Source organism: Cyanistes caeruleus, chromosome 1 (genome assembly GCF_971803275.1).
Source record: "Cyanistes caeruleus chromosome 1, bCyaCae1.hap1.1, whole genome shotgun sequence".
Taxonomy (NCBI): Eukaryota; Metazoa; Chordata; class Aves; order Passeriformes; family Paridae; genus Cyanistes; species Cyanistes caeruleus.
In genome coordinates this window covers 25,321,129-25,382,076 of record NC_141701.1, presented here as the reverse complement: position 1 = coordinate 25,382,076, position 60,948 = coordinate 25,321,129, and the positions used below count along the sequence as shown (strand labels likewise).

Below are 60,948 nucleotides of genomic sequence, written 5' to 3'. Positions count from 1 at the left end.
GGTTATGGGCTAAAAATTGCAGTACCATCTGAAATATCAGGACCTCATCAGCTCCTGTGTTCATCCAGAGGAAGGAGCTTGCACTTACCTGTGACTCAGTTCCTCAGAGGTTAAATTGCAGGAGTGACAGGAATGCCATATAACTGGCATTTTTAATGCCTGTGGAAGAACCAGAAAGAAGAGCTTTGTGAGAATTGAAGATGTGATCAGTATGTAGTTTGAATGATGTCTGCTATGATAGTTGTGTGAGGACCTGGCTGTGTGCTGAATGGGGAACACTGAAGAAGATGGTGAGCGGGATCCTCTAGGATGAAGGCAGTGTGGCTGCTTCATTAGAGTGCCAAACCTGTGCAGTGGGTGTGCAGAGGGGCATGTCACACCTTCATGGGCAAAATAGACATCCTTGGTGTTTCCCTGGGCAAGATCTATACCCCAAATTCACCTGGCCTTTATTAAGTTAGGGAATATCTAAGGCATTACTAAATTCATCTTTTTGATGTAAAAAAAAAAGTCACGTATCATATGACATAGGCCAATCACATCACTCTACAATCTTCTGAAAAGCAGCAGGTGCTACTGCAATGAGGGATTGACCTCTACTGGAAGCTGCAGTACACTAATGGTTCTGGGACTCATGGCAACATAATTTTGGCAATTAATCAATCTCTCATTTTCTTCCATGTTTTCTGCCCTATTGATTACCACCCTTCAGTCTTCCAACTACTCTTTTGAGATGGCATGGATCACGAGAGCAAATATCACACAGGCATCAAAAGGGCTTTTCCTTCCTCTCCTCTCAGCAAAAGAAATACATTCCCAAGAATCCTTACCTGTCTCTGAGAGGGCTGTGAGGGCTCTGGGAGCATCCTCCTCTGGGGATCAGGCTGCCAGCCCAGGGCTGGCTTAGACACAGGGCAGCCTTGGCTGTTCCATTCCCTTGGAGGCATGGGAAGGTGGTCCTAGACAGCCTAAGCTCCTGTCCTAGCCTTGGCCGCCACTTGCCCCAGGGAGGTGGCTGATGCCCAGGGCTGGGTCTGCCCAGGCTGCCCCCTGTCCTGCCCTGTCCCTGGCTGGGGCAGTGGGGCATGACAGGCTGTGAGGGAGCCCCCAGCCCACGCTGGAGTGTGTATTTACAGGGAGAGAGAAAAATATCATCAGAAATAGCTTGCTTATCAGTCCTTTAGAATTTTTTTTAATTAATTCCCATTTTAAAATATCAGCAAGAAAATGTTCTGACTAGTTTATACTAATACATGTAATGTAGAATTTGGAGTTATATTTGACTGAGAGGGTAATTTTTGCACCCGTATACAAAACCAATGCACAAAAGTTGACCTTTTCTGCTAAAATTAAGTCTTTTTTCCACTCTGCTCACCTGACCACAGCTGTGTCTGGGTGAACTCTTGTTTTCAAGGCTGGACACCATGAGACCATTTATCCTTCTGGTGAGGACAGCATTCTCTAACTCAGTGGATTGTCACAAAGGTTCATTGCAACAAGGATCAGTAGAGCGACGGACTCTCCAAGTTAAGCCCAGATCACTGCCCTTTTCCTGGAGAGGGGTGTAGATGTCTCCTTTCTCCAGATCAGGTCTTCCCTGGTGCCATTTCACACAGTATTTTTAAAGAAGCACAAATAGTTTTAAAAGTTTCCATCTTCTTCCCACCAGCATTTTCTCTGCCTCTGCCTGCCTGCTTGCCCTCACTTGTGCTGATTTAATGGGTTGTGAGAGAGTAACGTCAAATAACCAGGAGAAGGATTCAGGACACAGACACACATGACTTCCCCAAAAACTTTTGCACATTTTTTAAACTCAGATTCTTCCTGTGGGTCCCAAGATGGAAGATCTTAGGATAACAGCCACAAGAGATGCAGTTGTCTGTATTGCCATGAAGTAGATTCTGCCATCCTCAACTGTTAATTGCCTTCCGTGGTTGTGTATGTGACAAGTTACTCCAACCTATTTTTAACACTCATCTACTGTTAAAAAACTCCACAGTAATAATGGGAAAGATCAGGGCTATATAGAACATGCAGAGAAGTACTACAGAGAAGTACTACCCATCCATTCTTTTGGAGCACTCTTCTTTTACTAACTAGTCATATGCCCAAGTCTTTTTCCTCCTTTGTCTCTGTGCTTTATTTACTGTGCTTTGCAATTGCTTGAAGTTACAAGTTGAACAAAACCAAATGTTTCTCCAGCCCAGCTGCTTGAATTCTCCAGAGATTTTTTTCCTGGCCTTTCTCAGCTGCAGGAGGGAAGACTGCCTCTTCTTTAAATTCCCAGATGAGTCATGATAAAAATAGTGTGGCATTTATATTCATACTAATGCACCTGCAGTATCATCTGTCTCCCAGTTATGAGGCTGCAAATTTCTGCACTTATCAGTGCATAAGTTGAAATGCTTATAAGTCTCTGCCAGCATAAAACATGTCTGCAATTCTGCAAGCTCAGCAGAAACACTGGAGATACACAGAAGAAAGTGTATGTCCTGAACAGTCCTGACTGATGGGAAACTCATACAACATGATACAAGTAATTCAGATAAACATGATACAGATTTAGATTTAAATCATGTGATTTAAAACTTTTTAGGCCAGTCTTCAACATATTTTATGCTCATACAATGTTAGTTTCTCAGTAATATGTTAGTTTCAGTTATTCTTTTTTTGAGTTCACCTACTTTGTTCTAGATCATATTTGTCAGTGCTAATTCTTGTTTAATCTCCAATAAAATTTAATCATAATTTTAATCATAATTTTATAACATTTTAAATTAATTGTCAATCTAGTGTGCCACACTAAGACATCAACCTTGAATATGCTTACTTAAAATAAATAAATATATAATTTCTGGATTTTGTATTTGATTTAATTCTGTCTAGTCAATGACACACCTGAACCCTGTTCTCATTCTTCTCCCATTCCCACAGGCTCAGCCTGCTGCTCGTGGTTCTGTTTGATTTTGACAGCTCTGTGCAGGTCTATCCCTGGGCCCATAAGCAAACTGTGTGGCTTCAGTTCCAATACACAACCCTTTCTTCCACTGCTACTTCTGGCTAACTTAAAAGGCCTGCTGGTTCTGGGACATATTCTGAGGACATTTTCAAAACCACCATAAGTTACTTTTGAGCCTCAACCTAAAAATTAAAAAGATTTGACAGTTTTGAAAATTAATTTCCTCCTTTATCTTGTGTGTAACCTTATTGCTTGCTTCACGTTCAGTCATTGAATCTCGATGCATGCAGCAGAAATGCATGTGGAGACACTCAGCTGGTGGATTCAGTAAGTGTAGATCCTGCTTGCATAAACTAAGACTCAAGTGGGGAAAAAAACCCAACCAAAAGCACCTTTGGGTACACTTTAAATGTATGTCACGATCTCACAATCTCCTCCAAGTTAACAAATTGTATTTTAGAACTGTGTTTGGTAATTATTGCATTCATACCTCAGAAGTAAGACCCAGGCATTATGGTTGGTTGGAATTCATCTGAATAAATAGCAGTTTGCCACATTCTTAACAAAAACATTATTCATTAGAACTATTACGTATTAGCAGCCCTGAATAACATTTGGCAATTGCTTTGGGTCTGTGTTACTAAAAGGTCCATAGACGCATACAAATTGCTCAGTGCGCTAATATAAAACAGGAGCAGTAATGAAATAGTAAAGTGAGTATTAAGCTCCAGGACTGCAGTTTTATTCTTCAAAATGTTCCTCTTGTAATTTGTAAACATCTTAGAAACTCGGGTGTTTTTAAGCTATTTAATGACTGTTAGTCGTAAGACTTGATTTGTATTTGCTGCCTGTCCCTCTCCATCTGCAAAAGGCATTAGTGGCAAGCTGAGCTGGTCAGATGATTTTCAGGCATTGCAGCAGTAAGTCTTAAGTACTTCAGAGGATTTAGAACATAGATTCCTGCAGATAGCTATTGGCAAAAACCCTCTGAAAAAAGTGGCCAAATGGGTGCTATGGTTAATAGTGCAGACTGGTAGGGTAGAAGGAAGTGCATAGATACAATGGGAGACTTATCAGGTTCTGTAAAAGAAATAATAATTCTTCAGATCATATGTGACCTCCCTGCCCCATGTATGGCTCTAGGTTGTAGGAAAAGAAGACACTTCTAATGAGCCACTAAATGACTACTCTTCCAAGAAGCTTACATTATATCCCACTCAGAAGAGGTGTAGCCAGGAAGAAGAAAAAATTTTCCTTATCCTACACATACTGTCGCAGAAAAGGAAAGGAGGCTCTAACAAAAGAATTTCTGGCATGTCAGTATAGTATCTGGACACTTCTGGACCTTTAGAGAGTTTATTTATGAGCACTGCTGTGAGATGATTCTACTTCCCAAAGAACAGAAAAAGTTAGACACACTTCCTTAAAGATATTAGAAATTTTTACATTCTGTATCAGACTAAACTGCTTGCTCGAGATCGTTCAGAAAGCCTCTAAATGAAGAAGCTGAATTTTGTTACCTCAAGTTCTATGGTTTATGACTCCAACCTCTGAAATCTGTACATAATCTACTAATCAAATAAAGAATCCTTCCTTTATTGAAATCTGAATGGTTTCCAAAGCATCTGCTTCCAGTTCGGTCGGCAATCTGGAGGATACATTGTAGATACCTTAAGGGAGAAGTAAAACTCAAGAACCATGAATTTATATACATCGCCCATCACTGTGACAGTGTATGGGAAATGAATCTCTGATGTCACCAACTTGAAAAGTTGGAAGGAACAATATATCTTCTATAAGGTGAGAGGACTAGAGTGTTCCTTCTTGGGCTATCCATTTAAAAAAAAAAGTCTTATAGACGGGCAAGACAACAGCTTGCCTTAAACTGATTTCTAATTCAATGATGTGAGATATTTGAGTGAAGAGAAGGACTAAAGGAGGGAACAGGAAAGAAAAGCATATTAACATCCAATTGTCTCTTGTGTTTCTGGGTGATAATGGTCTGGGGGTTTGGACTTGGGGAAAGTGTTTGGAAAATCAAAAATGCCAAGAAAAGAACCTGAACAGTAAGTGCTTTTTCCTCTGGTGTTGGTGTCAGTCTTGGTAATACCTGTTAGGTGCTTTCAGGGCAACCAGGATTCCTCAGTTTCTAAAAGCAGTGCAACACTGGGGCTCTACTCTAGATCAGTTCAGAAGCAGTCAGGCACATGAAAGATGATATTCATGACAAGCACTTCCTCCTTAGTATTGGAAGTTTTTTTGCTTTTACCATCAGGAAGAAAATATTGTAAATAAAATGTTTCCCTGTTTATTGCTGTAATTAATTCCTTTATGTGACTCTCTTGTTTGTTTATCATCAGTATTTTTGGGGGATTATCTAAGAGAATCCAGAAATTCACATTTCAGAGCCAACACTTAATTTCTGTTAAGTTTAAGAAAGTTTTCTGTAAGGTTGTGATAACAGAAAACGCTTAGCCTTAGCATTAGTTCCATATCAGGATAGTAATCATGAAAGACATGTGAATGAGACAGAGAATTATAATTTATTGCCTTTGAGCATCTACTCTGAACTGAAATTAGCCCATTCTTATTAAGGTTTCCAGTGATCAAGTATTTAATTGCTGGGCATAGCATCAACACTGTATTTTAGAAATGGGCGTTGTCTGGTTTTGGCTGGGTTAGAGTTAATTTTCTTCACAGTAGCTAGTATTATACTGTATTTTGGATTTAGGATGAGAATTTGCCTTCTGTGTTCCTGTTCCAGGTTTCCTGCTCAGTTTTCACAGAAAACCAGTGGCTTCACCTGTACTTTTGCACTAGCATAATTCAGTTCTGATTCACTCAATATTATTCACTGTTTTACAGTTGGGCCACAGAATAAGCAAAACAAATTTTATATATAAGCCATGAACAGAGTAATATTTCTGCTTTTGAAAAGGGGAGAGAAAGAGGAGAACTTATTGATTAAGTGAGATGGACCTTCACTTTGAGATGCTCTTTGGGCACACAAGGCCCAAACGTGACACACAGAGCTTGGGTCTCATTCCCTATAGTCTTGGGTAAGCAGGCTTGGAAAAGCATAAGTCAGAGCTGCCTCCAACAACAGCTGGCAAAGTCACTTATCTTTTCTTACAGTGGGCTAAAAAGCTGCTCTGACCAGGAGCTCATCTCTCTGAGCCTCTGTGTCCACTTGTTTAGTAACAGAAGGGAAAATGGGACCTCTTACTTCCTCTCCTAGGTGGGTACAAAAGCATTGTTGGAAAGGGAAGGCCTTGGCTTAAAAGGGTAGTAAAAAAAAGGCCAAAGGGACATGTAGTTTTTCTGTCAGGTGAAGATTGATAATTACTGCTCAGGGATCCCTTTTTATATAAGAAATAAAAAGGTATATTTTACATAAGAAATTAAAAAAAAACAACTAAAACAAACCAAAACCCATGGAGAAACATTTTTTATGCTAATAGGTATTCTCTCTTTATTATACAACATTGATCAATTTTGGAATTCTTTAAATGAAGTATGGCCATTTAGAAAACATTGAGAAATCTGAGGTTCCAGTTCAATAGTGCTAGTTACATGCATCCACATACAGTAAAGTGTCAGGCACTATTCACAGCATATATACAGATCACCACTGTAGGGCTAAAAACCATGTAGAGACTATGAACAAACCCATCAAGAGTACTTCTCTCGCTGTACCTGGAAGCTGAGCAAAGAGTGTTGTGCTGCATGGACTAACATTCGAAAAGACTGGGTTATAAAAACTGTATTTACTGAGTTTCAGGTTAACACGGGGCACCTGAAGAAAACAATGATCACAGGCTTGCCTGTCTTTTAACTGTAGGTAAGAGGGCAGTGAAGAGAGGTAACTATTCATGCTTTTAGCTTGAGTATCATTGAATTTAATGAGAGATGAGTGCTAAAGCCTTCAAAGCACTTTGAAGATACAGGGGTCACTTTATCTCCTATTCTGTTGAAATGACTGATAAACCAGCCAGAAACTATATATAGTTTTTGAAACAAGTAAATATTTCAGCAATACAGTAACAGTGGTATGTTTGGCCAAAGAAATCAAAATATTAGGGGAAATTAATTATGCAAAAATAGGGCAAGTTATAACTGACTACATGACAGCTGAATTGAGCTGCTATGGGACAATTTTGAAATTATCTTCATCAATTTGCAAGACAACAGCAAATTTAACAAGATTCAGAGCTGGCCTTTAATTTTTTCCATTTAATGTGCTTGTTTAAAAATATGGCATTAGCAGGCACCTCTCTGAACAACCCTTTGATATTCATTCTGGACATGAGCCATCAAAGTGTGCTCACAGCCCAGAAAAGCTAACTTTATCCTGGACTACATCTAAAGCAGCATGGCTGGCAGATCAAGGAGGTGATTCTGCCCCTCTGCTCTGTTTTCGTGGCAGTCCACCTAGGATGCTGCACCCAGCTGTGAAGTCCTCAGTAGAGGACATGGACTTATTTTAGCAATCCAGAGGGGAGCAATGATCAGAAGGATGGAACACCTCTCCTACGAGGACAGATTTAGAGAGGTAGGGGTTGTTCAGCCTGAGGAAGAGTAGGCTCCAGGGAGACCTTAGTGCAGCCTTTCAGTACAGTCTTACAAGAAGGGTGGGGACAGACTTCTTAATAGGGCCTGTTGAGATGGACAAGGGGTAATGGTTTTAACACTAAAAGAGGGTAGACTCAGAGTAAATATAAGGAGGATGAGAGTGATTCATCTTTTGTGATGAGTGATGAAACACTGTAACAGGTTGCCCAAAGAGGTGATAGCTACTCCATCCCTGGACACATTCAAGGTCAGGCTATAGGCAACTCTGAGCAACCTGATCTAGTTGAAAATGTCCAGGCCCCTGCCAACCCAAACTCTTCTATGATTTGACTCAAAGCACACACATAATTACAAAGCTACAGCATGGGTGAACTCAGTCCTTGACAACAGCATAACAGTGGTGAGCAGCAAATAATAGCAGAACAAAATGTTTTCCCTACAATTAGAGCCTCCCAGTTATCAAAGACTACCCTTACCTTCTTACCTTCCATCTCCAACACTTCAGATGGCTGTTTAACCATCTTGGCTCTGCCTGGAAATGTCCTCAGAGGCCAAGAGGCTCAAGATACTCAGTACTTGCCTGTGTAAACAAAGACAGTATCAGCTGCTTTATTTGGGCTGGTTTTGCCTGGAAGAAGAACCTAAGACAGGAAAACTGAGTGAATTTGCTTAAAAAATAATCTTCAGACCACACTGGTAAAATGAATGAGGAATTGGAAAGGTTGTTGAGCACTTTTAGCTGATAGAACTTTTTTTGTCATTTTCTCCAATGAACATTGCTGTACTTATGATTTTCACCACTCAGACTTCAACTCCTGGTTGATTGGCACATTTCACTATCCTTCACATGAAATCAGGGATTTTTATGGCCATTACTCCCTGAGGCTTTCTTAGAACTTGCCTCACCATATGAGTTCTTGAGCAAAAGTGGAAATGTCACTGCAGCCATGACAGCCCAGGGGAAGATTTCTAGGCAGTCATTTTTCTTTAGACAAACTGGTAGAGCTGGAAAAATAGGGCACTTTTGGTTCACCACAGTTGTTCTGCTCTGAAGAAAAAACATTTGGCCACTTGTGTGTATTGAGCTTGACAATTTTTACACAATGCTTCTTTGAGCCTTGTCGTTAAATACTACCCTGGTTATGCAGAAGTAGCCATCAGTGTCTTAGTCCTCCATTACTGTTCATATGAGCCTGTTCTTTACCATAAAAAAGGTGGTGAGGGATTCACATTTATTGTGCCTGAGTGACTTGAATGACATTTTCTCAGTTTAGAAGCATCTCCACTTGCAGACTCAGCTTGGGATCTGAAAGTCAAGCTGTGCATTTTTCTGGCTCATACAGCTTTGCCATTAAATCTTCATTACATCAAATTCTGCTCACAATTAAATCTTTGCAAATAAATTTTCCTCTGAGTTTGCAAAGCAATAGTCGAGGAGACAGCATTTTGGTCCTGGAAATGAAAAACATTTAACAACTCTTTGTTAACTCTGACACATGAGCCAGAATGGAAACCAGCTTTTTTCTCATACCTTTGTCAACACTAAGAAGTGGAAGAAAAAAAATGAAAAAATTCATTTTAGTACTAAATACATTGGATAAATATACATACAGGGAATAGATAATTGAGTGAAATGCAACTCTTTGACAGTCACTTTTCAGAATAAAGACACATTTTAAGAAAGACACAGGTGTGTTGGAATTACGAATTTTCTTTTATATATGAAGGTGAGTCAAACTGTCTTGGGACTTCATTTGCTTAACTGACAGGCAGAAAATAGGATTCTGGCTAGTACTGCAGCTCCTCTAGCTTCATATGGGAGTTGAAATTGAAAATAATAATGAACTGTAATGTTAATCACTCCTTTATTAGAGCAGGGACTGAGGATCAAGGGGCCTTAGTTCTTTTTTTGACTCTCATTGAAGTCTTAGCTGATGTGAAAAATATTAACTGAAATATCAGTTTGATGGTACCAATCACAAAATGGTATTACTTGGTCCTGTCCCAGAGTGTCAGGGCCAGGCTAACATCCCAGGACAGCCAACAAAACAGGCACATAAGCCCATACACAAATAGGGCACCTCTTTACATTTATTCTCACATAAGCACATTGCCAGGACATAAGGCTACCTATAGAAAGTGCAAAACACCATTTCAAAGCACCTGGTGTCTGAGAAGAATGTTCAGCGGTCCCTGCCAGTCCCAATATTTTTTCCTATGCTTGCATCTCTGTTTCCTCAATACATTTTCCCCAGATCTAGTGGGATTTCCAGGACAAACTGCTGCAGGGCCTACTGTGCCTACTATGCAGGACACATCTCCACATTATGAAGGAGGTTTAACCTTGTTAGAAGTGGAGGGATTTTGTTGTCCTGGGATCCCGTATCACTGGGGACAGTGGTGAACACTAACAGGGAAAATTTCTTTTTTCATCACTGTTGTTTCCTGAAGCTGCAGCAGCAGATGCTGCATATTGTGACTGATTTCATAACAATGCTTTCAGCCAGGCTTGAGTCCTAGCATTATTTATCCCTCTCAAAACTCCTCCCAAGCACTGACAGCTAAGTTGAGTGTCCTGTGCCTCTGCATGGGAAGCAGTCGGTCTGTTCCAGTGTGGCTGCTGTGAAGCAGAGTGTGGTGGTGTTACTCACTGCAAATGGCTCATGTATTTTTTCAGACTTGTGCAGTGCTTAGGCTGGCCCACCTGATACTAAGATTTATAAAGAAAGGAAAAAAACCAAAAATATTTCAGAGAAACAATATGATTCCTTGTGCACTCAGCACTTAGAAGCAATCCTTTTACTCATTCAGGTCTACAAACTGGATGCTAAAATGCTTTCCAGGAACAACCTGAACTGAAATTTTGGAGGATACTTATGTTTTGAATATGTTTCAACTCTCTTGCAATCACGTCAACCACCTGCCTTCCTTGAGTCTCTATTAACTCAGCTGGACTCTTTTTGTTTTAGTAAAGTTGGGGATTTAATGAAAACCAGATGTGCTGTCTGATCCAAATTTTCCTGGGTAAATAAATGCTCACTCTGTTCCATCCACTTAGTTATTATACACCAAACCATCTCTAATGGAAATGCTTTCACAGGCCATTTAGTAAAAATAAGGTCCCACTTCTCCCAGAGAGACACTGATCCTCTGTGCTGATGCAGGGAATGGTGGCAAGAATCACTCTACCCCGGTCAGTGTTCTTGTTTGCTGTAGTGAATTCTTCTTAGAGGAGAAAAGAGCTTAGCAGAGAACATGAAAACCAGGGAAAAGCCTTGAGTGGATTCTGCAGTGTAATGTAGTGTAAACATGAGGAGTGTGGGAGGAGATTGTGCATGAAGGGGTTGGGAAGAGAACATGTAGCAGTGTGGATCAATCATGCAGAAGAGCAGGGCCATATCAGCAAGCAATTACAATAGGAATATTTAGAGACAGAATGTGATGAAGAGCAGCATTTCCTGCCTTCTTGGTAGTCCACCTTTTCCCCCACCCTCAGGCAGGGAAGCCAGATGTCCCCGAAAAACAGTTCATTAAATTGATGTAACAAAAGACAATTAAATCTCAGTGGCAACATTTGGTACTGCCGTTGGTTGTGTTCACATCACAGACACCCTGCCCCATGGCAGTGGGGGGATTGCTGAGATCTCATAAACAACCAGTCAGGTGAAGCAGCAAATGCAGGGTCCCCTGTACACAGTTCACAAAACCACCCTGGTCTTTTATTCCTTCAGCTCTCATATTCACCTCTAGCAAAAAGGTGACAAAGTGCTGCTTCTGGTTAGGATGCAGGAATCAGGAATTTAACAAAACTGTACTGTGGTAACTGAGAGCTGTCTCTCTAGTCTTTGATTAATAGACAATGTTTGCAATGGCTTCATTCAGCACTTAACTAAAATTATTTGTACATGAATAAATAATGTTCATTATTTTAGAAAGCATGTGACAGTCCTTTTTTCAGGGAAGACATAAGTATTCCAGCTCCTTTCTGCTAAAGAGAAACTGTGGCTTTTATGGCCATCCCTAAGATCAGTGCTATTTAGCATGAGACAGAGCTGACCATAGCATTTTTTTAGCAGACCTGTGAAAATATTTTTATTCTCTTAAACTTCCAATATAAACAGATTCTGCTTAACCATGTTTATAACACTTCATACTAGGCAGAACTGAGAACCTTAGAAGATGACAGCAGGCTTTTCGAGGCATTAAACTAAAATTACTTTATATAAAAAAATAAAGATGCATGCCTTTTGCTATATTCCAATTGTAGATGGCTGTAGTCCACTTGCTCTTGCTGGCAGCTTTTTATTTTCAATATATAAAAAGGTTATTAAGAAGTTTTGCAGACAAATACGGACCCTTTCCAGGAGTGCCCAGAAGAGCTCCAACAGCAGGAGCTGTCTGAGCTGTGTGAGTGGTGGGCAGCAAGCCTGCCTTTGAAAGCAGGGGATGCTGGCTGTGTGTGTTCCCTGTGTCTTGGTTGTAGAGAAGCAGAGGCTACCTTTAGTTTTGCTGTGCTCTGAGCTCACAGAAGATGGTTACAATGCTACCTCTTGTGAAGCAGCAGGTTTTATCCCACAGCTCTCATTGATTTATGGCACGAAAGGTAGGTAAGTTGGAGCTGGAACCTGCACTCCATGGAGGTAAAATACTCCCAGTCAGCTTCAGCGGGAAGGGGCTGGTTGAAACTAAAAATATTCAGTTGATTTCTTGTACTCTTTTGAGAAACTCTTCTCATCAGTCCCTTTCAAAATTTTTTTTTCAAAACCCTATATAAACCTGATATGTACCAGACCCTGTGTTGGTTGGGATGTGTTTTATCTGAGGAATAAAGAGTGGGATGGATGATGGTTACCTTGTCATACGTGATTGTGAGTGGCAACACCCAAGCTGCCCGTGATGTGTTGCAGGAGAATTTTACAGAAGAACATTTTGGCAAGAACAAGGAGGGAAAAGAAGGGAAAAATAATCCATAATGTATGTAATCTCTCAGAGAATAAGTTTTGGAGGCCTTCAGAAGAGATAGGAATGGAGAACAAAGTGGAAAACAGATTTATACAGTTATAGCTATCCTTGTGGGGAGTTCATCCCCTCTAACCCCTAATTTAATCTTTATCCCTTGCATCCAGTGGGACACAGTAAAGCTCAGGGACCAGCAGGGAGAGAGGGCACAGGCTCTGTGCACTGCAAACCCTGACAACCTTTCCTCATGGGCAATCTGAGAATCCATTCTCCTCCCCTGTCCTCACTCAGAGCAGCTCCATTAAAACAGGCATTTGCAAAATGCTGCCTGCTGAAAGCATGAGAATTGATCTCTGCACAATATGCCTTAAGGCCAGTAAAAATTAGTTTTCCCATTCTGCAAAGAAGGAAATGAAATGAAAATGGTTAAGTGACTTGCTCAAGATTGAAGAGAGAGTCTTTACTGGAGCTTGGAAGGAACAATAGAAATCACGCAGTTCATTTCTTAGGATGGATCCTTTCTAAAAGAGCCACACATCTCATGAGACCCTCCCTTCTGCTCAGAGAAGGACAATCACAGCTTTAGTCAGAGAGGCAGAAGTGTTTGGTGACATATCTTTTAGTCATGAGGTCTCAAACCTTTTCAGGCTCTCTGAAAAATATATGGACTTGACTTAAAAACAAGGGGACCTCTACTTCTCACAGAACACAAAATCCAGCCCCAGACATCCCCCGAGAAGCCACGAGCTAAATGTGGTCAGGGGAAACTATGAAAGGTCTTCAATCTAAGGCTTTTTTTCTATCAGATCCCAAAATGCTGGTTTAAGGTTGATAAATTGAAGATTAGAACATATATAGAGTTTTCAACAAATTATTCAGTCATGGTATATTGAAAGATTTTTAAAATGAGAATTAAAAGCATTTTTAGAAAATATGTAATGTCTTAGAGCCACTCTGGAACTGGAACAGAACATGTTTTCTTTATTTAAAATGTAATTTTTATGGATGCATTAGACTTGGAGCCAGAGAAAACATTTTTAACTGCTGAGGTTTTACAGCCACTCCAGGGTTAGGAAAGAAAGCTGAAAAAATATTCTGCCTGGCAGATTTTTTAACGCTTCATTTAAAAGTAAAATAAAATATTGTAACTTTTCCACCTGTACCATAGTTCATCCAAGTGAAAGAGACACCTTTCATTTCATCCCTCTTTTCTGCAATGAGCCCAAATTCAAGATAACTTGTCTTGTGTGGAAAGAAGATGGCAGTTTTGGGCTGAGAACAACAAAGCAACAGTGCAAAGGCACTGGCGCCAATCCTTCGTCCATAACAATGACAAGTCTCTTTGCTCAACTGCAAGTCTGTTTCTTGTGCATAAAATGCAGTGAAAATGTTGTTCCTTCTATCTGATTCATTTGGGTGTGTTGGGAAGTTATTTGGGCTGTCACTGTGTCTTTATCTAATGTTTTTTGCAGAGAAACCTTCAGGTATACCTGCCTTTTGACATAATTGAAGGTAGTTGATGCCAACCTGAAAATCTGTTTCTGAAAGTTAAAATGTGTTCATTTCCTTAATCAAGTAAGTTAAAGGGCGTAATATCTTGAGGCTTTAAAAACAGTTTCCCTCTCCAAATGTTACTCCCAGGAGAGGACCTAAAGGAAGCAAACAGGATCTCCAAAGCTTCAGCACGTTAGGAAAGCTCAGGGCTACATGCATTGCAAGGGGAGAGACACGTACCAGACTTGTATATAACTTGGTGTCTGGTGAGTCAGAGCTAAAAGAGGCTTTCTCTCCACATTTCTAGGTATATTTTTTATATGTTGAAATTCTTGCACATGGAACCTGAAGATCCATTGGTGAGAGCAGATCCTACAAATGAACATATCCTATATGGAAAGCCAGAGGAACAGACATAATTTTTGTTTATGTGCAGAAAAAAATTAATCTCTTCAGGTGAAAAATTTTGGGCTGTTCTCCCTTGCTCATGTGAGGACTTGTGCTGAAGTACTTTAATTTCATACATGGTAAATCAGAAGTTGGGCATCTTCTCCTGCACTTCACTCAGTTACAGGGTGTCTGAGATTTTATTTGTGCATAGAGCTGTTACATGCATTTCTTCTGAGATGTGCAGGTTCTTGAACTGGGTGGGTTTGTCTGTGGCACATAGCAAAAGGCCGTTCTCACAGTGTAATTGTGTAGCCCACAGAAGCAAAGAATAGTTCTGAAACAGAGGAGGAAAGGCCATCTTATTCACTCCCTTGCTCCATGGGAAGATCAGTGTTATCAAATTAACACTTCATCTGACTCTCTCTGAAAACAAAACAAAAAGCTATGAGTAAGGATGATAATTTTTTTTCTCTTTCAACCATAGAACTGATTTCTGAGAGGTGGTACAGTCCACCATCCCTCAGGATCTAAGGTCCATAGCAAGACATCAGGTAATCCTTTCACCTTTCCATGTTTCCATTTTGCACTTTCCACACTGTGGACGGTCTTATCCTAGGTCATAGGAACATATTGTAAGAGTAATCTCTAGAACATAGAGATTACTCTTACAATCAGTAATAAAGACTTCTTTATTTTTGTCTTCAGTTTTTATTTTGGGATTATAGAATGTGTGCTGAATTCATAATACAGCCTTTCGTAAAGTACCTGGAGATTTCTTGGCATTTTGAGGGGCTGGAGAATTTTGGGGTAATTTGTGCTTTAGGAGACAACAAAAAAATTCCAAACAACTGCTCATTGGGAAGCCTTGGAGTGCTCTTGATTAAGGGTCCAGATAGAGCAGGAAAAGAAATGAAGCAGCTACACATATGGTTTGGGGAAGATGGGTAATTTGAGGCAAAAAAGAGTGAGGTGAAGGTGAGATACAGATGGATAACAGTCTTTAAAGAAAAGAATGGAATACAGAAAGTCAGACCACTGGAAAGGTTTACTGAGAAGCTGAAGACAACCAGAGGAAGCAAAGGTGTATGCTTCTCTGAGCAGAATTTTCAGAGAATGGTGAGAAGACAATGAGGCTCATTGTGGAAGCAACATGGAGAATGTAAGACCTGTGGATTTCACCTATGACATGACTGAAGGCCTCCTGCAAAAGCTGGACCTAGGGGAAATGGCAGCCTGCATCATGGAGATGCTGTCTGACATCCTTAGGAAAAATAAAACTAAAGTAAAGGGAAAAATATGGGAGAAAAGCATTGAGACAGAGATTTAAAAGCAGCAGCAGCGAAGGGACAAAGCAGTTTACTTTTGGAGTTACATTTGAATGCTGTCTCCTTTGCAGTAAGTGCCAGAACTTCTCAGCTTTTCTTCATGGTTCTCACACCTATTCTGCTCATGAGACAACACTTTAATATCACCAGATGTAACCCAGATGGCACATATTAATTTATATATGGATGCTGGAAAATACATATATAATTTTGCATTTGAAGTCTTTTAAGTATGATTTTTATATTCATTTGAAAATTGTTCATTTTTATTTGAGCCATAAGGCAGCTAAAATACAGCTCCCTGGTGAATGAAAATTTATCTATTCCACCCTGAATGATTCCAGGTTTGTGTGAGACTACTTTCAAAGGTGTGTGATCACTTCATTTCTGAAATGATTCTCACTGGCTCAACAACAATACGTTACTGTCAAACGTCCATTATAATGCTGAATGGAAATGTTGGGGAGATAAATTTAGAACATCTTTCATCTCATTTTCAATATTAACAACTGTTCCATATACTTGCCAGAAGAGACCCAATTGTGTGACAAAGTAGAATGCCTTAATTTAAGCATTTAATTATTTTTCTGAGTCAAACTTGATTTAATAAGTAATGGTATTTGGAGTTGGACATGATCTTTAGATAATTAAGCAATGGAGCTCCCTTTTCTGAGACAGCAGGAAGAAGTGGTTGTGGCATTTGTCATAATAATCTATGCAACATCATCACCAGAATTTCCCTAGTGTTTGGAATCACTGAGAAAAGGTGATGAAAAAAGAAAATATACAACTACAGGTAGAATATCAAAACAATATTAAAGAATAAACTAAACTTTTTGGTGGCTCCCAGTTCCTTCCAGCCCTCCACTCCATTTCTTATTCTCTGTTTCTATCCCAAAATGTACACCATTTCTGCAATTGCATTTTCTAAGCTCAAAACTGGACTCCTAAGTGCTGTGTTTCTGCCAGAGATGGACCTTTGGCCCCAGAGAACAACAAGGAAAAAGTAAGCACTCAAAAATATCAATAAATAAATACGTTCACTTTTAAAGCACTAACCCACAGAGTAGTCTGCTATTATTTCTGTTGTATTAAAGTGGTCATACAGAAATGAACATAAACCCAAAACATGAACTTTGTACCATTAAGAACAACTGGAAAAGGAATCTTCAGGCCATTCTTTTCAATCATGGCCACAAATATGCATTATTCCACTAGACTACCAAAAACCCTTTCCTGCAAACACCTACCGCCTTTCCATCAACAAAACAGAGAGTGAAGCTGATGCAAGGGTGGAAGGTAGGCTTCAGTGTGAGTATCTGAAATGCTCCTGTATTGGTTTTGCATGGCCTTGTTTTTGGTAGCAGGGGGACCATGAAAGTGGCTCCTGTGAGGAGCTGCTGGAAGCTTCCACAATGTCCAGCAGGGCCAATCCCTGCTGGCTCTGAAGATGGACATACTACTGGCCAAAACTACTGGGCCAATGAGAGAGGTTGATAATGCCTCTGTGATGACACATTTAAGAAGAAAATAAAAAAATGTCACACAGTATTTCTTCTAGTCAGAAAAGAGGAGGAGGTGAGAACATGTGAGAGAAACAATTTGGCAATGCCAAGGCCAGTGGAGGAGGGGGAGGAGGTGATCCAGGTGCCAGAGCCGAGACTCCCCTGCAGGCTGTGGTGAGACCATGGTGAAGCAGCTGTGCCCCTGCAGCCCACGGGGATCCATGGGGGATGCAGAGATCCACCCACAGCCCATGGGGATCCATGGGGGATGCAGAGATCCACCCACAGCCCGTGGGGATCCATGGAGGATGCAGAGATCCACGGAGGATGCAGAGATCCACCCACAGCCCATGGGGATCCATGGGGGATGCAGAGATCCACCCACAGCCCATGGGGATCCATGGGGGATGCAGAGATCCACCCACAGCCCATGGGGATCCACAGGGGATGCAGAGATCCACCCACAGCCCATGGGGATCCACAGGGGATCCATGGGGGATGCAGAGATCCAGCCACAGCCCATGGGGATCCACAGGGGATCCATGGGGGATGTAGAGATCCACCCACAGCCCATGGGGATCCATGGGGGATGCAGAGATCCACCCACAGCCCGTGGGGATCCATGGAGGATGCAGAGATCCACGGAGGATGCAGAGATCCACCCACAGCCCATGGGGATCCATGGGGGATGCAGAGATCCACCCACAGCCCATGGGGATCCATGGGGGATGCAGAGATCCACCCACAGCCCATGGGGATCCATGGAGGATGCAGAGATCCACCCACAGCCCATGCTGGAGCAGGTGGATGCCTAGAGGAGGTTGTGATCCAGTGGAAAACCCAGTGGAGAGAGAGCCCTGCTTCCAGGCTGGAGCAGCCTGTCCTTGGAGGATTGCATCCTGTGGAAGAGTGACCCACACTGCAGCAGTTTTGGGAGGACTGTCTGCCCATGAGAGGAATTCACATTGCAGCAGGTGAGATTTGGCTGCTGCTTGTGGGAATGGACCCACGCTGGAGAAGTTCACATAGAACTGTCTCCCATGGGAGGGACCCCACAGCCTCACAGGGGAAGGACTCCTTTCCCAGAACAGTGGAAGAAAATCTCAGTGAAGAACTGATCAAAACCCTCACACCTTGTCTTCCTGCACTGTTGGTGGGAAGGAGGGAGGGGCTGGGGGGAAAAAAAAGATGTTGTAAGGGCTTATTTTACTTCTTATTATCCTCCTGATTCTATTAGTAATAAATTCACTTTTCAACCTTAAGTTGAGCCTGTTTTGCCTTTGAAATGTTTCTCCTGTTCCTTAACTCATGAAGCATTGGTTAATGTTTTTTTTCTCCTCTCCCCAGCTGTGGTAGGGGAGGGTGAGAAAGTATCTCTCATGGGTGCCTGGCATTGGGACAGTGTCAAACCACAACAGCTCCCCATGGGATGCTCATCTTAACTGCTCCCAACTACATCTCTCTCAAAGTTCCTCAAACCTCAGATCTACTCCTTTCCTTCCTTTCAGCCCATTCAAATTGTCTTCACTTCTACCAGCTCCTCTGCCATAAGCATTCTGTGCTTACCAAAGGTGGTTGGTTCTCCTTTCACATCTTCTAGGTGCAAATTTCCACTCTTATTTGATGCAAATCCAGATAAAATGAAAATTATTCAAAAAACAGTAAGCTTTAATGGTTAAACTTAATGGTTAGCATCATTACACTAGAATAAACAATGAAATAACAAATCATTGTTTCTACTTCAGGATGGACAACACCACTAGCAGTAGTTCTACATCTTGGGTAGAATCTTCTGCTACAGGCATATTGTTGCTTCATTACCTGCTGCAAAGATATTATGCACCTTGAACAATTTGCTGTTAGGTGCTGTCAGAGAACAGCCACTGGATTAGATGAATTTTTGGCCTGGTGAGATAGAACAATGCCTTTGCTCCATCCCATGGGCCCCATAAGTAATCTTCTAATGAAAATATATTTAGCTGTTTCTTGTAAGTCACTGCTACTTCCAGTTGTTCTTTTCAGAGTTCTTTCTGGTTTGTGGCATTTGGTATTTACAGCATTCTTTTGGTAATGCCAAACTCCAGCAGAGTATTTTAGGTATATTCACATCTAGAGGAAGTACCAAGAGACTTCCCTGCAGCAGACAATTAATGACTATTAGAGGACTGTAAGATACCCTGCAGTAGCAATGGCACACATTTTCCAGCAATCACTGCCCAGCGCTTTGGAAACAAGCTCTCTCCTGTTATGCTGCTGCCTGTTAAATATCTTGGCATTTATCTCACAGCAGAGACCATTTGCCTGTGCCAGGGCTCTGTTCCATTGACAATGCCTCTTAATTGCCTTGTTGTTTAAATAAACAAGACAAGATAATTAAGTGATAATGACAAAGAAATAGGATGTTAGTGATAATGGGTGGTAGATCCCTCTTCCACTCTAACTTCACTATCTAGAGCTGCTCAAACTGCCTATATTAAATCTCACAGCAACCTTCTGAGTTTTGAAAGGGCCCTTTTATCCTTGATGTTTGAATAACACAGTAAAAGTGAAAAAGTCTGGAGGAGGAATTCAAAACTAGGAAAATGAGAGAATCAGGTAATGTAAAGGTTTTGGAGAAGCAGGATGTACCTGTGGCAAAAAGAAAAGCAGTTCTGCATGGGGAATAACCAGCAGAAGGAGCTGCCTGTTTGCTGCTCCAGTGTCCCTGGCAGTCCAGTAGGGGCTATTCAGGACAGCTGAATAGTTGTTGCATTTCTGCTCATGACCAAAGCTCTTCAGCCATGCAGTATCCCTTAGGGCTGAGCAGCAGGACTGCTTCCCTGCTGATGCTAGCTACCTGGGCTGCTGTTGCACACACTCTTTCACAGTGTTTCTCCTCACACTTCACCTTGCTATTCTCCTGTACTGGAGGCTAATCCAAAAAGGCTGACTTTGAGCAACTCTTTGGGCAAAGATTAACCAAAGCAGGATTTTCAGCTATTTGGCTTTAGGAACAAAGCAATTTTAAAGTGTATTCATACACTTGGGGCATTTAATGAAATAGATTGGGGTCTTTTCCATTCATTAACTTATTTTCTCAGTTGGGGATAACAGATGAGGATACAAATTCCAAAAGATTTGATGGAGAAGCCTGGAAATATTTTTTGGGTCTGGGATTATTTTTTCTGACAGCCTACTAAGAGGACAGGAAGAGTACAGACTGATGAAATTTGTTGCTTTTCTGAGATTTTTGATTTATTTTGGTACTTACTGATGTATACAGTTGACAGAGACCAGTTCTGCATATGATGCCATTGTACATTTCAAGGTATCAGAACAATCTGTTCTGGCAGAAGCACATAGCTGAGTAAAGAGTGGTAGTGAAAAGAAAGAGAAGTTCCTTTGAACTTCTTTGAAGTTCCTGTTCTCTCTCCTGGCTCCCAGCTTGGCTGTACACTTTGCTTCAAAGACAAAAATAGTATCATACCAGATTTGCTTCCAATTTTCTCAGTTCAAACATCTTTCCTGCTGGTTATTGATATTGATCTGACAAGCTCCAGGAGAGGTTTTCAGGGCATTCTTAAAGCACTTCTGTTGGCCTCAAACTGTTCAGGCTATTTGAATGTAAAAAACCACCACGTAGACCAAGGTTCTGGTTTTGTGTTTGTTCCAGAACAGATTACACCTTACCAAGAAAGTTTTTATACTGGGGTTAAAAAGTAAATGTTTGAGACAGAGATGCAATGTTTGCTCCATAGTCATGTCTGCCTATGCCACAAGCCAGGAGCAATGGTGGACTTGAAGGACTGGCTGTGTGGTCTTGTCTATTACTCAGACATTGAAAACAAGAAGAGAAATGTAGAACAATCTTGCTGCATGCTGGTTTCTTCAGCTATTGATTAATGCTTTAAGGTCAATCAAAGGAGGGTTAATTTTGGAAATTAAGGAAATATGAGAAAGATTGTCTCTGCTGTAGCAGTAGAACTACCAAAACACAAACCCTCATTGACACTTTGCAGCCTGCTCTTGGCAACTGGCAGGGATTTGTGTCAGACTGGCCTGGAGCAGGTTGAAGAATGAGTAGTAGCTTCAAAACAGTTTTACTAGGACTGAAGTGCTTACATGATGCCACAGAGACATTAGGAGGTTCTGTAGGTATTTTAGTCTTTGATTTTTTTGTTAGCCATTATCTTCAGCATTACAGGTCAGACATTTGGGTTGATGAATAGGTAGCTTTTATAAGGGCTGGGATTGTGTTACAGAGGCGAACTGTACTTCAGCTCAGAAAAAAAATGAACTGTGGAATATTTCCATACAGCAGACTAGAAATCTGGTTTATTGACATTGAGGAATCGGGCCAAATTAGTACGATAGTTTGATGGCAGAGCCAAACCTGAAACCCTTAAGATCCTGGGGATGCATGCTGCATGTTTAGCTTGCTCTTTAAAGGATAGTGATTAGGATACCTTTTCAGGCACTTTGATCAGACAGAATGAGGATATGTACGTGTATCACTGATACATATATGACACATATATGTTTGTATGAGTTGGAAATAACAGGCAAAGAGCTTGTAAAAAGGGGTGCTACAGCATGCTACCATGCTGCCCACACTGGCATTGCTTTTGTGAAGGTGGCCCTGGTAGACAAATGCCTGCTTCTGTGATTTTTTTGGCATTAAGAATTGTATTTTCAGTCATTTCATATTCATATACCTGATTCTGACTTGCATGTTGAACTTATTCACAGGCAAAAATATGGGTTCATCTTATTCATGGGAATGAGAACTTTCTATGTCCTTATCCCAAGAAATATCATGAAATAAAACCGAGTCACTCGGTTTCAAAAGAAATGTTGAGCACTTCATGAGCTAAATATGCCACTATTAGAAAGAAACAAAGAAAAGACAAATAAAATGGAATCTTATTTGCATCTGATTTACATTATCCTGTGAGCATTGATTTCATTTTTATTTCATTCTTCCTAATACTATTCAGATTGCAGACTGCAACCTTGCTGCAAATTTACAGCTGAGTTTCATTGTTCATTTAATCATCTCAGGTGTTACTGAAATAGGGAACGCTGGTGCTTGAAAGATTTCCCCTGAGGCTCATGGGAGCTGCCTGTATCCTGAGGCTGGAGGAGGGGGTCTGCAGATACATTCTGGCAGTTTCTGTTCTGAATTTTGATGATTGTCTATTGAAAAATTGCATGGGCCATCCTGTGTCAAGACAATCATTGCTGTCTCCTCCTTTTAGTCAGCAATTTTTCTTCAAGCTTGCTACTTAGGCTATGCCTTTTTCTTCTCCATCCCTAACCCCTTGCTTCAGCTTAAATATTTGCAATAACTCATGTTTCCCTCTCCCTCATTCCTTTTGTAGGAAGGAACAAACACTGTATCAACACTGTGCAGATGTGTTTTAACCCAGCAGAATATTTCAGTGAGTTTTATGGTGAGTTATGAAATCTTTGTGGTTAGCTCACAACACAAGAGGATTCTTTGATAAACACAAGTAACTGGAGTTTACCATGAAGGTATCTTTGTCAGGGAATGTTTTTCTTTCTGTTTCCTGCAGCTTTACTTCCTTTGGTTCAGAGAGTCAAAAAGTTAACAGCCTTGGGCAATGGGCAGTACTATCCATGATTTGAAATTCTCTTTTAACTAATATTTTATATATTTTGCTTAAAATCTACTGTGTCTGTAAGCAACCTCCTCTATAAAATTATTTACCACTGAATATTTGCTGAAAGCAAACATGAAAATCATTATTAGGTTCTGAATAATTATGTTTAAAAATTAAAAAAACTAAGAATTAAAAATATTTTGAAATCTTTGTTTAGCTGCAGTCTATTTCTATTGAAATAGGCTTACAAGATTTTTGTGGCAGGGATCTCTGATGTTTTCTTTTAAATTTTTCAACTTAAGTTTTGTTCCTGATTTTTGGAGAGGCGAATTTGTGATGGCATCATAATGAACAAATGAATGAATGCATAAAAATGTAAAAATTTCCCCTTGGGCAACAAATTTGCTCATATTAATGCTGGAAGAGAGGGTTAAGTGCTATGTGACAGAAACTGTATTAGCTGTTGCAAAAGGAGCTACTCATTTTGATCAACAGCAAAACGTTTGCCTTCGAATCTCCAGTCCCAGTTGGAGAGGCAACCTTTCCCCTATAATTAATTTTTGTGTGCTGTAGTCCATTAGAGAAGAGAGTGACAGCCTCTGGACACAGATTACTGTCTTAGGTATGGCCCAAAGGAACATTATGGTCTTAATTAAAGGAGGCTCAATGTGTCAGCTATTGCAATAGTTTGAGCATTTTTTAATACTGTGTCAGTATCTAACCACCTTAAAAGAATCCTGGTAGCAAGCAAACGAAGTAATTTAAAGGCAGCTCATGTTCTTTGTAAGTTTTGCAGGACTGCTATTGGGAATACTTGATAATTTATGAAGGCTTACACCACCAAATTAATTACATTTTCCTGATGCCACATGTCTTTTTCATACAAGCTAGCTCTGAATTATAAGTAACAATATTGTCCTTGTTCATTCCTTCAGTACTGAAGACAGCTTACTAATAACACTGGTAGAATTCAGTTGCTGTATTTTATAAGTGTCATTTATTAAACACTACTACATTTAAGGTGGTATATGCTCCTCTAATATTGACCCTGATTTCTGCTGTGTATACTCCTGCATCTCAGTTCTACGCCTTTGGCATGGGTTTCATTTGGAACTGTTTTTTATAGCTTAGAAAACATAAGTTCTGAGGAAGTGACCAATACAGAGACTTGTTGTGATATGCAGGAGGTACAGTGCCATGTATTCTACTGTTTTGTGTGGGAATGAGGTTGCACTTCAAGGTACTGTTCTGACAAACAGCATATAACCTTGGTGTCCTTACAACAGGCAACTCATTATCAGTGGGTTTCTTCTGACATCCTGCAGTCTTGAATTGTGTTTGGGTTTTGCATAGCAGATATTTCTTGGAAAACCTGACAAACTGTCCTGATGTGGTTGGCTTAGAAAAAAAAATGAATGTTTTCAATTTTTTCTATAAAATAAAATCAATTTGAATAGATAGTGTATGAATATAGCTAACCCCTGAACTTCAATCAGCAAGGAGGGAAATCAGTGTACCTTCTATTTCCTTTAATAAGATTTTAGAATATTGAAACTTTTGTGTCTCTTCCATTTTTTTTTTTCATTTTTTCTTCTGATTTGTATCAAGATGATAGTAGAGCATCTAGAGCTGCTTTTGGAATAATTTCAAGTCAGTGATTTGTACAATGAAACTAGTTTTTTCTATGATTTACTATTACTTGAAATAAGAATTAGATTGGAGATGAAATTCCAGAAGAAGATCTTTTTCACAGGAAATCTCACTTTTCTGCAGTTCCTTTAAATACTAAAGTTTGGTCTGTGAAAGAAGCATGCTGTTGTGAAGCTTCATTGGACTTTAAGTGGGATTGGGATGAAAAGACCCTCTTTCACCTCAATTATTGGAAAATGCAGATGAGAAAAATGAGGAAAAACCCAAAAGGTACTGTGAAAACAGTATGTATGTATGTGCCCTATTTGGAACATGGAATGTGCAGGAGGATCTTGCATCTTCTTCATAGGAGGGAGTTTAAATGTTATTGGATGATGACACTACATTATTGGTGCAGGAGGAGTAACTTTGGAGCTCAGAATTCTCCAGCACTTAGGCTTAACACTTTTTCCAGTGAAGACTTCTGTTCCAATATTTTCGTTTCTGATTATGGATCATTGTGGAGCCACACTTTACTTTTCAATCGTATCAGTCACACATGTCTTAAAGGTCAGCTTCCAAACATTACTGATTCTGTAGAAAATACCATACTGAACCAATGGTGAATTATGTTTTCTGCTGCATTTAGGCTTCAGCTCTGAATAATGTTCGGTCATCTTCACATTATGTTAAGCACAATGGATGTTGAAGGCCTTCCAGGTAGTGACATCTGGTTGTGCTACTTTACAGTACAAAAATTGCCTCAAGGAACTAAGCCTCAAGTAGTTCAACATCTGTTTCAGGTTGTTTCAAGAGATGGTATACTCCTTGTAAGCTTGCCTATGAAGAATTCTTACACGAACTTTGATAGCAGAAACATTTTTCTGCTTTTTCTGCAGCATGCAGTTAGAAGTTTACTTTTATAATAAGTATATTTTTTGTGCTTTGAAATTTAAATCTATTTGGAAGTGGCTGGTGAAAACATGTATTAATTGAGCATCAGAAATATTATAAATACTTGCAAGGACAAAGGCATATTAAACAGCCCTTCACACAGTCAGGACTTTTAAACTGGAATGGTACTGGCCGTGTTTTGTCCCCATATCTGCTCAAAAGTAGAGGAAATCCAGGTCTTTGTTAGCCCATTTAGAAACTTGCCACTTATTCTCACCCTTTGTCTTCTGACAGCACTAATGTCCTTTAATGTCTCCTTACTCAGAATAAAATTCTCTGTAACAGTTTCACAGCAGATAATAAATCAAACCTTCTTAGAAGACATTTGGATTTCTGACCAAAAATTAGGTTCTCAGACTTTCACTCGGTCTTAAAACAATGCCTCCTAAGTTTACACAGTTTGCACACTCCAAATTTGTAACTTCTAGTGTACAAATATAAATTATCAGCTAATGGCTGCCCTGGGTCAGGCCATATTAACTGGGAACCACAAGATGGTGCTGCCATAACTGACCTGTTTAGTCTAACCTGGCTCAGCAAACAAGAAAACACTTTGCTGTCCCCTCCTAAAGAGGTAACAAGAAATGACTCACCATGAATCATCCACTCTGTTGGTCCCCAACACACTTATAACAATGTGCTATTTGTTTTCAAGGTGTCAGGACGACACTTTGTCAGGATGAGCTGCATCCTCTCATAGTGTCTCCTTCAGTACCTCCAGTGGCTGGGCAACTTCATCTAGCAGGAATCTCCTAGTAGGAGATTGTTTATAAGATGTAGTTATACTCCAATTGTCTGGCATAGCAAGTGCTAAGGAAGAAATAATGTGAGAACCCTGATGATGGTATATCCAGACCCAACAGCGCAGCCAGACCTGTGCATGTCGTGGAAGCTGATGCCTGACTTTAGTATGTGAAATGTGCCACACTTGTAATCATTTCAAAGGTAAGGCCAGAATGGCTGGGTGTTTGCCAGTCACATCAGGATGTGCATAATTGTCTCAGCCCTATACATAGTCATTGTAGTCTTCCTCAGAACTACAAAGTATTTGTGGTCCAGAGCTGATCCTGCTGCCCCTGATGGGAATTGTATCAAATGTGTCCAAGGATTATCATGCAGGTGTTCTGCTGAATCTTGCTGGGAGGCCTAGAAGGTAATTACCTTTACCTGCAGCTCTCCCTGTCCCCTGGATGCAGTGATGAGTGTGTACTGGCCCAGGCTGCTGTGCCGATTTAAAAATCCGCCCTGTTCCCCCATGCCGGTTCTTTTCTGCTGGGACTGCTGTGGTACAGTGGAAAGGACCACATGCCTGAGCTTCAGGGCCAGGATTCCTGCAGCTGCCACTCCAAAATGCCCAGCAAACATGAGTGAGGGTGTGCTTGGGGGTCTTCACTGGCACACACTTCTGCCAGCTCTGCTGTGGGATGATAACTGCTGGCAGATGACTGTGAGCATCTAGAGGTTTTAAATGTCCCAGAAAATTCCCCATGTTTCTTCTGTCAGTGTTTGCATTGTACCACCCTCATTAGTTTCCATGTATTACTTGTCCAAATGAAACTGATGAATGAAAGGGATGCTTTCTGTGATAAAAATAACATTATTTCTGTAGGATTATTATTTCATTTATCTATCTATTAGCAAAAAAAAAAAAAAAAAGACATGAAAAAGGTGTGTTCAGGATCACCTTAGCCTTATAATAATTACTGATGTTAAAGTGAATTACTCAATAAATAGCCTGTTGGCTGCAATGAAAGAGGATCTGAGAATAAACTGTTCCAAGAAATACCATTGATATGTCCATATCAACCATGAAAGAATCAGGAGGGACACATAAGGAGAATCAAATCTTTTCCTGGAACTAATATGCAGTTGCTTTGAGCAACACTCACATGTACAGTAGTGCACAATCTTTATTTATTGCATTCTCACCAAGGAGTACTTCTAAAATGTTATGAGAGACAGATCTAGAAATATATGATTTATCTGGAAGCAGAATGAATTTGATGGGTTAAGTAGTTTGGGTTTGAATGAAGATGTTCCTGTTTTCACACACCAAAGACTGGTATTGATTTGATGCATATACAGAATAAACTTCTTCACAGCTGTTTAAGCTGTGCCCTCTACAAACTTGCATGAATATTTAGATTAATGTTGCCTTTCTCATCACATCAGTGCTATTAGGAGGGTTTGTGTTACTCAGGGAAGCAGTTTGGTTTTGCTGGGTTTGAATGAATTGTGTTTTAGGAGAACTCCTTTGAGTGGGAACAATCTCATTTTAAAGAGTTATGTGTGATCTGAGTTTAGAGAGATGCTGAAATGGACATGGAGGCATTGAGCAGTTTGGTAATGCCTTTGTGATAAGACAGAAGGCAGCATAGCTAGCACAGCCTTCTAAATTCTGAGGTTGCTTTTAAAGTTCTGTTGATGAGTCATAGTTTACTGCCGGATACACCATACACAGCATACTTCTCACATGGTTTGCACAGAAGAATTTTAAGAAAAATGAGGATTTTATCAAGCCTGTTGTGTAAAAAAATGTACTTCATTACCTTTAAACTCCTTACTAAAGCTGCATTGACCATGCACAAGTAGCTGATTGTTTCAAAGCTTTTTACAACTCCTTGCTAAAAAAAAAAAAAAAAAAAAGCTGCTACTCCATTTGTTGTATTCTTTACCTGAATTACTTCTTTATGCTCTTTTCTGTAACAGTTTTTCTTTACAGTTTATTTTCAGTTTATCTAGAAGACCGGTGGTAATGGGCAGTACAAATAATTTAAGTTCTTTTGTAGTTCTATCACGTCTGTCATCAGCAGGAAAGAAGCATTTGCGAAAAAAGGTGAAAGTCAGTACCAGTGTTTTTTCCTCATAAGACTCCAACATGAGAAGCTCAGAGCACAGTAGCTTTGCTGAGAACTGCCTGACAGACTTTATAAAGATTTGTCCTTTATTAATATTTCTGGTTTCTGGTCTGTGGGCAGTTTTGAAGAGGTCAGTGTTCTCCTCTCCATCAGACAGCAAATGGATCCCTTTGGTTCAGGATGAGCAGTTGGGTTTTCCTCCTTGAAAAGATGAGTGAAGAGGAGAGAAAGTCAAATCTGGTTCTGCAGGTTAATCTGTAGAACAGTCCCAGACACAAAAACACAAAGGTGTCAAAATCTCAGAGCATTGCACTTGGATCCACAGGAGCCCACTCTCTTCTGAGTGCCTGCTGGTGTGCCTCAGTATCCTTTCTATTGCAGCAACATCACTCGAGTATTTGAATTTATATTTCTTCAATGTGATCCTTTTGTAAAGTAATAATCTGTGCTTTCAAAATGTTCAGTCATACTGGGGGTAAAGAATGTGACATTTGGGCATTCCTATGGGATGGTGACCAGGTTGTCCTGTGCTTGGCAGCACAGTGCAACGTGTGGCTTTTGGGTTGGTGAAGAAGTGCCTGTGCTTGGTGACCTTGCCTACCCTTCTGCATCCTTCTCTGCCATGCTGTTTCTTCCCCTCTGCCAGGCATCATGCATATTCTGGAATAAACAGGTGGAAAGAGGAAGATCCCCTTCCAGCAAGGTCCTCTTTGTGTGCTGGGAAAAATCCACCTCCAGTATTAACCACTGATGAAGAGCATGGTCATTTCAGAATTACTCCTTATACATTGATTTCTGGTGGATTCAGCACCAAAGAAATCCTCCGTCTCTCTCACCTTTGCTTCTCCTTTGTGTTTGGACAGAGAAGGATTTCTTTCTCTTGCTGGCTAGAGGAGGTGAGGTCAGAAGGAGAAAGAGCTTGGGTGGCCGAGTCACAGGTGGCAAAAGATCTGGGGAAGGTCTTCAGATGGCTGACGTAAGGGTTCATAAAGTGATGAGGACTCAACCCCCAGTGTTCCTTTAAACCTAAATGTTTGTATGTGTTACCAAGCCAGCATGTAAAACTATATAAACATTTTCACATGTTGAACTACAGATTAACTGTGGTGCTTATGATGATAATTAAAGCCACAAACACAACATATTGTGAAAAATTCCACATGCACATTTAGGTTCCAATCTTGCAGTCATGGAAGGGCATTACTGAGTTTCTCTTGAAAGTTGTTCTTTGTATTCAGCAAATCTTAGGTGAAGCTGAAGGTCTTGCAGATTGAATATCACTATTTGTACAATTTGGAGAAGGTCTTTCATTATTTCTGGAGGTATTGTGTAGATCAGGATTTTTTTTAATACTTTAAGTGAAAGAAAGTGACTTCACTTTAAGTGAAAGAAACTGACCTAGAAGTTTGGCATGATCCATATATAGTATTTCAGATCAAATTCTTAGACAGGAAACTTTAATTCTTGACTATTTCAAGCCATTAAGAGGAGTGTAAATCTGCAGGGATGGGGGAAAATGAGATTTCAAAAATATGTTTTATTTCGGGCTTGCAAGTCTTTTTATTTAATGCTTGCAACAGCAAGGCAAATGTTCCTGAAAGTTGTTTTATCTTCCTTTGGGGGTGGTTTGTTATGTTTGTTTCTTGTGTCACAAACTTTTCTGTGCAAGGCTGAGTCTACAGCTGGCTGTCAGAGCTGAGTGAACCGGACATTTACTCGGGGTACGCTGTTCCTTGATGAAGCACCAATTACCCTGAAATGTAATAGCCACATCAGCAGCTGAAGAAAATAAAACTGGACCATGAATAATAACTTTGTATGTGTATTTTTAATTTTTTTAACTAGTCTCATAAATTTTTAAAAGTTTGAGATGTGTTTTTGAATGTTAGTGGTAAGTGAGACTAGAAATGAGGCAAGCAGCAGTATCCTCTCCAAAGTAGTCGAGAGGCCAAGATGTAGAAGCCATGACTCCTACCAGAACAGAGAGAGAGAAGATGCCTAATGTAAGTAAAAATATAACCTTGCTTGCTCAAACTGCAGCTCCAAATGAGTATTTTGATTTCTCTAACCTCACTGAAGTGCTTGTACTCCAATGTGATCCTGCATTGATCTTATTTATTTCACTGATATTTCTATTTCTAATTTCAGGCCTCATTTTCCACTAAAGTTGTGCCCGGACAGTGCAAAGCAGAACTGTGGGAGAAGGACTTGAGACCAGCTCTGAGCAAGCAGGAGTATCTCCACTGCTCAGCACTGCAACATGTTGTCAAAATTATTGACAGCATTTTGGGGATGCCAGAATATTGGCACAGTGTGGATGGGGCTATTTCAGGGATCTTTCCACCAAGTGGCAGAGATGTAACTGAGCTACATTAGTAGCAGCCCAAACAAGCAATAACAAAAGTTTAATGGCACAGGGAAACTAGTAAAAATACCAAAGTTGATGGTTTTCTTCCAACAATCAGAAGCATTCAAAATTAGAAATATTGAATAAATAGAAAGAATGACTTAGTGTCAAAGGTCATGTTTAAGATTGAAACTGATAAACAAGTGTATTTCAAGATGCAAATGCTTAAATATTTCTTTCTTTGTTTTAAAAAATGAGCCCTTTATCTGCTATAAAACATTGTGTCAAAATTGTTGATCCTATTTTTAAATTGTTTTATGCAGTGTTTTCCTCTCTGTTGAGTTTCTGAGATTTTTCAATTTTTTTAAAATTTTAAATTCTCCATAAAAAAATTTCATAAATGAGCAAAGCCATATTTCTTCCCATTAAAAGACTTTTTTTCCATACAAAAATTAGTATTTCAAGAAATTGACAGTTTTTGTGAAATAATTACACTTTGAAAAAAAACAACAAAATAACAACAACCATCCTTACACACAAAAAAAGAAGTGATACTTCAGTAAAAAAAGATGTGATGTTAAATTCTGAGCAGCTGCAATCCAAAACACCTTGCAAAGTGTTGAGAAATTATAGCTACAGAGTCAGCAAAACACAGGTGTAAAGGCTCCCTCTGTGGAGCACAACTAACTGCGATGTTTTTGCTGTGTATTTGCATTTATTGGGATGTTGCCTTGGGAAGCCTTGATGGCCACCCTCTCTGGGAACCTGAATTCAGGGTGAGAGAAACATCACACTGGGCTGTTCAACTTGAGCCTTGTGCTAAGCCTGCCCTGACACATGCTATTATTATTATTCTCATGGGTTTCTCTTACTCTGCATTAATGCAACTAAGATCATAACAGCAGCATATGCACAACAAAGCTGCTAACCAAGGAAATATCAGGCTTACAGCACTTCTTTGCACCACAGTTGCTTATCAATGAAGCGTGTATATAGCCTAATTAACATAACTGGAATGACTATAATTATGCTATCATTTTGTTTACTTTAGCACATTCTGTTGAGGTATATGGGTAGCAATATTTGTTATTGAAATATTCCCCCTTGCTACACTCAGGCTGTTTAATTTTCCTGTTAGTCTATTTTATTTATGGTGTGATTTAGTTGGTTAAAAGTGAGGAAAGTATTAAAGTCCACAAACTCTTTGCTTACACAATCTTCTCTGCTTTGGATTTTGGGCACAGTCTGATAGAGCTCTGAGTAGTTTTCAATCATGCAAGTAAGGCAGTCCTGTTATAATTAATGCCACTATTGTCTTAAATAAGGCTTTTGAGGATAGAAGCCTAAGAATAAAAATAATCAAGAACATGCACACCTAAAAGCCTTTCAGGCTCCCATTTGAGAAAATGCAATACAGTTGAAGCTGTTAGCTTGGGATAACATTGCCAGACAAAGCCAATGGGGAAAAATTGTATAAAACATTTCTTTTGCCATGGCTTAGACTGCCCTACTGAAATGAAGTTGTATCCCGTTTTGATAAAAGTAAGACATCACTCCCAGAAGTGTTTCCAAAGAAGGTTCCACCCTAGTGCAGCAGGGTGATGCTTGCTTCAGCTTTTGTATATTCCATGTGGACTTCTGCATCCTCAGGGCTTCATCAGTGGTGTCACCGGTGCATCTTTGTGATGCATCTTTGTGATCTGAGTGACTGCAGCTCAGGAGAAGCAACCACAGCACATTCTTATCCCTCATGCCCTTGTCTAGGGGGGAGAGGAAGGGCACACAGGGCATCAGTCCTTGCTGACAGGCATTTCTGGGGGTCTGGGACTGTAAAAATCCTTGTGATGCTGTTGCCTTGGACTTCTCTCAAACTCACTCACCCACAGCACAGGCACACAAAGCCTTTCACTGAAGTGGTGCACATCCAGCAGAGACCTGGATCATCAGCTCTCTTGCATTTCACCAGGGCTAATGCATCCCACTTTCTGATGGTGTGCAGAACATTAATAACATAAGTCGTGTTTATACAGATATATGATTTTCATAATTAGGGATAGCAAGAGTGTGCTTTAAGGTAAGGATGTACAAATTAACACAGACATACTGAGTGTGTTGGCAGTTTAACACACCTTTGGGTGTAGTCCAGGGTCTTTCTCCACATTAGAGGAATAACAAAGTTTCTCTTGGGTCTCTTGCTGAGTTTGCTTGTCAGCTGAAAATTTTATTTTTTTGTGCTTTTGATGGAACCAAACTGTGGTAGTGTTTCTTATTGGGAGAGTACCCCTTGTGTGCAAGCTGTCATACTTACAATCACTTCTAACTGGGAATAACTTTACTTCTCAAGTTGGCACATCCCACAGATGAAGTGCCTTCAGCATGTGGCAGGTCAGAGGTGGCCAAATCTTCCCAGGGATCTTCTGATGAAAATTGGATGCTCTGGAATCTTTCCTCCCCTTTCCCTACCACTTACACAAAGACAGTAGAGATGTCTAATTAAAAAATACCAAGTATAAAAACATGGAGGGAATTGACTGTATTTTTATTTTTTTTCCTGATAATTGCAATCACATCACAGTCCAAAGAGGAGGAATAAATGAAGAAGCAGCACAAGCTGCTTCAAGCCCACAGTTGAAGTCTCACAGTAGCTTTGGTGTTTCTCTATGTTTCTTTACCACTCTTGGTCAGGAACCATATATAAATGAATAATGCTTACATGGAAGATTTCTCTTAGAATTATATCAGCTATTCCTAATAAAAGCTCAATATGTGGAGCTTAATCATCTACCACATGTTTTTTATTTACCAGTTCTTATTTTTTATTTAAAAGTGCGCATTTGATTTCAATGAGTAGACACAAATTCATCTCTGAAAATATATCATTAAAGTGATGCAGTTTTACATAAGAGATGAATTTTAGGCACACATCACATGTTTTTAAGAATAAAAAAAATCTGTTACTGGAACATAAGCGCATATATGCTTTCTCTATCCCCTGGCCATCACCATGAAATTAGGGCTTGAGGCCATAACCTTTGGAGAAAAACACGTGACTCTTTCCATCTGATTTCCATGTCAAGGACTTTAGCATTGAAATGACAGCTGATTCTCTCTCCTTTTATGCAGGCACAAAGGCAAGGAGAGGACTGAGGCTGAGAGACAAATATCTCAATGTCCAGTGCAAGTGAAGCTTGTGCCTTAAGAACAGCAGGTTTGAACAGCTATGGCAAGTTGCAAGACTAGTCATGATTTTAATCCATCTTCTGCTCTTATCCTCTGATGTGCTTGTGACGTGTTCTCTCTCATTGCAGCCCATTAGCTGATAATAGGGCACACGGAAGCATTTTGTGGGCTGTAAAGAGAAGAGACTAAATGTTGTGACATGCTTGCCAGTGACCATGGCTGGACTTGCTGATCCTTGTCTTCCACTTCTGTGCTCTTGTTTCAAACAGTACATATGCAAATGTCTTTCTGCTGCTTGTTAAATTGCCCTTGAAGTCTAACCTTTTCTATTCCCAGCTTGTCTTCTCTTAAGTACCCTGTCAATCATGTTAGGACTTTCTAGATGTGTGATGGTTTAGTGGGTTTTTTACAAAAAGACGTTGGTTTGCTTTGCTAAAAAACATGCTTTTATTTTCCATTGTGATTTCTTAAATTCAGAATGCAGAAGAGGAATCCTTCCAGTTTAAACAGCTTCCTAGTATTTTGCAGTGGTTTTGGGAACACAATCTCACAATGCCTGGACATGAGACCTTGCTGCCTCAGAGAGGTGATGTGAGACCCTTGCTCCTTGCATGAAGAGAGCCTTTCTGGGGCTTCTAGAAAAACCAGGCTGTGAATCATTTTCTCATTGCCATTATCATCTGGTGAAGTAAACAGGATTTTACCCTTCATTTTAATGTTTAATGTTTGTACTTGCTGCTTGAACTCTTGTCCTCCCTATCCCTTTTCCTGCTTATAAGCACTACTTCTGCTACTCTTCCATTCCCATGCAGTCCTCTTTTCCCTTTCTTCTCCTTTTGTACAGCTTGTGTTTCCCTTGTACTGGGTTATCTCAACAGTTTGTATTAAACTCCTGTATTAAATGGCATGGCATTTCTGCAGCTGCACACCCCACTCCGCTCTACTCCATGATTTCTTTATTTTCTCTAGGTGCAAGTGACAGCAGCTCAGGCTGCAGTCACCAGCTGGCACTGTCAGGAAGAGCAACATGTAAAGTTTTATTACTCCAACAAGCTTAAACTTCCATGGTCACTAACATCTTTTTGTGTGACCAGCCTTAGCTTGGTGAGACCTACTGCTGTATGCAACTGGGAAACAAGTAGCATCTTCCTTCAAAGAAGGGGATTTTTGAAAAGTAACAGAATGAGTGAGGGATGAAAACCATGCTAAAAGGAGCTCACACCACATGCAGCTGACCATGTGTGTGTTTTTGTGAGGCTCCCGAGGTCCTACCCCCTGCTGTGGTCACAGAGAAGTGCCTGCAACAGGCAAGGCAAGAACAGCCTGCAAGGAAAATAACTGCAGATAACCAAAATCATTACAAGAACAAGCCCTGCTTGACATGACTTACGGCACAGCGCTGCGACTCGAATAAAGAGCCTCAAGATGTCTGATGACCACAAGTGGCAGAGGTATATGGTGTACTTACATACACCCTTCCCAAACATTGTCCTTCTAGTGCTGACCACTGCAGTGGTGGAAGTATTCCTTCAAGGGCAATGCCTGCCTCAAACCACTGCCTTTGCCAAGGACAGCTGCTCTGCAAAGGCTTCTTTTCGTACCTTAGTCATTTCCCAGCAGACAGGAAACTGATCCTGTTCTCAGACCAAAATGTCTCTTATAATCCCAAACTGAGACACATCATGAAAATATTGCATTTTTATTCAAACCAGCCATTGTTTAATTGTGTCTTCTTTATCAGCAAATTGCTTTCTTTTAAAAATTCCCACATGTGACAAGTCACATTGTAATGCATTACTTCAGGCTGTATCTTTCATTTTGCATTAGGGTAAGTTGAGCTTAACATGATTTGATGCTTGCAACCTGCTTTAAACGTGGCATGTGAAAGATTTGAAAGAGATGTATCTTTAAGGGGAAACAAAGGGTTTATAGATTTCTTTTTTTCTTTCATTTATATTTTTCTCCCATTTTAGTTTCAAACGGAAGTTAAATAATGGGAATGTTAAAGAAAGAATTAATCAATGCATCTCTTTTTCCTACTTGTAAAAATTCTTTGAACTTTCAATTGTTTGTTTGATTTGTGCTTTATATTTCCCAAATTACTGAGAGAAACATCTACCTGGTGACTGTTAAGAAAAAAGTCTTCTAGCAAAGAAGCAATTATGTTGGAGAAAGAATGGTTATACATTCTCTAATGGGTGCTGATAACAGAAGAAACAATTCCACTTTTAAAAGATGAAGGTTTAAATGTCTTAGTCATTAGAATGGTTTGCAATAATTTAATTTATCATGTTTAGCAATAAATTTACACTTAAACATAATATGAAAAAAATGCATATTTTTTCTTTAAAGAGTAGCAAAAGGAATATTGTAACATTCGAGGTTTTGGGGTTTTGTTCCACCTAGAAAACCATTTGTGCTAAGAAATGTTTTCCTGAAACATTTCTGAGCACAAGGTGACTTCTCCTGCTACAAGTAACTGCATAAACATGTTGGTGCTTGGAGTCTGCCTTAAGAGTTTTCTGCTTTCTTTGCTGCTGGTGTTTTATTTTCTCTGAGATTATTCAGAGGCAATATAGTCTATAGACTATATATATTTTTGCTATAGTCTATGTATATAATCTAGAAATATAGTCTGTATATGTACACAATATACAGAGCCTATAGAGACTGTGTATTCAGACACTATATGGTCTGTGAGACTATATTACTTAATAAAGTATGAACACAAGCAGGTTCATGATTCATACTGGACTAGACACTGGTGGTTTTATTCCTTCTGAACCATCCTTTATTGCCTTTTGAATCACAGTAATTTCAGTGGGATGACTTGGACGAGGATCTCAGTTCATTATACCCATGAGTAACATGTTCTGGTTTTATGGACTTTTTCAGTTTGAGGATCTTTATTTTAGTTGCATATTTCATCTTGTATAGATGATAATATAACTAACTACAGGTTACTTGTCCATCATTTCAGGTCTTAAAATTACAGTTTCAGAAGGCATGCTCTGGACCACCAGTCAGGAAGCAGAAACGTAATGTTGGAAACATAAAGTAACATCATATAATTAAAAATGTACAAAATCAGAATTCTTGACCAAAATGGTGTCAAAATCTATTAAACTCTGTCTATGCCCTTGAGGGCAGAGGCTCTTCAGCAAGACCTTAACAAATTAGAGAGATGGTCAATTACCAACTGTATGAAGCTTAAGAAGAGCAAGTGTCAGGTTCTGCACCTGGGATGGGGCAACCCTGGATGTACAGACAGCCTGGGGGATGAGAGGCTGCAGAGCAGCGCCACAGAAAGGACCTGGGGGTCCTGGTCAGTGGCAAGTTGAGCATGAGCCAGCAGTGCCCTGGCAGCCAAGAGGGACAAGCGTGTCCTGGGGGACATCAGGGACAGCGGCACCAGCCGGGCAAGGGAGGGGATTGTCCTGCTCTGCCCTGCACTGGGGCAGCCTCACCTCCAGTGCTGGGGACAGTTTTGGGTGCCACAACATGAAAGAGATATTAAGCTACTAAAAAGCATCTAAAGAAGGGCCATGAGGATGAAGAATCTTGGGGGGAAGGTGTATAAGGAGAAGCTGAGGTGACTTGGTTTATTCAGCCTGGAGGAGACTAAGGGGAAACTTCATTGCAGTCCTCGGCATCCTCACAAGGGGAAGTGTAGGGATAGGTACTGATCTCTCCACTCTCATGACCAAAGACAGGGCTTGAGGAAACACCATGAAGCTGAGTCAGGGGAAGGGTTAAATATCAGGAAAAGTTCCATTTCTGGAATTCCTTGCATTTCTGAAGTTTCCTATAAGGCAGCTGTTGGAAATAACAAGAGAACAGCCTCAATACAAGGGTCAGCACCCAGTATTTCTTTGTAAACCAAAGGGTATATTTTTGTTTACACTCCTTGAAGTTGCCCAGATGGCATGTCAAACCAAGAAGTAATATTATGAGCAGAGGATGTGGTCTGTATCTCATGGATTTGCTTGTAAATGATTTGGGATAATTTTGATGATACCAATAAAAGTATTTTTGTTTCCAAAATGGAAATAATTTTCACGTTCTGGTTTCACAAAAACTAAGTACTCAGTGACTTTTTCACTTGCCTAAGAAGTGGTGGGCATGGAGATAATGGTGTTTTCTAGCTCATCACTACTGATTCATCTGCATTTAAATAGGAAACAAAGATAAATGTAATATTCTTTGCATTACCATGGAGTTAGCCACTAAATGAGAATTTCACAATCTGGCAGGATATTGAGTTTCACTGCCAACTATTTGATTTAGTAATATAACTCAAGGAGTAGTGGCTAGCATAACCCATTGGTGTTCAAGTGGACAATATATCAAGGAAATACTGAAATGGATGCTGCGTTGTTACCATGTGCACTGGGTCAGACTGTTGTAACACCCAATTCCTTGAGCAATAGTTAAAAGCTCTGTACAGCAAGCTGACATAAATCTAGAAAGTCAGCCAGAACCTCACACTAAATTTTTCCAGGGCACGTGTCAGCAGCTATCTGTTGTGCAAAGCACCTTGCTAGGTACCCTGGTCTGCAGTGCTGCTAATTGCTCCCAGTGCCAGCTCTCTTCATACAGATAGCCACATGAGCAGCAGTGGGAATTACTTACAGAATTGTTACAAAGCCTGCAGAGGGCCTCTGGGAGCCTCCCTCTTACTTGCTGCATGCTGATGAGTTCTGGTTGTTGCTGATCATCAAAAGTTGCTTCCCTTTACAACCCCTAAAACACCAACTCTTAAACAGTCTGTACATGTCTGCTAAGGCACAACAGAACAGGGTGGGAATGCAACTCATGTTAGTTCCCTACTCTTCTGAGTTGCCAGTCTTTCAAAGAAAAATGCTTTTATGTAAGCCAGTTACCTTCAAACCACCCTTACTACAAGTCAGGTTAAGGTAAAATCCAAATGAAAGTGAAAATTCACAACCTCCAAAGCTGACTGTGAGTACATAGGTTTATGCAAGTTATGGGCAGAAGAAAAGAAAAAGGCACACAATCTGTGTACATTGAAGTTGAAAATGAAGTTACTCCAGCCAGCTGAGGTGCTAAAAGTGCCTCAGTGCACACCTCATCATTGATTTTGGCCTCCATTGTGCCTATAATGTCATCTTGCAGCTATTGGAGAGGAGTATTCTGGGCAAAGCCACCAGCTCTGAATCACCTTTCCAGAGGTCCTCGGTATTGCCAAACAGGCTTCCCACACAGGTTTTTCCTGGGAAGTTCGAACAGACTGCTCCCTTCCAGCCCTCTCATGAGAGGCACAATGGAATTTGACTCTCAGTGAACCTTAAACATCTTTTCATGTCATGTAGGCAAATTTTCCTTCCAAAAAACTGTTCTAATCTTTTGAGACACAATCACATAGTGTGAGAAACCACTTGATAAAATTTCTAAATAAATACAACATGGAAAACAAATAAATCCTGGTGATGATAAAAGCCTAATCCAATAAACTAATCTGATCAAAAGATCAGTCTTGTAAAATCAATTACATTTGTCTTCAAACACAAAGACATAGGCAAGGTTTTTAGAAGAAATACATTCTCTGTAGGGATTAAACCACAAATTGCTTTATGAATATACTCCCCTAAGAGAAACTAGAATATAATTCCTAAAGGATCTCTATCAAGAACCAATGGGAATTTAGTCTCTTTTGTACTAGTTTAGCAAGTCACTTGAAAACATGTAAACAATGTTTGGTATACAGCATGTGATTTATTGCATACACTGTTTTGTCTCGGTGCTTTCAAGGAGAACAATAGCAAGCTGTAAAACCTTCTGCTCCAGATCATTCCTTCAAAATAAATCCAGTTCAGATGCTCTGTGAGGACTGGTATTTCAAAGTGATAACTGGCAATTTATAAATCACCCACTTTCTTTTGCAAGGAGACAGCACATCTGTAAACCATATTTATTTCCCATTAATAACTGCGACGGTGCTGCGGCATTGATTGTTTCATATTGTGTGCATTTCACCTTACTAACTAACTCTGAAGAAGAGTAAAGAGAAGCAATTTTCTCCATTTTTTTCCACTCAGAGAGCATTCTAAGATGAACTGTTTCAAATAAATTTAGATAAGTTATTGAACTAACAGATGCTCAACATTTTCATGAGTTTATTAATGGAATCTGTATTTGCACTATTTATATTTCATTCCCTTTCCAGACATCCATATCACATATGAAAGCTGAACACAAAGAGGAAATACTTTATTTCATTTTTAAAAACAGTCAAAATGTTGAGTCGCTTCAGGTTGACATTGGTAACAGTGTGACTTTGCATGCCTCCAGGATTTGTAAAATTGCCAGAACAGATTTTAGGAAGCTGCTGGGACTAGACTACCAGGAGGGAGACTTAACAGCAAGAAGATTGATTACCATCAAGACTGCTAAGGGAGGGCTGTAACAGGCCAAGGTACATTCCCTGCCTGCCCTCAGGCTATGCTGTTTACTGGCAAAAAATTGTGTAACCTGGGCTGTTCCTGCCTGCTGTTCTCATCTCCCTACAATTGGAAACATTACACAAATTGCAACAGTCCCACAGAAAGAATTAAGAGAAAAGGCTGTGATCATGCCACCTATGGAACTTTCTTCTTCTGCATGTAGCCAAGGAGTTGATGGCTATCCGTGGAGAAGAGTCCATACAAAGCAAGATTCATTGAGAAGAGCACATCTTTTCTGCTTCACCCATGTTTTCCTTTTGCCCAGTTTCATGTCTGTTGCCAAGGTTTCTGTGTTAAAATGCATCCTGTTTTGACAACTTCTGGTTAACTTTTCTTCTTAAATTAATGTTTATATTGAATCTTTGATTATTGAGGCATAATAATCTCCATTAATAAGCCCTATATAAGTAATTTGGATAATTAACCTCCCAGCCAAAAGAGAGGCTGAGCTTCATGGGCAATGTTAGATGCACACACTACCTACTTTGTGATGCACATCCTAGTCTGCACTGCTAAAGGCTTAAAACCCTCAAAAATATCTTTACAGCAGGGCTCTCTCTCCATTTCTGCCTAATATTGCTCCTAAATCAACTAGACCAAAGATTAAATCATTGGCTTCATGTCACACTAAACATTCAAAATCGTTATTCCCCAAATCCTTTTGGGAGGCAGACAAGATGCCCTCAGTTCAGCTCCCTGTAGATTGTAGGTCAGTAGCACAAAGACATAGCATATAATTGGACTCAAGTGGTAGCCTGAGCTCATAAGAGGCCAAGAACAAATTAGTCTGAATCATCTTCTACTTTAAAAAGAGACATTTAAGTATGGGCACAGTTCAGATTTGCAGCTGCCTGACCTATGGATAAATACAAGGCTTTAATGCTTCCAGAAACAGAGCAGTGAACAATTTAAGTGCCTGAATACGACAGGAAACATCAACTTTTTTGATCCATGGCATTTCTGTGAACATTTTGGCTTTAGTATGAACACTGGATTATTGAATTTATATTGAACTACAAAACAATTTTAAATTCTACATTATAAGGGGAAATGAAGAGCAAAATAAAAGCAGCATGCAAGTAATAATTGTGAAATATTTCCAATAATTACCAAATATTGCTTTTTAATGTTATGTGACATTTTACAGATGGAGAAAACAATCAGATTGCTATTGTCAGCCAATTAGTACATTAAAATAAATGTAAATGCAAAGACTACTGACCTGATATCCATTTTGATATCATGAAAGCGGTATGTTTTATTTTACCAAGGAATTTTTAAAATTATTAAGCATTTATGCTGAATAATGGGAGAATAAATCAAGAAAAGATAAGTCTACATTTTTTCCTTATATTCTCCAACTATCTGATAGCAGCTGCCACGTGCAGTGAAAAATCAGGCTTAAGATCCTTTCATCTAACTTTAAATGGGAAACATGTTCCTAAAATTTAGAAAAAAAGAAGTTGTCTAGGCTGGAACTTGAGTTTCCATTCACATCTGACTGTCAGTTAATATATGGTAACAATGAGCATATTTCATGCTTTGGGTAGAACAAACAAATATTTGCTTCCTGAAAACATGTCTGTGATGCATGGGCAGTAGCACGTATAACACAGTCAAGCTGGAAGGGGAGAGCAAAGTGGCTGAGGTATGAGCCCAGAACAAAAATGATTCTGCTTTTGAGCTTCACCCCAGGCTTCTGTGGCAATGTTGGAGCAGCCGTGTGGCCTCCTGTGTGCCTCAATTTCCCTTCTGTACTGCAAGGCTAATAGCATCACTCTCCATCTCAAAGGAAGACAGTCCTGTAGGTCTGTGATTCAGCCTAGCCAGCCAAGCAGGAAGAAAAAACACATTGTGCTTCTCACTCTTTAGGGTTATTTTTGGACCTTTACTTGGAGGTAAAAGAGAGATGAAAGCACCATCTGAAATGTACTTTTTGCTGCTGGAACAAAAGTAATGGTGTCTATCAGATTTAATCAAGCTGTTTGTCTGCTTTTACTTTCCTGTACTTGAAACACTGCAGCGCTTTGTTTTCTTTGTAGTGCTACATTTCTTTATTGGTTCAGTTTATCTTCAAAGAGATTTAGAATTGAACATTACTTTTATAGTGGTACTTTTAGTGTTTGTCTAGAGGGCCTGACTCACGGAATCTGTCACATTCCCCCCACAGTGTGCTAACAATTCAGGTGAAGCTTTGCAGTCACCATTGTAAAGCAGTGGCCATATTTTTATATATATTTCTTTGTAATGAATAAATGTGTCCTGTTGAAAAGAAGCTGGTAGAGTGGCAGGTGGCAGGTTCCAGTTTTGCTTTCAGAAAGCAACACAGATGCATCTGTCTGGAGTCATGAGACCAGCCAAAGCCTCCTTGAGCAGGCCTCTTTTCCCACAGCCATGTGACTTGGGAGAGGGAACATTTATTTATTAGTGCAGCACAACATGAGGTTAAACAGCAGGATGCATATATGGTACACTGAAATACTTAGCAATGTCTTGTTGACTTCTGCTGCAGGAGAAGTTCATCCTCAAGAATACATCATTCACCTGCTGGTGGGAAGAGGAGATCCTGCAGGTGCCTGCTCTTTTGTGATGCCACCCCATTGTTCATACAGCGACTCACTACTGCCTCTGGCTGTCCTCTGTACGTGCCCACATTCACCAGTCTCACTCAGATGGAAAGGAATGGAGATGCACAGTGTTTGAAAAGTTTTGAAGCTCATTTTCATCCTTCCCCATGTTCTCCATCACCTTTTTTTTTAACTCTTCACATTCTTTCTTCTCTCTCTAATATTTCCAAACCCAGAATTCATTTAATTCACTGACCTTGAAAACAAACCAAAACAAATAAACAAACAAACAAAAAAAAACCCCACCAAACAAAAAAACACCAAAAAACCCTAGGAAAGAACAATTCGCTTCCCAAGTGCAAATACTTTGACAGATGCAGGGTACAAACCAAGCTGTGAAGTCAATCAAACCTGTAACATCTAGCATTAGAAGCCCACTGTCTCCCTCCCTCTGGGTTTCTACCCAATATTATTTTTCCTTGATTGCATCATTATTTTGTGAAGACTGAAACTCTTGAGAACATAACTATACTAGTCTCTATAATAAATATATCATAGAAATGGTGTGATTTATGGATTTTGGTAGTATTTTTAACAACCCTGTTATATGTCAGCAAGGATTTATGGCACGGATCCTTTGGTCTTATAAAACCAGGCACAATAACCAAGCAACCTTTAACCATTAGCAATTTCTAGTGCTCTTTTGTCAACAGGGAGGATTAAGAGGACACTCTGTATTAGTATGGGATTCACATTAAGGCTGCCCAGGGCATCCCATGTCCCACAAGGGCCACAGTTGCACAGCTCCACGCTGTGAGGACTTCTCTTTGAGTATTTAGGCCTAGACCTATATTTTAAAAATGCAAAATTGAACCTGGAAATACTTGAACCTTCTGGTAAAGTGCCTTAACACAGATGTAGCAGATGTAGAGCAGTTCCTATCTGTAAGGAAGCCACTAGAGGGAGGGAGAGGTCCACAGTGCCCTTCCCCAGCCACCTTCTCCATCTCCTCCATCACCAAACACAGGCTAGACCTTGACTTCTAACAGCTGGTGGCGACTTCAGGTTTGACCCTAGTCATGGGACAAATAAAGGTGGCAGCAGTTTCCCGAGCTCTTCAGTGTCTGACCCTCCAAAAACACCTTTGCTTTAGCCCCAGCCAGTGCTGCCACATGGATGTGATTCCTCAGTGCCGAGGCTGCAGGCCAGATGGATGCATCCTGTGGGCTCGATGCAGCCCAGCAGCCCTCAGCTACAGCACCAGATGCAAGTGGTGTTTTAGACACATATCAAATGTCAAGCCTTGGCTAAGCCACAGATGAGGTATAATGCTACTGCTGTAGCACAGCGCCCTTAATACCACCCCACAGTGTGGGAGAGTCCTTCCTCCAAATCATCAGCTACAGATGAGCTCCTTGCTTATTATAGACCCCTGAGTACATTCTAGCAAAAGCATCCCCAGAACAAAGTGTGTCTCTACTCCTCCTCAGCTGAGTTTTAACACAGAATTTAATAAAGATTTATAGGTTTTCAGAGATTGTTTCGAGCTCAGGCAAAGTCTCTTTTTTTAATCATACTTTTCCATAGGGGGCAGGGGGAGGAAGTGTTTCCAAGGCTATAGAAATTGAAGCAATATCCCAGGTATCTCCAGCTTCACTCAATGTGCTACCAGCCCTTTAACTTAGGGGAAAACTGGATTTGTTTTACAAGTCTCATCCAGAAAAACTTTGTGTGAGTAATAAAATGTTAGGCCTCATAAACTTATGCTAATGCTCATATCCCTGGATTTATTACATTTGGAAATCAAAAATTAATACCATGAAATTTCCAAAAATAAAAAGAAAATGTACTGAGGGCAAATAAGTGAAAGCTGTCCTGTGTCATTATTTGTTAATTAAACTACTTGAAGTCCATTTTGATGATTCGAGCTGGACAAATGCCAGAAGAGAAGTTTCACTCCTGCAAGGGGCTTGAAATTTGCTCGGAAAGGGGATTGTGATGGACATAATTTTGAAAAGAAAGTTAAAGTCTTTCCTCCTGTTAATTTAATGTTCCAAGGATTCTGAAATGCTTTCCAGAGAAGATACACAAGATTTCCCCTTAACCTGGATAAAGGCATTGAATTCAGGGACAATTGCCTCAGAATCAACGTTTAAGCCTGAGTGTCCTCAGCTGTTAATTATGGGAAGTAATTATTAAAATAATAAGAGTTAGAGGAAGGACTGGTTTGGTGGACCTTGGGAGTGTTGAGCCCTCTTAAACACATCCCAGCTATGCTCATTTTTCTCATATAGGTTGTGTTTCCCCAGCTACTGAGCATCCAGGTTGGTTTCCTGAAGGCTCTCTTTAGGTAGCCCATAGCTTTCCTAAGATGCAGCATGAAAAACACAACACAGTACTGGAGATGAGTCATCAAAATTAGGAAGAATGATGAAAATTTACTTTGCATGTGTAAAATACATTTTTATGTGTTTACATTTGCTCTGGTTGGGATTTACATTCTTTTTCTGTAGACCTGCATTCTAGCTCATATTTTTTGTGAGCACATACCTCATTATGCCTACCTGTGTTTCACTCACCCTACATAACTGCATCCTGTTTATTCTAGGGCAATTTTTATTTTTTTTTTTCCATTTATCAAAGCCATTTGGAGTTTGCAGACTTTTCAATTTGAGCTCCTCATGTCACCATTTAATTCTTTATCAAAGATAATGTCAGACCCAGACTACTTTTGCAAAATCCAACTTACTAGATAGGTCCAGTTGCCAAATGTTACAAATTTTGGATTTAACATGAATCCAAATCTCTTTGGAGAAAGCATCAGGAAGAGGCTATGCTGTTAAAAGCAGGGGTAGAATTTCCATATCTATCAGAAAAGATAGTTCTATAGTCTGTTCCTAACATCAGCTGGTTTCAAGGGAAGATTTAAGAAACTGCAGAATGGGCAGCTGTGGAACTAGGGGAGATTATGCTGTAACCAGAAAATTACAAGTGACAGTAGGATAGCACATACTGAACTTCTGCCAAACAATATTATCTGGGATTCTGAACAGGGGAGAGTGAATGAATAAAGAGCTCTTAGGGAAGATAAATCTTGTACCCTGTGAGAGAGGATGGTTTTGGTTTTAAGCCCCTGCTTACTCAGCTTTACAGGGGATCTGACAACTGTTTCTACCACAGACTTTTCTTATGGGCCCTGAGCACATAATTTAATCTCTGAGCATCAAATCTCTTCCTGATTCTGAGGGATACAGGTTGAGTTATTTGAGGGGCTCTTTGATACTGTAAGTGCCCCCCACCCAAGAAAAACACCAAAAACAAGCAAACAAACAAAACTACCAAAAAAACCAAACCAAACAAAAAAAAAAAATCCCAAAACCACAACTCTGGAGAGGAAAGGATGAAACCAGAAGAAATCAAAGATATGTCTGGACCAGAATTTAGCTTGTGTCTGGTAAAAATATAAAAATAAAAATAAAAAGTAAAAATATACCATTTCACAGTTTAGATAAGAGAAGTGAGGGAAGACAATAACTAACTGTGATAAAAATAGACTCCTTACCTGACTTTAATAGAGTCAGGTCAGGAGAAAAATGATTTTGTTGTTCTATTCAAAGAATTTGGATCCCATATAGAAAGTGTACACCAAATGAGAGTCACTGGAAATTAAAAGTCAAGTAAGAGACTACAATATGTTGAGTCCCCTTAAGACCAAAATCAAAACAGATTTATGATCTAGGTTAGGCAGCAAAGTCTGGTGCTGAGACCCTGAGAACACATGGCATTGGAGCTGTATAAACCCCAGTGAAGCTGAGGATCTCCTCTGTGCTTAGCCAGAGTGGCTCAAAAAGCAGCACAGCTCAGGACTTGGCTCCTGTCTGCATGGAAGCAGACACAAACAGCTGAATTTTTTGTAATACCAAAGATATTGAGAAATCTGGTATTTACACTGAAGGGTTTAGCAGGATCCATTTTGGCTGTAAGGAAAGATCTACCTCTCCTTGCTGACTTCTTGTCATACAGACAATCTGACCTGACATGAGAAGGCTCCACTTCCTGGAGTGCATGCGAACTCCCAAAATAAATCCCAAAGTTCCTTGGTGACCCTCACAGATCCCACCATACAGAATGTCTTCCTGTGTCTCAGTACAAGTGCTGGTGCTGGAGCAGAAAGTGGGTGCAGGAGCAGCTGAAACATTATTTGACCCTAGTCGGTGGAAGGGACAGGACAAACCCCTGGGGATGATGGAGACAAAGGCGCACTATGGGGCCAACAAGTGCAGATTGAGGCTAGGGCAGCCCATACAGCACAGCACAGAGTGGGCACTGGCATTACAGTTTTATCATATTACCAGCATCTAATAATTTTGAAATGTTCTGTACTGTGAATCATGTTTTTACCATATGCTAATACCACCACTCTGCTTAAGGCTAAAAGTATCTGTTAGCAACAAATTCCTTATGATTAATCTCTCTGGAGGACTGGATCCAGCAGTATTTCTCAGTGTCACATATGTGCACATGCATGCACACGAGTGTACCTGTGTGCACAATACTTATTGCATTCTTCACAAAGCAAAGTCATAGCTTTTGTTTTCTTTAGAGGTGGGTGAATGAGGACAGATTAATGGTCATGTCAGAGCCCAGTAAATGGTTCCTTCACAGTGGGTATGGCAGGTGGGGCATCATTTTCTTTCTTTTGGTTCAAGTTCTGTCTCTGTTTCCGAGAATCCAAGTTCAATCTCACTCTTTGATATGCAGTTTTCTGGTAGAGATTGGTTAGAGGAGAACCAATGTGATGAGGTACACCTTGGGGGCATAAAAGGAAAGACTACTTTTCCTTACTTCTCCAGAAAAGGAGAGTCGACTCCCACTTTCCCCAGTCCTGTTTGGGAAGCTGAAGTCTATGTCTTTTGCAATAGCCATGTTTCCTGCCTGGCTCTGAATGTCCTTGTACAGGTCCGAGTGACTGATATTTTTCAACATGTTTTGTGCAAATGTGCAGAACTCCTTCATCTCTATGTGCCAAACGACAGAGTTTATGAAGCCAGAAAGTAAAAATAATTTATAAATCTCATTTCAGATCTCACAGGAATGATGTAAGGCAAAATAGATATCTTATGTATCTCCTTTTCTTGTACATTCACTGATTTCCATGTAAAGTAAGGGGAACTATTACTTAAAACCCAGCATTTGAAATAGTTTGTCTCCTTTGTCTAAAAGAGCTTTTAAAAGAATTCATTTGTCCTGTTTTTCTTCCTGTTCCTTTTCCTTCCTACTCCCCCTTGAATACCACAGATCTTATTTCTGACTTACAAGGATGGTCATCTGCTCTTCTCATTCTCATGTGGTTTCCCTGGATAGCAGAGAAATGATGAACCTTGCATTCCTTCACTGTCTTGGTCCCAGGGGAAATAACTGTAGCCACAGATACAGAGCAGAAAAAATGAGTGAGCTGGGCTTTTCCACCATCCTTTATTTACACTTTTCATGGTTTCTTTTCCCTCAATATTGGTTATGCGTTAATGTTCATCCAGCAGCCCAGCAGGGATCAGTCTTTACTCTCACTAGTGAGATATCTTATCACAGCAAGAAAAAGGTATAAGGGCCCAGGTCAAAGAACTAGATAGCACCCAAATTTTTATAGCTTGCAATACCATTTGGGACTGCTAAAATTAAGACACAAAAGACTGTTTTTTAATGAATATAGAATAATCCCACCAGCCTCAGAGCAACTCTAAATGTACAGGCTTTTGTTGTCCACTGGTAGCAAAACTGCCTTTGTAAAATAGCACACCCAAAATGAAGATGGCTGGGATACAGTGTGCTAGAGGTTTTGTACTGTGCAAAACAGAGCTATAAAAAGGGGGTATAGCTGGGAAAAAATTGGTGTGCGGTAATTTTATAGCATAAAGTGTGATAAAATATTGGCAGAGATTGGTAACATCCTGGTTTCAGGTTTCTTTACAAAATTCAGATGTTACATGAGATTTAGCAGGATCTTTCCACACAAAGGCAAAGGATTTTTTTTTAATAATTCTTGCGAGCAAGAGAGAAAATAAATATCTTCCTGACTTTATTTGTCATTATAATTATTTTTGGTTGCCTGAGACAGCACCATGTACCCAGAAACACAAATCTAGGAAGTTAGGGTGAAGTCAGAAGGAAAGGGTAGATGAGAGGAGTATGTTTATGCTGACTTCATGTTTTTTATTGATTCACCAGCCAGCCCAGTGTGGCTATCATGAAATTCATTGCTAGTATGCACTGGCTGAAAAAGGGAACTATCACAAGCTAACATTAATTAGGAATCAAGAAGGATAGAAAAAATTACAGCATGCTTCTAGAAGCTTCCTTAGGAGATACTTCAACTATGCAAATAGAATTTTTCAAAAGATGTTTTTTTACCAAGTATCTTAAACTGATGAGCCTAGAAGAGTTGAGCTGGAGTAAAATTATACTGCACAGTTCTTCTAGGTAGGTAGCTGCAGGAGAGAAAGAAGAGCCCATGAGCAGGGTGAGCACTGTGTCTGCTCACAGAGCAGGAAGAGGACTCATCCCACTTCACACCTTTTACTCAATACCCTGGGGTTTGTGTTTTCACCTGGCACCTCGGAAAACCATTTTGAAATGATGTCTCTGTTGGAGGGAGCCTGAACCCACGTTATCTGCCTGCCCAGTCTGTCCTTATGCTTTCAGTTGCTCTCAGTTTGGATCCACTCCAGAGATCACAAAGTCTGTTCTCAGATAAGCATTATAACCAGTGTGCTCTTGGGTAAATAAATTAATCATCTCTTATTTATTTCACTTTTGCATACATCTGAGAGCTTTCAGGGGGTGGGATTTTACAACAAAGTATCAGTTTGTGGGTCCTGGTGTCACAGATTTCCACTCTGTGTTCAGATATGTGGTAATTCCCACATCACTCTGGTTCGTGGCTTCTGCTTGCTGGAAGAAATGCATGAAACTGTACCTAAAAGAAACAGTAGCTCCTCCATGCATCATTCATTCACCAAACTCAGTGAATGAAAGTTGGATGCTTTCACGAAGACTTTCATTGAGTCAAACTCTTTGATGAGGCTGTCACCTCACCTCCTACAAAAACTCAGTTGACACCTTGTGAGGGGAAAGAGAAAAACTTCTCAGCAGCCACTTGTGGGGGTATTTGGAGGAATCTGCAGCCAGCTTCTTCAAGAGGATCTGATGGAGCTGTGGAAGCAAAACTGAGTACAGGTGTGGTTCTGTGTTATCTTCAGCTGGTCCTGCAAAGAGATGAAAGGAAAAGTGATGGGGTAAATTCAAAGGCACTTCCTTAAATATATTAAGGTTTCACTTGCATTATCTTTTTAATAAGAAACAAAAATATTAAAAGAGTTACATAGAGTAAAAAAAATCAGAAGCATCATAATGGACTTCAATGCCATGAGTATCAGGGGCTAACCTGACATACTGCAGTAAAGATGTATATTGTGGGGAAATACATCTACAATTTATTATTTCCTGTAGAAATAGCATGTAGTCCCATGAGCCCCTGATGTATCTCATGGGGAATTTGCAGGAGAGTTCCTTTAATTAACTTGAGTCACTAGTGAATGCAAATAAATAAATCAATGCAATCTTGATCTTCTCAGAATTAAATGTGTAGAAGGTTCCTTCTTTACCTCGGGAGTTTCTCTCATGATTTGTTTCTTAGTTATGCAGATTGATTTGGCTGTTCGGGTCCAGGTTTCCCCTCCTCATGCCTGGGGTGCTGTCAGTGGGCAGAAGAAAGCAGGAGACAGACTTCCCTGGAGCTAGCCCTGGGTCTCAGTGGTTACCTGAACTGACATTGAAGTTACTGCAAGTTCATCACGCCTCCTGCTCCTTGAAGCCTTCTCCTTTCCACCTCTCTCATGTTTTGGTGGAAGCACCATAGGGAAGTTAGCACCAGGATCTCCAGGAACTTTGTTTTAGGGAGTCATCAAAGTCTGCTAAGGCAGATGAATGAGTGTCAGAACAATGCTCCTACTCCCAAGACACGGTTTCTGTTATACTGATGCCATTATCTGACTATGGAAGGAGAGAGGACAGGAGAGAAGAAGAACTAGTGTCAAGAACTGAGTGTGTTTCAGCATCTACTCAAAATTATCAGTTTGTGACTGAGCAGGTAAATCATATTTCACTCTACTCTTTGGGGTTCCCCGGGTGAGCCTGCTCCAAAGCCCACACAAACTTTCAGGCAGAAGACTGCCTAGCTCTTTTCTGGTCCTTTTACAGCAAATGACTAAGTTGGATTTGAAGCCATTTCCGTGCTGGACACAGTGAAAATAAATGCAATGACTGACAAGTAATTCTATAGCTTTGTGCTTCAAATTCACATTCCTGGCTGAGTTTCTGACTAAAGATCATCTTTTATTAAACATCAAGTGTTAGCATAGCTTTTAAAAGACAAGCCAATTTCAAATATTGGAGAACAGAATAAAGTTTAAACCATAGAAGCAGCAATTTCTTACTTTGGAAATCAATACCATTGCACTGAGGAGAGCTGCAAAGTCTCTTCAGTTTCTGTTGCCATAAGCTGAGGCTCTAATTCCCACTGTAAGCATCACTCAGTTTCAACAGACTTTGATCCTTACTGGGAGGGAACAAGGATCCGACCTCTGCCTGAACTTGGATCCTGTGGAGAAAGAGATTCCCCAGTTAGAAAAATAGAGGTTTCTGAGCTTCTTATACATCTGTTAGCTTCCCAACAGACAGCATGTGTGTGTGCCTGGGTAGTGTTCCTGAGTCATCTCCTCTAATTAACCTCTTAGAGAAGGTTGCCAGCTAATTTGCTGACCAACCCCAAACAACAAAAAAAAAAGAAAAAAAAAAAGAAAAAAAAGAAAGGAATATTAAAAAAATGCCAGGCAGGGGTTTAAGCATGATTCTTGAATTTACTTCGCCAGATAGAGTTAAAAAAAAAATAGCTCTGGCTTCTGTTCAATAACCTCATTCCTGCATTTGCTTCTAACACTGCCCCCTCCTCACCCCCAAACTTTCTCACTGGGAAGTTTCCTGATGTGATTGAGTCATTATTGGTTTCCTTGGGTAGAAATAATGGAGTTCTCCCAAGCACAAGGAGCTGTGAATATAGACCAAAATTTGATTCACCGAGTTCCTAAAAAAACATATATATAAACCAACAACCTGAGTTACTCTTTTGAATTCCTGGTGGAAACTGTGGATATCAAAGGGGTGTTCTGGCTGTTGATGAGCAAGGCTTGCATAGGCAAACGACCTTTCTGCTTGGGGTGGGGGTGGACAAGGAGCTGGGAGGGGATATAGCTGGGACAGCTGACCTCTACTGACCATTCCATACCCTATAATATTCTGCTGAGTGTTCAAATGGGGTGGGGAAAGGAAGGTTGGCCAGGGCTGTCACTGCTCAGGGATTGACTGGGAACCTGTTATTTGGTGGTGAGCAATTGGTTTTCTTCTGCATCACTTGTTTTTAGACTTTTACTCTTCTGATTCTCTTCTCCAGAGGGAGAGTAAGCCACTGGCTTTATGGTGCTTAGCTTCCTGCGGGGATTAAACCATGACAGACTTGAAACCCTCCCACAGATTTGCTGAAATCAACACATGAGGCTGCACAGGTTTCCTGCATGAAGTGGTAAACCAGTATATACTGTCCCATATGACAATTTTTTTCCCCTGATTCCTCCCATGTCCTAAAAGCTTCCAAATACCTCCACTTTTTTTTTCACTGGATTTGGGTTTATTTCTCTTTCTCCTCATGTTTTCTCCTGATGCCTTCTCATTCCCGCCAGCCACAAACCAGACTTCAGCCTCCTGTCTCCTACCCCTGTCTCCATCTGTTTTCCTTCCTTTGCTTGCCTTTCTTCCTCCTTGCTGCTCCTGTGGGCAAGTCTCAGCACCGATTCAAGGGCTGAAAGCACATCAGTTTGTCACTGCTCTCACCTTGCTGCAGCCCCATCGTTCCCCGCACGCTGTGACAGTCACAGCATGACCAGCTGTGGCACAGCTGTGTGGCACTTGGAGGATGCCTCCTTCTCCCTAGCTCATCTTGCTGACCTCATCTTGCTGAGGTTTGATTCTCTTTTTTTCCCTATCCTGTTTCTTTCCACTCTTCCTCACTCCTTCTTGCCACTCTGGGATGATTTTTCCCTCCTGCCAAGGGAAGGGGGTAAAATACCTAAAAAATAAGTACAGCCATAAGTAGACTGGCTGTTCTGCTTGATCTCTGAATAACAAGGCACAGAAGTGGGAGATTACCAGGTACATGAGATGGGCAAAGGTGTTGAAAAATTGAGGGACATGTGAGGTTTTTCTTGATGAGCTTGAATGCAGCTCACAATTTGGCTTTGAGTGTGTGTATGAGTTGATCAGTTCATGAAGAAAATTACATGGTATGGCTTGCTTGTGACGATTAGAGGGTTTTTTCACTGACCAGGATCTTTTCATCTCTCTGTTGCTCTATTTTGCTTTCTTGTAGGAAAGTACAGGGTAAAGGTTGGTTTAGCAAAGTAGATTTTTGTAGTTTAACATAGCCTGGCAAAATTACTATCAAATTAGCTGTGGTTGAAATTAATATCTTGGACTGTAAATTGTACTGCCCCACAATGCCTATGTACTCCCTTCAGGATGCTTACATCTTAAAGTGGGTCAAAAAGCTGGTAGGTTTGCCTGGTGTGTTTGCATCTGACCTGAACACTGCTGCAGGAGTAAGAAACAGCTAGTGGCTGTATAGCAGTTAAAGTCACAGATGGTAATAATAGGATATGATAAGAAAGCTGTCAGTCTGGGATGGGGAGCTGGACCACATCCACAGCACTACAGAAGAGACTTCTGGCAGTGACAGTAACTCGTCATCCTCACTGTGATTTGTTTTTGTTTGAAGGAGTCAAGCTCCTGCCTTAACCAGCTCAGGACATTGTGCATTTCTGTCTTTTGAGGAGGGATTCCTCTGTCTTTTTACCATGCCCCTTAACCTGGAATGTGAGGAAAAGATTTATGTAACCACTATTCCCAAGAAGTTATGAGCCTTTGAATAACTGAATAACTGGTGCAGTGTTCAACATCTCAGAGCAAACACAGCAGCTCAGAAGCTGAGGAGTGGCCCTTCCTTGAACAGCTGGGAGCGGAGTACCCACCACAGAAAGCAATTCCCTTCTTCAGAGCAGCAGGGTGTGATATAACGCTCCTGTCCCTAGAATGGCAATCTGGCAGGAATCCCAGAACTTTTCACTGGGTTTCTTAGATCTGTGACCTGATTACTCTCAATCCAATTGTGGGTACTGGTCCATCTTTCCCCAGTGATGACTGTTAAAACAATAATCCAGCATCATCATAAAACAGAGTGTTTTTCATAGTTTAATGACCTTCTATCTTCCTGGGAAAATTCAGGTCATATTACAGGAATTTGCTATCTATTCTGGTTACTTGCTTAATGCTTCTAGACATAATCAAATTTCATTTCTCTGCCTCTTACTTGAGGGCAGATTTTCTTTTGTGCCACCAAAGTACTGTTACAGTTATTTATAAATGTTCGTCAGATCATTTGCCTGTACAAATTACAGCCTGGGTATTATCTGTGAACTGTGTATTTCCATTATTCATCCCAGTCTCTGCTCCTGATTGGATGCCTGAAACTTTATGAATAGAGAAAAAAGTGAATGATGAATAGTGAATCATGAATAATAAATAGAAGATGAGTAGACTTTTTCAAACTCCTATTCCTCCATGAATATGTGTACCCCTCTATATCAGTTGCCTTCACCAACATTCATATGCAGAGAAAATAGATTGGAACAAGACTAACAAAAAAGGGCAGGAATGCAGCTGAATCAAATCAGGAACTAGCATTTTTTGTGCATAGTTGTGAATGCACTACTCAGCAGTTATTCAACTCCAGTAAAATCCAACTGTTCTGGGGATGAATTTAGCTGCACAGGCAAGAGCAGGATTTTTCCCTATCCTGCCTTCCCCCAAACCTTTCCAGGAAGGTGGATATATCACAGTGCTTCTGCTTTCTTCTTCCTCAGCTGTAAAATAGAAATAATTATGCCCTTCCTTCTCCTTGTAGCACCTTCAGATCTCTGAATAAATCATGATAAGTGAGAAAGAAACATTTTTAAAGACTCGTCAGTAACTAGCATAAATCATGTCAGCTTTAGATTCTTAGCCATTTAGGTAACTTACAGGTATGTGCAATGCAGATGTTGCTTAGATATTATCCTTAAGTTATCTTTTTCCCACAGCAGATAATTGATAGCTTCTGTGTGCCTGACTTGCTAAATCATGTTTTACTTAAAAAAGGAAAAATATAATTTAAAAAACCTCATGCAATGTCCAAAACTTAATAATTATTGTTTACCTAAATTTCAACTATTTGCCTTCCTAAGCCTCTAAATGTAGACCTGTAGAAACATCTTGACAGTGAATGTAGGCAATTGCAATCATTCTTTCTCTGATTTATACAACTATAGAAATGTATTTTTTCTTAGCTGTGGGCCCCAGCTGCCTAAAGCTGCTGACCATGATTGAAGACGTGAACATACTTTTTTAAAAAGAAGAAGATTTTGTTTAGATTGTGAGATTTGTACTTCTCTTTTTCATATTTTTACAGATGGATCTGAAGTAATTACATGTGCACTTCTAACTTCTTTCTATTTAGGGAATCTACATGACTCTTGAGCTTTGTATGAAGATGCAATAGGATTTTCATCTTTAGAAGGTAAAATACACACCCCTAGGATCTCACCTGTAAATGAAAAAATAAATAAGCCTGAGTCTTCTGTATGTGATCTAACAGTTTGTCTCTAGTTACTGTCAAGCTGTTTTGAACATTTTGAAATTCGGAAAAGAAATGTTCCTAGCTTGAATAAAAACAGCCAAGCCTTTCAGGAACTGCTGGAGGGTACTCAGCCAAAAGCATCCATTAGTCACCCAGAATTACCCCTCTAAATCAGACAGAAGAGGGACTCAAATCTGCTTTTCTCGTAGAATGAGTGTCTCAACCTGCTTCCAAAGAGCCTTTTGCCAGCTGGGACCCAAGATGGTTATGCTGAAACCAGCACTCTTAAAATAGTTTTGGTTTTGACTTTGGCTTTCTTAGTGACAAAAGTCATTTGCATCCAAAAATTCACAGTATGCTTTAACCACTCTAACTGGTATTGCATCAAGTCAAATACCTACAGATATGCATTAAATAGACCTGTATAGCTCTGCTCTTTAACACTTTACTGAAGTGAAATGACAGAAATTTCTGTATTTATGGAATACCAGGATTTGAAGATTTTTCTGGAAGAAGTTTTCAAGCAAAAGATGTTTTTAACAACATTTTATGCTATTAAAGTAACTGTTTTTAAAAGTTCTGGATGCACTCTCTTCAATCACAGTGGTGCATCTGTTTATATTTTAGCCCTGACTCTCTAAAAAACTATAATAAGAAAGATCAAAGTACCAGTCTAGCCTAAAACTAATGGAAGTTTTGTGACCATATTTTTGCCACTTTAAAAAAATAATAATGCAGCTTTGCTGATGCTTCCTTTAGTGCTCCAATGAACTGCAATGAACCCAAATAAATTAGGGTTACACTTTTAGTGTCCTTTAGAATTATCAAATTATAAATGCATTTCATCTGTCTCAAGGCATCACAGCAAAAAATTACAAGATGACCTTTAAAAATGGCTTGTAAAGCACTGTTGCTTTCTTTGTTCTAGATCTCATCTGAGTCAATCTCTTGTCTTTGTCACTTTTAGAGATAAATTGCTTTTTCCCCTGTGCCTATACCTGTCTTTTTGCCACTTGTCACTCACTTTTCTACCCCATCTTCATTCCTGCTTTTATCTCTTTCTGCCTACACTACAGTTCTCCATTTCTCCCAAGGAAAAATTATATATTTAATATATTAATAAAAAAACAATAAACCCTGACCTTACCTTCCCTTTTCTGTCATATATCAATGTGAGCAGCTTCTCTATGCCTTTTCTTCTTACTCCTTAGCTGTTCCAGTATTCCCATCTTATCCCATATCCTTTTTAACTTCACAGAATACTCTGGCTTTTTCCATAAAAATGCAAGCAAGTTAACTCTTGTCCAGCTCACACCAACCTGCCTCTCTAGCCCCTGCCCATTCTTTCTCTGTTCCCCATGCCTTCTTTATTTTTGTTTGTTTGCTTGTTTGCTTGTTTGTTTGTTTGTTTCATTCTGTCTACTTAACTGCTTTTTCTGGAAGTCTTCTGTCTTCTGAAGATTTTCTTCTTCTCTTCCCTACTGGGGAGAGCAGAGTGGTGCTCAGTAAGGCTTTATTTTTTATAATACTGTTGATTTGATTTTTCACACTTTCTGTTGTGTGTTATTTGTGAACCAACCAATGTGACATAAAGCTAGATCTTTACTCCATGTCTATTTCCCTATGTACCAATAAAAACCTTTTAATGTCTCTTAAAATTCAACAATCAGGCCAAGACAAACACAACTGAAACACATCTCTTAGCCTCTCTGCCTTGTAATCTCGTTCCTCAAACTCCACAACTGCTTTTTGTTGGCACAGTATTGCTGTACTGCTCTTAAATGGATGCAATTTTCTGTTGAGATATTTATAACTCCCCACTCCATGTCATAGCTCATTCTTGCAAAGTCTTTTCTAACTTCTGTAAGATACATTTCTTACCTACCTCATCATCTAAGGCTCCCATATAGATCCTATAATTTTATTTCTTAATGAGAACACTAACCTTTCTCAGAGTTATGATAATGAATGGCTTCCCAAAGCACCCACTGAGCCCCTTTAAGGTAGGGGTGCTTTTACTCTATAAAACCTACTCAGCTAGGACCACATTGCAGCCATCACCATCTTGCTGATCACTATGTCTGTGTGTGTGGTGTGTCTCTGACCAGATGCAGGTGTCTGTGAAACAGCTCGTTTCAACCTGCTCTATAGAAGATAGAAAGAAACAAAGCAGTGCCAGGTCAGATCAAATAAATTGATATGTAGAGTGACTGTTTCCCTTCAAGTTGCAAAGGAAACTGAGGATCACTAGCTCACCTGTCAATATCTGCAGCAGCACTGTCTGGAACTATCTGAGACAAATCCCACTTTTTGTCGATCTGAACTATTTTATCTTAGTTTCTAAATTATATGTGGGTGGGAACAATTTTGTATCCATACCTGGATCTGTGCAAAGTCTTCTGCAATGGGATTTGAGGCCATGAAAGTGTTCCCATGGTGCCACTGTAATGATTAGACTTCAAACTACCAACAGCATCCAAATGCTGTTCAAAAAGGCCGAAGAAAACCTCTTGCAAAGGTTAGAGGAGCCACAGTGATGTATGGCAAGAATATGGAGGCATTCAGGAGCAGTTAATTGATAGCTTGTGTGACTGGTATTCACAGCACTGCAGTCCCAGTGACTCTAAACATATGGCAGAATAATGCTGAAAAATAACAATGGCATTTAGTCAACTGCACTATATAGAACTTACTTTTTTTACTTATTGCTAGGAGTGGTATGTAAAACTTTTCTTGTTTTCCCTTGGAGAAGGTTTTAAAATTAAGATCCAAGCTACTTGAAGACATGAAGTCAAATAATCATTAAATTGTTTCAATTGGAAAAGGTTTTTATGATCATTGCATCCAACCATTAAGTGAGCACTGCCAATCCACCACTAAACCACATCTACACTCCTTTTAAGCCTCCAGTGATATTCAGACTTCCAGAACTATGGGTAACATTTAGTAATAATTTTGTCTTTGTTTTGCAGCATGATTGTCTTTTAGCAATAAGGGAAATTCCAGCACTTGTGCTAACACTGTAGTGAGGCCACTCACATTCATCTTTGAAAGGTCATGGACATCAGGAGAGGTGCCTGAGGACTGGAAGGAAACAAATGTTGTTCCAGTCTTCCAAAAGGGCAAGGAGGAAGACACAGGGAACTGGAGGTCAGTCAGCCTCACCTCAATCCCTGGAAAGGTGATGGAGCACCTCATTCTGGAGGCCATCACTATCCACTCGGGTGAGAAGAAGGTGATCAGGAATAGTCAGCATGGATTCACTAAAGGTAAGTCATACTTGACCAAACTGATTGCCTCCTATGATGACACAACAGCCTGGATGGATGAGGGGAGAGCAGGGGATATTGTCTTACCTTGACTTCAACAAGGCTTTCAACGCTGTCTCTCACAATATCCTCATAGGCAAACTCAGGAAGTGTGGAGTGGGTGAGTGGACAGAGGGGTGGTTTGAGAACTGGCTGAACAGCAGATCCCAGAGGGTGGGACAGTAATCAGTGGCACAGGGTCTGGTTGGAGGTCTGTCACTGGTGGTGTCCCCCAGGGTTCAGTATGGGCCCAATATTGTTTAACTTTTCACCAATAACTTGGATGAAGGGGCAGAGGCCTCCTCAGCAAGTTCCCCAAGAACACAAAGCTGGGAGGAGTGGCTGATACCCCAGAGTGTTGTGCAGCCCTTCAGAAGGACCTCGACAGGCTGGAGAGATGGGCAGAGAAGAACCATCTGAAATTCAACAAAGGTGAGTGCAGGGTGCTGCACCTGGGGAGGAATGACCTGCACCAGTACAGGCTGGGGGCTGACCTGCTGGAAAACAACTCTGCAGAGAAGGTCCTGGGGGTCCTGATGCACAACAAGCCATCCATGTGCCAGGAGTGTGTTCTTGTGGCCAAGAAGACCAATGGTATCCTGGGGTGCATTTGGAAGAGCATTTCCAGCAGGTCAAGGGAGATGATCCTGCCCCTCTGCTCAGCCCTAGAGAGGGCTCAGTGTATATCAGTCTCTGAAGGGAGGGTGTCAAGAGGATGGACCAGGCTCCTCTCAGTGGTGCAAAGTGATGGGACAAAAGACAATGGGCAGAAACTGATGCACAGGAATTTCCACCTGAATATGAGAAAGAACTTATTATGCGGGTGATCATGGACTAGAGCAGGCTGTCCAGAGAGGGTGTGGAGTTTCCCTCACTGGAAATATTCAAGAACCATCTGCACACAATCCCATGCCATGTGCTTTAGGATGACCCTGCATGAACAGGGAGGTTGGACCAGATGACCCAAAGTGGTCCCTTCCAACCTTGATCTATTCTGTGATTCTTCTCATGTCTTTGATTTTGTGAACTACAACGACCTTGTTTAGGAAAGTGATGACTTAACAGAGATATGACTGACATACATAAAATTACTAGTATATGGTGATGTAGAATGAAGAATGTTTATTCAATATTTCCCAAAATATTCTTATTCTTTTCAAAGAGCATCAAACAAAATTGCCAGGCAGCAGATTTAAAGCAAGTAAATTAAATACTTCTCCCTACATGCTGCAGAATTTGTCTGTGAAATTTGTTACCATATTGGAAGGAAAATGCCAAACATACCCACACACAATACGGTTTTCCCATGGAAATCTTGCTGATTTGTAGTTCCACATACAAATCCAAAGTTAAGTATTATTATTCTCCTTATGCAAATCAAGTGAAACTTGTTTTTTCATCTAACTCCAGGTAAAACAGAAAAACAGGGAAGAAGGCCACTGCTTTACCTTTCTTGTCTCCACTCCACTGGTTAAGTGGGACCTCCTGAGTAAAGAAGAGTCTTTCCCTTACTATAGAGCAACCTGATACTGCCCAAGCAGGAAATTTTGAAGTATAACATGGGACAGACAAATTGAGTTCAGATCAGGACCTAAAACACAAACAGTTTTAAAGGTGATGGAAAGAAAGAGACTTCTCCAAAGAACTCATAAAATATTTTCCATAATTTGTTGTGACATGGAAACTCACATAAAATTGCTGGATTAAGGGAAACACGGAAGGAAACGAATTGACATGAAAGAAACAAAGGATAGGGCAGAGACAGTTGGTTCCAAATCCATTTGTTTCAGTGCAGTTTTACCCAGCACACCTGGATTTTTTACTATTTAAAAAATATGTACTCTTAAGAGATCTTCATTTTGAAGATACAAATTCATTTTGGTCCTTCTGTAGAGTTTCTTAAAGGAAAATATATTAGCAGATATCTGAGTTTTGACTTTTGAGATCATATCACATCCCTGACAAAGTATTCAGTTTCTATAGCTATTGGAGAGTGACAGCTAAAATCAGGAAATAACTCATACCTAACTTAGGAGACAAATGACCCTTTGGAGAC

General features: G+C 40.1%; 2 long non-coding RNA genes across 2 annotated transcripts; one reads left to right on the top strand and one right to left on the bottom strand.

Moving 5' to 3' along the window:
- Positions 1 to 22,282: 22,282 nt before the first annotated feature.
- LOC111924555 (uncharacterized) lies at positions 22,283 to 37,819 on the top strand. The gene is made up of 4 exons (XR_002861709.2): positions 22,283 to 22,440; positions 22,565 to 22,636; positions 30,397 to 35,226; positions 36,756 to 37,819. It is a non-coding gene; the product is annotated as an uncharacterized LOC111924555 (long non-coding RNA).
- An 11,717-nt stretch (positions 37,820 to 49,536) lies between these two features.
- On the bottom strand, positions 49,537 to 51,561 carry LOC111924740 (uncharacterized). Its single transcript, XR_002861828.2, has 3 exons — positions 51,299 to 51,561; positions 50,468 to 50,773; positions 49,537 to 50,068 (listed from the first exon to the last, which is right to left on the bottom strand). It is a non-coding gene; the product is annotated as an uncharacterized LOC111924740 (long non-coding RNA).
- Between the last annotated feature and the right edge of the window lie 9,387 nt (positions 51,562 to 60,948).